This window comes from Prionailurus viverrinus, chromosome C2 (genome assembly GCF_022837055.1).
Source record: "Prionailurus viverrinus isolate Anna chromosome C2, UM_Priviv_1.0, whole genome shotgun sequence".
NCBI classification, from domain to species: domain Eukaryota; kingdom Metazoa; phylum Chordata; class Mammalia; order Carnivora; family Felidae; genus Prionailurus; species Prionailurus viverrinus.
The window spans coordinates 4,548,850-4,614,558 of NC_062569.1; the positions used below are offsets into that span (position 1 = coordinate 4,548,850).

A 65,709-nucleotide genomic window follows, 5' to 3' on the forward strand; every position below is an offset into this window, starting at 1 on the left:
TTTTCCTGTATGTCTTCTCTTCTCAGTGTCAACGGCACCGCCTCATTTTGAATCCCCCAAAATGAACTCTGGGACTTAATCACGGGAAACTAAAGGGATCACCTGTCTGTCGCGCCAGCCAGCTTGGCTGATATGGGATCTCATCATTTCTCATCAGGATGTGCACAGTGACACAGTGTTTGGGCAAGGGCGCTTCCAATGTTTCACATGAACGGGCGTTGCAAATTTTGTTTTTCCTTGGCTTCCTTCAGGACACGTTGTGAAAGTCAGATATCTGCCCTGCCAGGAGGCCTTTCCCCAGCCCAAATATATCGAGGGCTCTACTGTGACCTACTGTCATCATCCAAGGTCACAACCTCCTTCTTTGGGGTTCTGCTCAATGCTAACGAGATAGGCTACCTAATGGAAGAGTTTCCTGTGCCCCGTTGTTTGTAAGTGGGCCTACAACTCAATTAACAGAGAAGCCTTAGCCTGCCTGTTAATAAAGAGCAGGGAGAAAATAGTTTTAAGGAAAGATGGTTCAGGGCTGAGGGAAGAGCATTTGGAAATGCCTAGAGACAAAATGTCACGCGCTGTCTGGTCAGAGGTTGGGAGGTAAGGATGGGAGACCAAACGTAAGCGGTTTTTACAACAAAGGATGCGGAAGGAGAACCACCCCGGACTCTCATCTTTAAAAACCGTGTAGGCAATATTGGGGAGTTCAGATATTTGAAGGTGGGCCAGGACTTCAGACAGGAAGACCGATGCGAAGATGTTGTAAGTGACACACTGGAGAGAGAATCTGCCCTGAAAAGACAGGAAGGCACCTGTCACTTGTAGACAGAAGGCAGCCCCCTGGACGTGCAAAATGGCAAAGTCTTCTAAGGTAATTCTGAGGCGTTCAGGAATAACTGTCTCCAAAACACCGAACTGAATCTTCAAACACTGAACTCAAAATTCTAGCACCGTCGAAATATCTGGATACATTTTTACAACATACTAGGCGGTTGAGAATACTCTGTCCTCGCAAGACTTTGCTTGCTACCGATGGAGGCTATGACTTTTAAAATGACTTATGGTACTTGTTTAAAGTTGAAGGTGACAGGAGATGCCACCGGACAGTCCCTGATGCGGACAAAAAAAAAAACAAAAAAAAACAAAAAAAAACGTCCTGCTCAGTTGCAGGCTCCCTGCCCTCCCTGCAGGCAGAGACTTCCTGAACTGCGTGCCAAACCCGGCTTAAAAAATCACTGATGGCCTGTTAAATATGGAGAACACATGGAGGGCTGCTGGAGGGGAGGTGGGTGGCGGATGCCTTAAATGGGAGATGGGCATTAAGGAAGGCACTGGCTGGGATGAGCACCGGGCATCCTACGTAAGAGATGAATCCCTGGGTTCTCCACCTGAAGCCAATCCTACACTGTAGGTCAACTAACTTGAATTTAAATTAAAAAAAAAAAGAAAAGAAATCACGGATGGCCACAGTCTGCCCCGGGGTGAGGTCTGCAGGGCTATCCCCAGCTGGATCCCTGGGGCGTCTGCAGTCCCCAGGACTCCAAAGCACCAAACTATCTGTGTGTCCCCTCCCCTGTCCCAGAGGCAATCTCCTGGCCAGTCAGGTTCCTCGCATCGCTCAAATGGTGACCCATTCTTCCCTTTTCTGTTGGTCTTTTAAGATCACTTCAAATTGACCTAAGTGGAAAGTCATCCAGGAACCCCACCCCCACCCCTCCCCTCACCTGAGTGTGCAGAGCACAGGGTAGTACTGAGAATTACACAAGAGGGGGAACCACGCAGGGGGGTGTCCTCACCAAGGCGTGGGTGCCCCCCAGGCTCTGGGTGAGGCCACTTGAGGGAGGCTGCCTGCTTGTAGGATCGGTCTCAGCTGAAATTTCAAAGTGGGAGGCCATAAAATGAGGCCATAAAACAACCCCGATTGCTTTTTTGATCCACGAATCGGCTCAAAGGCAGAATACCCAGTGTGCCCTCTCCACGCCTGCCCATTAATCAGTTTCACCACAGCCAAAAAAAAAAGTACAAATAAAATTCATTGTACACTGACTGCCTTTTCGCCCCCTCTCTCTCCTTTCTGTCTTACCAACCCTGGTTTTTTCACTTTGTTTCTTATTTAACCTACAACTGACTTCCTCAGCTGTAAGTAAACAGTCTCCATGCAAATAACCAAACAGCACGTAAAATAACTTTTTAAATGTATCTGAAGAATTCTTACACAGCGCCAAACACACAGAATCATACTGTCTGTCCATTTTTAATAAATTAAGTAAAGCTGCCGACTTCCAATAAACACATTTTAGTTAGTTATTTAGCATGGTGTTTTTCTCCCAACATCCCTAAAAAAGCTCCAAACAGGAAATTTGCTTCAATAACAAATTTTGGGTTTGCTCCAATTTGTAATTCCTTTAACTCATCAAGATTTACCTTGCCATTACTTTTCGTATTCCCTGACAAGACAGGCATTTCAACTGAGTAGAGAAATATGTGAATTTGGAATTTAAATCTTGGCTCTTCCGATTACAAAACCCTGGTAATAGAACCAGCTTCTCATGATAGCCCCAGTTTTCTCAGCAGCAAAATGAGCATAATAATTTAGAACTCAATTAAGTTGTTTCGAGGGTAAATTGAAATAAGCAATGTAAATTCTTTGAGAATATGGTTGAGACTTATCTTGTCCTCTGTCTTTGGTGGGATGTTCCCATCTACTAAACCAGCCACACTCTTTGCATACAATGTATGCATGTTCCTAAGAAAGACGGGAATGTTGATAAACTATGATGTGCTATAGAACCCCCAATATTTGATGCCCCAGGCAGAAGAGAAATGAGTTCGTGTGCAACAGAGGACGACCACAAATTTGACAGGATCGCACAGGAAAAGATGAGAAGTCATCAAGTGTGTCACGTTGCTATGACACCAACCATTCCAATATTCTAATTAACAGACCAAGACAGCAAGTGATAAACATACCTTTTAACATTAAAATGCTGAACTATTAGAAAAGAGAGTGGGGCCCTGTCTTTCACCTCGTTTCTTAAAATTAGATCTTGGAAGCGCCCTATCAATACAACTCCGGTGGTGGTTGAGTACTATTTGGGCTGTTACAGGTCTTCAAGGATCTTAATTTTTTTGACTGTTCCTCTAAGAACAAATTAAGAGGTCTGTGTTCTCCAAAGCAATTCTTTCAGGTCTAGGAGATAATACTAGAGAATGACAACAACATAGTTAGCAAGAATGCTCACAGATAAAAAGTCAAAGTAACTACAGAGGACCAGAATTTTAAAACTTGAAGGCCCTTCACGATGCTCTTGGCCTAGTGCCATCGTGTCCTAGGTGAATCTCAGAACAGTTCAGTGGGTTACACAAAATCACAGGGAGTGGAAGCTGGAGTAGAGGTCTCCTGATGGATGTTTGAGTGGTTGATGGCAAAAAAGGCAAAGCAAATAAACGAAGTACAGAAGTTAGCCACCTTATAGCAGAAATTAGATTAGCTTCTCCTTTCAGGGTGATGGAGCTCTAAGGGAAGGATTCTCATGAATGAAAATCATAGTAAATGGCTTTTCAGGACAAAAAAGTAAAAGAAAAACATTGCTGGCTGTGCCATAATAACCAGAACTCTCCAGAAGACATCACCACAGGAAAATGAATTCCTCTGGGCCCAGGGTGTTCTGAGAGTTAGAAACACTCATTTTGAAATACTATCACACATCTATATACTCACTACTGAAAGTTTTAAAACGTGACCATTTTGTCATATTGGCTTTGGGTTTCTGTGTGTGTGTGTGTGTGTGTGTGTGTGTGTGTGTGTGTGTGTTTAATTCTAAAAATGAGCAGTTAAACAAATACATAAAGCCACATTCCTATCTCTTCTTCAGCCTTCACTCCTCGGGCTTACATTCCATTGTCAAGTTAGTATAAGTAAGTCATGCTTAGGCATGTTTCGTATCTCTCCTGTGTATGTATAAATCCACAGGAATGACAGTTTACATTAGTGGTATTCTAACACATGTATCCTTTCCTTCCCCCCCCCCCCCGACTTTAAGTTTATAGATTCATACATGTTGATACAAAAACACCTAGTTCGTTGATATCTCGATTTGAGTTGACCTGACAACTAAGAGGTAACTGGGGTTATTTCCCAGTTTTGTACTGTCCCTGCTGCAATTAAAGTCCTTGTACTTGTCTTCTGGGGCGCATTGAAATGCTGTTGTCGAGTTGAAAGATGTTCGTCAACATTACTAAAATAAGCCCAGTTGCCCTCCAGAACAGTTTGACAGTTCCAAAGTAAAAGTGTCCCATTTCCCCATGGTCTCCTCACGGCATAATAAGTAGGCTGAAGGGGTGCCTGGGTGGCGCAGTCGGTTAAGCATCCGACTTCAGCCAGGTCACGATCTCGCGGTCCGTGAGTTCGGGCCCCGCGTCGGGCTCTGGGCTGATGGCTCGGAGCCTGGAGCCTGTTTCCGATTCTGTGTCTCCCTCTCTCTGCCCCTCCCCTGTTCATGATCTGTCTCTCTCTGTCCCAAAAATAAATAAACGTTGAAAAAAAAAATTAAAAAAAAAAAAATAAAAAATAAGTAGGCTGAATAACGGCCCTCCGAAGATGTCCACGTTCAGGTGCCTGGAACCTGGGAACAGGTTGCCTGATCATTGCCAAAGGTGCTTTGCAAATGGAGATTTGAGACCGGGAGATAACCCTGAGCTCTCCACGTGGGCGCAACGCCATCACAAGAGCCCTTCATAAATAGTTGGGAGGGACAGAGAAGGAGACGTGAGGACGGAGGCAGAGGTCAGAGAGTCAGAGATTTGAAGATGCTGCTGACCCAGAGGAAGGGGCCACGATGCAAGGAGGTGTCCTCTAGAAGCTGGAAAAGGCAAGGAAGTAGATTCTCCGCTAGAGCTTCCGGAAGCAACCAGTCCTGCCGATACCTTCCCTTCCACCCAGTGAGACTGACTTTGAGCTTCTGACCTCCTGAACCATAAGGTAATACATTTGTTGTTTTAAGCCACTGAGTTTGAGTTTTTGGTAATCTGTTATAGCAACAATAAGCAATACACAGGAAGTTACAAGACTCAGTGTTTTGTTTTTTGCCAAACTAAGGGGTGTGATGGTTTGCATTTACCCACCTACTAGTCAGGTGGAGCCACTTTTCATATGCATATTGGTCATCTGGGTTTTTCCCCTCTGTGAATTGCCCAAACTACTTTGCTGATTATCATTTTCATAATGGTTTGAAGAAATTCTCTACACCACAGTTTCTCAAACTCGGCACTATATGCATGTTGAGCCAGGTAATTCGTTGTTGGGTGGGACTATTTGTGCATTATAGAATGTTTAGCAGCAACCCCGCTGTCCTTGGTCAACTAAATGACCGCCTTCCTGAAGTTTTGATGACCTAAATGTCTCCAGACACTGTAAATTCCCCAGGGGACAAAATCACCCCTAGTTGAAAAGCACTGCCCTAGATTTATCTGTGCTGAATATTTCGTATGTTAATCTGTGGTCAGCTATTTTTTTCAAAGACAACGGTGCAGTAAGTATTTCACATTTTAAATATTACTATAGCCATTTTTATCAAACTTTCGCTTTTTAGCTTGACTTTCCTATCTTGTTTGTGAAGTTAGCTCTATTGCAGTGGTCCTCACTTCACAACAAAGACAGGTAGATGCTACCTCAGAGTTACTCTGGACGGAGCCCAAGAACTTGCATTTCTAATAGATTCCCCAAGCATGCTAACTGATACTGCTGGTCTGGGGACCACACTTCCATGAGATCATTCCAAAAAGATTTTTTTATTTTCAAAACTTTTTCATTGCTTTCCTTTTCCACATACAGGTCTTTAATTCATCTAGATTTTTTTTTCTTTTCTTTTCTTTTTTTTTTTTTTTTTTGGTACGGTGTTAGGTAGCTTTCAAGTCTTATCCTCTTTTCCTCCGTATAGATAGTCAGCTACAAGGCACCATTCCTGAGTTGCCAATTCCTTTTGCTTATATTATGGTAGATTTCAAATTATGAGCTTTTATAGTTAAAATAAATTTTTATGGGGCACCTGGGTGGCTCAGTCGGTTAACCCTCCAACTTAGGCTCAGGTCATGATCTCACGGTTTGTGAGTTCGAGCCCCACGTCGGGCTCTGTGCTGACGGCTCGGAGCCTGGAGCCTGCTTCAGATTCTGTGTCTCCCTCTCTCTCTGCCCCTATCCCACTTGCACTCTGACTCTCTCTGTCTCTCAAAAATAAATAAACATTAAAAAATGTTTAAATAAAAATATACACTTTTTATTTTAAAATTATTTACAGAAAACGTGTGAAGATAATATGGTGCGTGTCCATCAAACTAATAAGCAGTTTCCTCTATCGTTAGCATCTTACATTCACAGGGAACATTTTTTTCACAATCACTGAACCAATATTGATATAGTATTATTAACTCAAGTCCAAACTGCATTCGTATTTACTTATGTTCCACCTAATGTCCTTTTTCTGTTCTGGGATCCCATCCAGAAAGCATATCCGATCACATTGCGTTGTCATGTCTCAGACTTCCCTTGGTTATGACAGTTTCTGACTTTTCTTGTTTTTGATGAGCTGGACAGTTTTGAGGAATATGAGACAGCTATTTTGTAGCATGGTCTTCATCTGGAATCTGATGTTTTCCTCGTGACTGGACTGGGGCTACAAGGTCTTGAAGGAAGACCACGGAGGTGAAGTGTCTTTCTCATCCATGTTACCAAGGGCACAGAGTAATCTCTGTTGATGTTCACCCTGATGAGGTGGCTGTGGTAGTGTTTGTCAGACTTCTCCACTATAAAGTTGCTCTTTTTACCCACTTTCCACACTGTACTCTTTAGAAGAAGGTCATTGCGTATAACTTACACTTAGGAAGGTGGGAGTTACGCCTGTACCTTTGTCTGAGAACTGCTAAGTTACTGAAAAGGTGATTAAAACAATGATCCAGTACAGACGGGAAAGTGCGTTTATGGAATCCAGAATGGCCTCTAGCACAGTAAGAGGCAGCATGGCGTGGTGAAGGGAACATAATATTTGGGGGCCTTACAGACCCAGGTTTGAATCCAGAGAAGTTTTTGAGACTCAGTTGACTCACTCTTTAAGTGGAGATCATAGAATCTACTCTTTTAGGTTCATGCTATGTTAAAGGCAAATACTGCATCATAATTGGAAACCCCTAAATGGAAATTACTACATCATTATTGTTTCATAGAGAGATAAACATGAATGAAAGTCATCCTCTAGGTTCTCAGCCACTGTGTTGAGATTACATATTATTCTGCTGGTGCCTACAAAGAACAGCTTCCACGGCAATCTGTTTGGCAGGTGTCACAGTATAGAGAAGGAGAAACAAATCTCCACCTACTGGCCTTTCTTCTGGCCAAAAATAGATGTTCTCTGGCCTGTCCACTGCTCCGTCTCTTGTCTATTTGTGAGTTAAATCCTCTTGTTCAGCATGGAATGCTGCACCCGCTCTGTGCTCCAGCTCAGTCATTAGCTGGAAACAGAGAGATTTCCTCTTTAAGGTGTTTTCCAGATGTGCTAACAGGTATTTGTATTGGGACCCAAAGTTCTGCCTACCAGCCTCACCATGGTCAAGCCAGACAACAATCCTGATCTGCGAATGGCGGCTTCACCTGAATAACTTCCTAGGGCGTCTTTATCAAAACTAGCAGAGCATGCCTAAGTCTAGCCGTGCAAATTAAAACTGAATCTTGGCATGAATTGCCTTTAATGTTGATGAGAAGCAAAAAGAGATACAGAGGGGATAGCTCAAAAGAACCTTGACAGTATCTATTTTGGCAAGATCACATAAAAATGCAGGCCCCAAAGGCACCTACATTGAGTAGTTGTGGAGTATTGACAACAAAAAGATATGGAGCCTCCAGTAAGTTCAGGGCCCTAAGCCAAAGTTGCAGAGAGTAGACACTCTTAGCCAACGATACAGGGTAGTAGTACATGTGCCCCCCGTGTCTACACTCAGAGAAAACAACGGAAGGACGTCCTCCCTCTTTTGATTATCATAATTTTACATCCTATTACACAAGTTGCATCTCGCACACGATTCTCTAACCAAGGGCACAAATGGGATTAATATCCATCCTGTACTTGCCTACTAATCAAGACACCCAAACTCAGGGCTGAATTGGACCAGAGTAAGGGAAGCTGTTTTCTAATTCTCAGAAAGATCCATACCTAGAAAGTCAGGCAACTATTTCACTCATTACCTCACTCACTCATCAATATTTATTGTTCTCATGTATCATCATTGATGAGGCACTGTGATAGAGACATGAACAACAGCCTTTCCCCATTCTTGACCAACCAATACATGAATGCCCAGGAAGCTCAGGAGAAGGGACAGGCTGCCTCTTGAGCAGCTCCTTCGTTTAATGTGTCCCATTCACCATCTCTCTTCTTTAGAGATTCTCATTTACTGCTGTAATGGCGCTACTCAGTAAATTGTTGACAATAGAGAAAAAGTTGCATAACAGTAATCCCTCACTATATGGCTCTTTATAGGGTACGGAGCAAATTCTCCTAACTGCCTTTTTGATCCTCACAACAAATTGGTGGGAAAGCCAGGGTGGGTATCAACATCACGTCTGACAAAGGCTGAGGCTCTGAAAATCACCCAGGGCCCTAGAGGTAGTACAGCCACAACTCGGCCAATGCAAATGATACTTGGAAATTAAAATTTTTAAATGTAATGACTTCATTTGGATATCACCATCTTGACACATTCTTAGATGGCCAAGTCAAGAATGTCTCCCAGATCAAAAGAACCTCAACAAAACAATCAAGCTAAAATTCTCTTTACTGATATCACAGAAATACAAAGGATTATACGAGGACATTATGAAAAATTATATGCCAACAAACTGGACAACCTAGAAGAAATGAATAAATTTTAGAAATATATAATTTCCCAAAACTCAATCAGGAAGAAATAAAAAATTGAAACAAACTGATTACTAGCAATGAAATTGAATCAGTAAAACAAAACAAAACAAAACAAAACTCCCAACAAACAAAATTCCAGGACCAAAAGTCTTCACAGGTGAATTCTACCAAACATTTAAAGAAGAGCTAATACCTATTCTTCTCAAACTATTCCAAAACATAGAAAAGGAAAAAAATTTTTCCAATGTCATTCCATGAAGCCAGCTTTACCCTGATGCCAAAACCAGAGAAAGACACCACAAAGAAAGAAAGAAAGAAAGAAAGAAAGAAAGAAAGAAAGAAAGAAAACTACAGCCAATATCTCTGATGAACATACTTGCAAACATCCTCAACAAAATATTAGTACACTGAATCCAACAATATATTTAAAAAAATCATTCACCATGACAAGTGTGATATATTGCAGGGATATAAGGGTGGTTCCATATCTGCAAATCAATCAACATGATGTAACACATTAACAAGAGAAAGGATAAAAACTATATGATCATCTCAATAGATGCAAAAAAAGCATCTGACAAAGTACAACATCCATTCATGACAAAACCTCAACAAAGTAGGTTTAAAGGGAATATACCTCAACATAATAAAGGCCATATATGACAAGCCCTCAGCTAACATCATACTCAATAGTGAAAAACTGAGAGCTTTCCTCTAAAATCAGGAACAAGACAAGGATACGCCCTCTCACCACTTTGATCCTGCATAGTACTAGAAGTCCCAGCCACAGCAATTAGACAAGAAAAAGAAATAAAAGACATACAAACTGGTAAAGAATCAGTAACACTGTCACTATTTGAGGACATGATACTGTAGAAACAGAAAATCCTAAAGACTCCATCAAAAACTACTTAAACTGATAATGAATTCAAAAAAGCCGTAGGATTCAAAATTATAATACAGAAATCTGTTACATTTCTAAACACTAATAATAAAGTAGCAGAAAGAGAAATTAAGAGTAACAATCCCTTTTATAGCTGCACCAAAAAAAAAAAAAAGAAAGAAAAACCTAGGAATAAACTTAACCAAGGAAGTGAAAAACCTGTACTCCAAAACATATAAAACATTTATAAAAGAAATTCAAGATGACCCAAAGAAATGGAAAGACATTGCATGCTCATGGATTGGAAGAATTTGTTTTGTTAAAATGTCCATATTACCCAAAGCAATCTACAGATTTAAAGCAATCCCTACCAACATACCATTTTTCACAGGACTAGAACAAATAACCCTAAAATTGGAATGGAACTACAAAAGACCCCACATAACCAAAGCAATCTTGAGAAAGAAGAACAAAGATAATGGTATCACAACCCCAGATTTCAGGATACACTACCAAGTTGAGGTAATCAGCAACATGGTACCAGACAGATCACAGAACAGGATAGAGAGCCCGGAAATTAACCCACACTTATATAGCCCATTAATCTTTTACCAAGGAGCAAGAATACACAATGGAGAAAAAAAACAGTCTCTTTAACAAATAGTGCTAGAAAAACTGGTAAGCTACATCCAAAAGAATGAAACGGAAACACTTCCTTACACCATACACAAAAATAAACTCAAAAATAGACCTAAATGTGAGAGCCGAAACCATAAAACTGCTGAAAGAAATGATAGGCAGTAATCTCTTTGGCATCGGCCTTAGAAATATTTTTCTAGATGTGTCTCCTCAGGCAAGAGAAACAAAAGCAAAATTAAAGTACTGGGACTACACCGAAATAAAATCCTTTGCACAGTGAAGGAAACTATCGACAAAAAGATGAGGCAAGCTACTGAATAGGAGAAGACGGTTGTAAATCTGATTAAAAAATGACCGGGGGGGGGGGGGGGGGGCGCCTGGGGGGCGCAGTCGGTTAAGCGTCCGACTTCAGCCAGCTCACGATCTCACGGTCCGTAAGTTCAAGCCCCGCATCAGGCTCTGGGCTGATGGCTCGGAGCCTGGAGCCTGTTTCCGATTCTGTGTCTCCCTCTCTCTCTGCCCCTCCCCCGTTCATGCTCTGTCTCTCTCTGTCCCAAAAATAAATAAAAAACGTAAAAAAAAAATGAGCAGGGGGCACCTGGTTAGCTACGTTGGTCGACCTTCTTACTCTTGATTTTGGCTCAGGTCATGATCCCAAGATTGTGGGATCAAGCCCCACATCAGAGCCCACGCTGAGTGCGGAGCCTGCTTGGGATTCTCTCCCTCTTGCCCTCTCCTCCACTCATGTTCGCTCTTAAAAAAAAATCTTTTTAAAGAGCAGAGGATCTGAATAGACATTTTTCCAAAAAAGACATACAGATGACCAAGAGACACATGGAAAGATGTTCGACATCAATCATCATCAGGGAAATACATATGAAAACTACAATGAGGGATGGCTGGGGGCTCAATTAAGTGTCTGACTTTGGCTCAGGTCATGATCTCACTGTTTGTGAGTTCAAGCCCCACGGTGGACTGTGTGCTGACAGCTCAGAGCCTGGAGCCCGCTTCAGATTCTGTGTCTCCCCCTCTCTCTGCCCCTCCCCTGCTCACACTCCGTGTCTCGCTCTCTCTCAAAAATAAACAAACATTAAAAAAAAACTTTTAAACTACAATGAGATACCATCTTACACCTGCCATAATAGCTAAAATAAAAAAGCACAAGTAACAAAAGGTATTGGTGAGGATTTAAAGAAAAAAGAACACTTGTGCACACTATTGGTGGGAAGACAAGTTGGTATGGCCACCGTGGAAAACGGTATGGAGGTTCCTCAAACAGTTGAAAGCAGAAAGATCAAATGATCCGGTAATTTCACTCTTGGGTATTTACCCAAAGAAAAGGAAAACACTAATTCAAAAACATATACACTCTCTCTGTTTTTGCAGAATTATTTGTAATAGTCAAGATATGATAGCAACCAAATATCCATCGACAGGTGACTGGATAAAGATGTGGTGTGTGTGTATGTGTGTGTGTGTGTGTGTGTGTATGTACACACATAATATACACACACATAGATATACATATATATATTCACACACACACACACACACGTGTGTGTGTTATGACTCTTAGCCATAAAAAGAATGGAATCTTGCCATTTGCAACAACATGGATGGGCCTAGAAGGTATCACGCTAAGTGAAATAAGTCAGAGGAAGACAAATACCATATGATTTCACTTCTATGTGAAATTTAAGAAACAACACAGGAAAAGGGAGACAAAAAAAATTTAACAGACTCTTAACGACAGAGAACAAACTAAACTTGTGGTTGCCAGGGGTGGGGGGAGGGAGGGTTGGTCGGGAGGATGAGTGAAACAGATGAAGGGGAAAAGTGCTCTTTGACATCCCTGATGTTCCCTATGTATAACTTAGCCAAGTAAGTATTTGCAAGGAACATCATAGTTCTAAGTTTTTAATCTTTTCTTCCCATGAGGGAAGGTAAGACTGATCTGAAAATTCCAAAGTGATTCTTCCAAGTGAAACAACCCATCTTTGTCAACTCCTAACCCAGCTGTTGGCCAAAGGTGACATTCTGTGCAGTGACCTGGTGTTCCCAGAATGCAGAACACCTGTGGCAGGATTCGATGCTGACACCCTCAGGATCGCATCCTGCCAGCTCTAGGTTCTGTTTCTCCAATTACACGGAGCGGTTTTCCAGTCTAGTCAGTCCGGAACGTGTATTTGAATGAAGACCAGTCCTCAGCGATCAGGCCAGCTACTGACCTTTTCATCCAACTTTCCACATTATCCCACCCAATGCCACCAGATTCATTGTCGTGGCACACGACGAACAGATTTTGTATTCCCTCTCAAAGCCTCCGTGATTGCCCACCACGTAGAGAAAAAGATCAAACTCCTTACCGTGGAATTTAAGACCCATACAATATAAACTCAACCTTTTTTTGATCCACTAGTCCCCTTCACATAGAATTACTCTCTTATACATGCAATTCATTTGCATAAATCGATGCCTCTACTAACAGAAGTGTATCCACTTCTATTAAATATTCTCTTCCTCTCTTCTCATAGTTGCACAGACAAATTCTACATGCTGTACCTAAATGCCGCCCCCATAGAGACTTCCACGGATTCCCTCTGGCTGCGAATAATCACTTGCACCCTTAAGTGTGATGCTCCGAGTGTCCCCTTCTTAAGACCTTTTTCTTTTAACCCTGCCCTATCTACTTCAGAACATAAGCTTTCTGAGAGCAGAGGGCTCTGACCGCCCACCTCCCTTTACTCTCTTGCAATATTACCTGATAGGTTACTAAATGCTCACAATAAATCAATACATACAGTCACAGCCACTCTATATTCTGCTTTGCTCCTCATTGGAACAGAAGTCTTTTCCCTCTGTGGTCTCAGAGGAGGTGGAATTTATCGAGCACTCCCTGTTATCACTGATTCCATTCCTCAGTGGAAAACTACCTGACTGAACAATTTCCCTGAATGTACACCCAGGGCCATCTGAGGGCTAGGGAGGTGTGTTTCCCCAGCAGCTGTCAGGACGGTGCATTGTGGACTGAATTAGGAAAGCCAGAACCCCGCGAAGACGAGGGTCACATATTCTGCTACAACACATCGGTACATTTCATTGCATTTTCGGTCACAGAAATAACGTTTTATGTCGTCATTGTCAGATTAAATGAAATCATAATAATTCACCGATAGGAAACTAACATTCACATTAAATGACAACCCTATTTGTATATTACAGAGTAAGAAACAAGCACCCTGGGGCAGCAAGACAGAGTTTGAGATAAATAAGAACACTATGGGAACAAATTATTCTAGTTACCAGGGGATCTGGCTGTTTACTACCTCGCCATCCAACCTGTGACTCAGCCATCATGAATCATATTATTTGTGCACATGTGCAAGCCTCACTTTCTCTGCCAGAGCTCTGCAGTTTGTCACCTGTGAGATGCAGAGCAGACTCAGCCACCCTCGGCACAACGGTGTTTTCTACTGAACTGCAACCCAGGAAAGCTTAAAAACCCTACCTGGCGCATTGCTTCCTTCTCTTCTCATTTGAGGAAATGACACTTCAATGAAAAATACGCGCCTACTGCCTCTTTTATTTTTTAGCCGTCTGAGATTACTCTTCCCCCGAACATCTGCTCTCCAACAATCACTTTGTGAAGTAGGTGGTTTTGTCCCCATTATACAGATGAAAAACGGCTCGGAGAGCCTATTATGTAGCTCAGGGACCTGTGTCGCTCCCTTGCCTAGCTTGCTTCCATACAGGAATGTCTCTGCACTGGCAAAGTCACTTAGAAGGATGTTTAGACAAGCAAAATAGCATATTGGAAGTAGATACAAAATTGGGGCGCCTGGGCGGCTCAGGAGTTTAAGTGTTCACCTTCAGCTCAGGTCACGATCTCACGGTTCGCGAGTTTGAGCCCCGCGTCGGGCTCTGTGCTCGGTGCAGAGACTGCTTCAGATCCTCTGTCTCTCCCTCTCTCTCTCCCTCTCTCTCTCAAAAATAAACATTAAAAAAAAGTAGGTACAAGATAGAAATAAAAAATCAAATAAAAGGAAGACAGTGAAAATGAGTTTGGAACATGAATACAAAAACCTGAACCGTGAAGACATTTGCTGCACATAGCCACAAGGAAACACCTAGTTCTACCACAACTTCTGAGCATCTTGCCTGTTTCCAAATCTAGGGAGGCTACTACTAGTTTGAATAGCACGTATCCTACTGTCCCCTCCTTTCCCGGCCTCTGGCCAGGCTCAGGGACAAGCCTAACCTGGGAACAAACTTCAGAAGCCCTATCCTATCTTCGGGTGACTCAGCCAGCCTCCCCTCCGCCCGGGATGTACGTTGTATCTACAGTGGACGTTGTATCCCGGCCTTGACCATGGCAGACACTCATGGGACCCTAAGTGAGACACGTGGACTTACGCTCAGCAGTCCCACTAAGGACTGAGTCCTGTCTGGAACCCGATGGGTAGTGCCTATCTCCCTCCTCCACATGTCCACTTTTCAGTTGCCAAGCTGGACGTCATGTTGCCTTCTTCTGTAATCCCTATGCCCTGATTTGGGTTATTAGCCAAGATGCTTTGCCACACACTTTGGGTGCTAGTCTTTTAGTACACAGTAAGTATGCTCCATCTAGATCTGTTTGGGTCCCTTTTACCATTTTTGCATCCATACTCCCTTTAGCGTCCTTCTGCTTCCAACAGCTGATACCCATCTCATGAAGGCCTGTCCTCAAGATTTTGTAGCCCCACATGCCCACACCGAGAAGAGCCAGAGTGCCTAGGAATTTCTATTCCCCCTATCCTGGGCAGCCTTCCGGTCAACCTGATCTGCCGTTCTTTGGGGTATGGTTTCCTTGTGGTATGACTTCTTTGTGGTCTAGCTTACACTCCAGAATTACTCCATGGGATCAGGGTAAGAACTACCCTCTGTAAGTAAGACTTTACTTGCTTTCCTTCACTCCTCGCCCCGACTACCTTACTGGTTTCCTCTAGAAGCACTTCCTTCGTGAATCACTTGTATATGCATCCTTTCTTGGGTTCTGCTTCTAGGGAATCTAACCAAAGGTACCCCACTTCCTCCATACTTGGATTGTCACCTATTACCTTCTTGACATGGAATAGGATAAGTCCAGTGTCCCCTGGCACTGACCTTCCCAAGTAGACAGGTTAAGTTGCAAATCAAGGTTATTTCCAAGCTGCTGCAGGGATCTGGTAAGCCAGAAGACGCAAGAGAGGTTCCTAACCCACAGCTTGGGCTCTTCTCTTTTAATAGGAGAAGTAATGGGCCTTACACGGTCACACTAATCTCCATGCAAGCAGCGGGCTCTTCCTCATTAGGGATGCTGAGCTTTTCACCAAATGTTATTAGTAGCGGACGTGTGCTATTGACTCTGCTATTTGAAATTTGTTCTTGGGACACTGATTTACTACCCGTCAATCTACTGCTCTATATTCATAATAAGATACTTGAATTTTCTTATTACTTCCCTTTAACGCTCCCAAGACATTCAGGAAAAGAAAGGAAAAGATTTCATTGTCCTGCCAAGGGGCGGGATTCCCAACGAATGGTAACACTTTAATTTTCACAAACACTTGTGCCCTGTGACAGTGAAGTTATGAAACTCAGGGCTTAGAGGAGCAATGGTTCCCATCAGACGTGAGAAAAAGGAGATTCGAAAAGCAATACTTGACCAAGGCCACCCAGAAAAGCAGTGACGAGGCAAAGAGGAAGGGCATCTCAAAGCTATGTGACATTCAGCTAAGCAGAACTTCCTCGGGGATGTAATGACGACTTGTGCAAGCGTCGCCTTTCTCTAAACCTTCCACAGATGGAAACCGGATTAATCTTTTCCTCTCCTGTGGCCCCACAACCCACCGCTTGAGCTGTTGGGAGCAACTGATTACAAGACATACGGTTTCCGATGTTCACCTGAGCTCTTTAAGGGCTGCCGCTGCCTAATCTCCTGAATTCTAGTGTCGAAACAGTGAGCCATTCCTACAGCGATGGCCTAAAACTTTTTACATTAACTAAAACCTAATAAGGTGCTACCCTTGTCATCAAAATATCGCAGACCAAGGAAGGAAGGGGCAAAATGAAAGAGATTAAATAACTGAGTCTAAAGGACATAGGAAGAAAAGGATGTTCTCCCTTTAGGCGTTCTCTCCTTTCTCTTCATGTGATTAGACACATCCACATTAGAAAAGGGATATGGTGCCTAAAAGGTTAGGGGTTTCCTTGAGCATCACTGTAATACGATAACTTACCACGAGTTAAATCACTTTCTCAGTGTATATTTCACTGCATGAAAAAAGAAACTGCTTACTTTTTCACAGAGAGATTGCTCTCATGGACAACTCATGGCTGTCCATCTCAGGATGCCTGTGGGCATAATGGGATAATTATACCTGGAAGGGGACAATCAGGGAGGGCAAGAACGCATGCCCATTAACACGCTTATGCATTGCTAAGGATGGCCCTGGGATCATGGGAAAAGGCAGGCAGGCAAGGCAGGCAGAAAGTAGCATTAAAAATAGGTCCATACAAATGGATGAGCTCCACCGACACAACGGTGAGCAAAAGTAGAGACAGAAGGGAAAAAGGGGTGTTTCTGGGCCTTTTCTCTGGCAGGCAACCCCAGGAGCTTCAATCTTAGCCTCAACCTTGAACTCTTTGAAAGGCTTCCATTGGGATGATGATTCTTTACATTATTCTGGAGTTTGAGAAGATAGCTGTCCCAAGAGAAGGAAAGGAACTTCTCTTAGCCAGCAGTCAACAGCACTCTTCTCTACTAAATGTTCCAAATTGAGATAACAATGGGGCAGAACCTAATGCCCTGGAGGGTAAGGCCACTGGAGAATCACTGTGCTATGCTGGAAATTTCTGATGATCACTTCTTCTTGACGGGTTTTCCTTGAACTCCTCTTCCTCAAACGACAGCGGTAAGAGTCAGGCACTGTTCTAACATATTTCATCAAATCTTTCTCAGCCTGAGTTCTTCCTTCTAATATGTCACTCCTTTTTATCCTTTGATTCATATTATTCCTTTTGTGTTCCTGACTCCATTCACTTTCCTGATGCAAAGCTTTTCTGTCTACATCTTACTCTGTTCCCTGGCAACCTGGGTTCCTTAACTTTCCTGTTCTTCCCCCTTGGTCACCGCCCTCCAGATCCGACACAACCCTCTTCTTAGATCCTCAGTACCTCCATCTTGAGACACTCCCACAAGCTGCTGGAGAAGCTTTGAATTACTTTCTCAGTCCACCACAGTGCTCACCGGCTCAGTCTGCCGTAATAGAATGCCACACATTGGGTGGCTTAAATAACTGAAACATGTTTCCTCACACTTCTGGAGGCTGGAAGTCCAAGATCACGGTGCCATCATGGTTCAGCTTTGCACGCAGTAGGCGAGATCATCATCCAAGATGCGGCAGAACCATCTTGATTTTCCCTGAGCAACATATCCTAGTGACGACAATTATTTCTTTTTTTCTGGCAAACAACGTATTTCCAATAGCGAGGATCAGAGCTCTCTAGCAACTCCATGGTCTTCTGTTGTTACACTCTCATCACAGAATTCTAGAACCCCGAAAGTTTCAGGTGAGAGGAAACGTCCAAACTTCAGGGCCTTGTAGGCCTCCTTCATTATTTTTGCCTTAGCCATGTCACTATTATGTATGCCATAATTGTCTTTAAATTGATTAATTCTTGAATCAATTGATTTTAAAAGAAAATAACTATATTATTAATCCAAACGAAAAACCAGCATCCCATCCCCTATATACAATGGGAAAACCAATCACAAGAAAAAACAATGTTATTAAATTCTGAGTCCAGCCACCTACAAAAGGTTTTGAACCTGAGGACCAATTTCTCGTTCTTTAAAGAAAAAGAGACGAGCCATTGCTAGCTGGATGCTCAAGACTACCAGATATTCGCCTTGCTGTAATCAGAAAGACCAAAGGGTCTCCTTTGTGATATAATATAATATAATATAATATAATATAATATAATATAAATATAATCTGCTCCCCCCAATACAATGCCATTAAGGGCATGTACACCAAGTGCCTCAACCATCACTTGTCCCTATTTTTAAAAGTTTTTTTTAATATGTTTATTTGTTTTTGAGAGACAGAGTGCAAGTGAGGGAGAGGTAGAGAGAGAGGGAGACACAGAATCCAAAGTAGGCTCCACGCTCTGAGCTGTCAGCACAGGGCCCGTGGCGGGGCTCGAACTCACCAACCCCTAGATCATGACCTGAGCCAAAGTCAGACGCTTAACCGACTAAGCCATCCAGGGGTCTCATCACTTGTCTCAATTTAATGCATTACTTCACTTACTAACTGTGTGTATTTCAGTTTCCTTACCTGTAAAATGAGTTTTATATGAAACGAGTTGATAAGTAGTACAAAGGCTCTTTTATAGGCTTATCCCTATTATTAGTGTTTTAGTGTTATTACCATTACCGTTTTCACAATTAACCTCCAAATACGTATTACGTGCAAGGCACACCTTACATATGACAAAACATCCTGGATTCATGTCTCAATATTTAAGAAACAACGAGCCAGACCAACTTCTATTTTAAAGATTAAGTAGCTCAGGGGCGCCTGGGTGGCGCAGTCGGTTAAGCGTCCGACTTCAGCCAGGTCACGGTCTCGCGGTCCGTGAGTTCGAGCCCCGCGTCAGGCTCTGGGCTGACGGCTCGGAGCCTGGAGCCTGTTTCCGATTCTGTGTCTCCCTCTCTCTCTGCCCCTCCCCTGTTCATGCTCTGTCTCTCTCTGTCCCAAAAATAAATAAACGTTGAAAAAAAAAATTAAAAAAAAAAAAAAAAGATTAAGTAGCTCAGATCCAGAGGAAGGGAGAGTTTGCGCAAGGCCATACGGCTACGGCTTTCATTAAGCTTACAGAATTCACGTGAAGAGAGAATAAGGTGTGATGCATTTGGCCAAACAAGCTCCAGCTTAATGTTAACATGTGCTATCACCTTGTGTCTTCCACAATATCTATGTTGAAATGGGAAAATGTGTGGACTAGGGGAATGGGCTGGGGAGTGTTCCAACGCGTGGCATGGTCCTTCCTTCTGCTCTCTGTCTGCTTCCTTGCTCGGCGAGGCCTCCCCTGCCACTTTCAACACCTTGCGGTGGCGCTTTGGTGACCGAACTTGACAGAGCGCACTCTTCGCTGACATGATCATCTAGCATTGTCGGCGGACCCTGCCGTTAGCATCTCACCCATCACAAGATGCGCCCCAGAGTCTCCCAGACAGTGCAGAAGGTAGGGAACTCTCACATCCCCAAGCAGTTCAACACTGAAGGAGACACAAGAGTTCACTGACTAAAGCCAAATGGTGTCTTTGCCAGTTTGGGCTGCTATAACAGAAGACCCTTATCTGGGTAGTGTATAAATACCATCACACCAGGGATTAGGATTTCAACATATGGGTTTTTAAGGAACACAAATATTCAGCCTATAGCAAATGGTCTGGCTACCCACTGTTTAAGAAAAAAAAAAAAAAACTTCCAAATTAATCTGGAATTCTGAACAAGGGAATATCAATGACCAAAGAGACAGGAAAAACCAGACACATGCCTAGTATCCTTGGCTCTGAGTGGGGGTGATGATGCCTAGAACTCCAGGCGGCTGAAACCATGCTCTAATAAGGACATGGGATTAGGGGATGCTCACGTCCACTCTGGCTCCTGTTCAACACCTTTGAGTCTGTACAACTGGTCCAAAATGATTTATGTGCCATCCCTACAGAAAAGGATCTTCTGTCCTTCACTTCACTGGATTAAAGCAAAGAGGGTAAGAGGCGCAGGGAGAAGAAAACTGAATGTGTTCCACCGAGAATGCATAAATACGAGAGAGAAAACATGGTCAATTTCCCAGAAACTATTAATGGCTGCCTTCTCTGTACTACCGAACTAGGCAGCAGGGGGATGGGAACGTGGTGAGGCTAGATGCCAGCCTCTGAGCTATACGGACTAACTGAAAAGCTGTTACTTCATTAAATGTTAATCTGACGAGGGGGGGTGGATAAGACAGGCCTGCAAGAGATTTATACACAGTATATCACACGGTGTGGATTTGCACATCTAATTCCAACACCTGAATGCCACAGATGTCTTTGAGATTCTAATGCAATCTCTGATCCCTCTTTCCAGAAATACACGCAGGTGCACAATAACAACACGCATTTGCGATCAGAGCCTAACGGAAGCCCAGATCTAGAACCTTTGCCCCGTAGGAAGAGAGGCATGTTTGGACTCAGAAGCTGAAATCCCTTTTCACTTGAATATTCCTGGTAGAAATTAGCTGGCAAGAATGGCGTGTATAAATAGACGATCACACCAGAGACCTAAAAATACTGACTCTGTAACAGGGACTAGAAGCAAATTAAGAGTTAAAATAGACAAAGAAGAAAAGGGGTAAATTGAACACATTCATAAAGTTGAACAGGCAGTCATAAAAAATGTGAAAAGTCGTTTATGAAAATATGGAGGGACTCAGCGATGTGCGGAAGAATATTTCTGACCCTATCTATAAAAGGAAAAACATGTTTTGTGAATATGTCATATTTATGCCTATCTGTTGGATTTGCAGAAGAAATTTATCCAAGGATACACCAAAAAAAATTTGCAGCAGTTACTACAGAAGAGGAGGAGGGGATAGAACACTTAGATTTTGCACCTTTTTCACATGGTTTGAATTTTTTTCAAGAGGGTGCTGTATCTGAGACAAGGACATTGTCATTACCCCAGATACACGTGGAATCCAAATGTGCCTAAGCCACTGCAACACCAACAACTGTGCAATTTAGGAATGTCGTATACTTTGAGGACTTTGAGTTTTCCCAGAAGCAGACTCTGAGCCAAGGATTTGGGAGCAAGGGCTTTATTAAGAAAGTGCCTCCCGGAGAACTCAGCAAGACAGTAGGGGAGTCAGGTAGGGAAGAGGAATAAGTCAAGCCAGGAGGTGACTGCAGACAAACTCTGAGACTCAGCCTGATCAACAGTGAGCTCTGGAGTGTGAACCACACCTCAGAGTGCCTTCCGTGGAGGCAAAAGAGCTGGGGTTTTGCCCTTCCTTACCAGTCACTGGCAGGCTATATGGGGTGCCTGTGGTCTGGGGGTGGGGGGGTTCAGGGGATATCAACTCCTAGATGCCTCCAGTTCCCTGGGCAATAAAATGACTCCAACGACCCAGGGCAATCATCCACAGGCTGGACGGCTGCAAAGCACACAAAAGCTGGGAGCACGTACCCGGAGAATATAAAAAAGATCTGAGAGGAGCTGGATGGGTAGATGAGACACCGACCACAGCCCTACCTTCAACAGATTGTAGCTTCCATGCTTTCAACAGATATTTATTGATAGTCTAGAACTGGACTGCCCAACACGTAACCACTAGCCACATGAGGCCATTGATCATTTGAAAAGTGGCTACCCCAGAAAGAGATACGCTGGTAAGTGCAAAATACGGGAGGATTCTGAAGACTCAGGAAAAACAAAAAAAGAGGGCCCCACATCTAATAACCTTTGTATCCCGGTTACATGTTAAATACATTATTTTATTTATAATAAGTTCTCAAAATTAGGTTCACCTGTTTCCCTTTACTTTTTTCATGTGGCTTCTGGAAACTTTTAAATTGCATGCGTGGTTCATATTGAATTTCTACGCAGCAGAGTTTGGCCAGAACGTGTGTGATACTGTGTTGGGTGCTGGGGATACTTCAGTGGCCGGGGGTAACTGGGTCTTTGCCTTCATGATGTTCACAGCCCAGTGGTTGCAACAGACAGGGATACTATGGCAGCATTTGTTTTAAATAGGACGATGGAAATAACAGTATAGACGACTGGCAGGGGAATTACATCACAGAGGCTCATCAGGAAAAATGCAGCTAAAGAAATGTCTCTTGAAGACTGGGACAGGGGGTGAACTATGGGGATATCCTGGATGGGGTGCAAGAAAGGGGTGTTGAAATCTCTGAGGGTATTCCCGGCCACAGGGGCATCAGGGGGTAGGGAAAAGCATCAGTGAATTGCTTAGCTGTACAGTTATTATTAGCGTCAAAGGTCTTACGACCACTGGAGTAGTAACGAGAATCTAAAATCATAAAATCCCCCTGGTCCACAGACCACTAACTTGGCACACACAATTGACCTCTGCAAAAAAAATAAAATAAAATAAAATAAAATAAATAAAAAATCAGATTTTGAGAGCTGACCGAGAAAGCATTTTGTTTTCCTTTCCTGAATAGCATTCACGCTTTTGCATCAGCCAAGAATGTTCAAACTACTTGCAAAACTGGTTTAAGTACAGGAGACAGAACCCCTCTGCTCATGTTAAGGTGGAAAAAAGATGCAAATTACTGGAACAGGTTTTCAACACAATCATGACAGCCTGTTTATTTTCCACTCGGTGAACTGGAAGGGATATTTATTACCTTCTCACCGAAAACATGTAAGAATTTTTAGGGGAAAAGATCGTTGAAGTGATTGTCTTCCCGGTTTTCTATCTGAGATGGAGGCAGAACAAGATGCTTTTTAATTTTTTTTTAATTTTTTTAATGTTTATTTATTTTTGAGAGAGAGCGCACGTGCACAAGCAGGAGGGGGGCAGAAGGAGAGGGAGCCACAGAATCCAAAGCAGGCCCCAGGTTCTGAGCTGTCAGCACTGAGCCCCAGGGGGGTCCCGAACTCACGCGAGATCACGCGAGATCACGTGAGATCATGACCTGAGCCGAGGTCGGACGCTTAACCGACTGAGCCACCCAGGCGCCCCTGAAATTTCTAATACTAAGGTCATTAAGGCATATTCCTTACTACATAAAAATCTGCCCCAAGAAATGGAATTTGGGCATGGTCTATTTTTGATAGTGTGTAGATATTTAATGTAAAATTGTTAAAGTTGAGTCTTCTTAAAACATCTTTTTTTAGTACTCTCTATACGCGTCATAGAGCTCACACTCATGACCTCGAGATCAAGGGTCGCATGCTCCACGGCCCAAGCAGCCAGGTGCCCCTGACTCTTGTTAAAATAGCCTCAGTTTCGTCACACTGTTTTATCCAGTGGAATGCTAACGTGTCCCCAAGTATGTTTTTTTAAATCTACCTTAGTTCATATTCCAGTAGAAATGCGTACAAATAAAAAAAAAAAATAATTGGTTTAAAATTCCAATTCATGCTCTTAAAAATTGCCATAACTTCTGAGCCAGTATTTTGTGGCGGTTCAAACTGAAATTTGCAGATGGGGGAAAATTCTTCAAAATTTATACTTCTTTCTAAATAAGAGAGGGTCAAGCAGAATTGTTTTTATCACAGGAAAGTTTATAGGGATCTGACACATTTAAAGATGATTTCAGAGATAACAGATATTTATTAATATAGAGTCTATTTTATAATAGATGTTTATTGGATCAAAACAATAAATGTTTACTGGATCAAAGTCCATTGTTACTTACCGTAACTATCTATACATGAGTCCCTCTGGGTGGTCCATGAAGTTCACAGGAAGCTAGGGAAGGATGCTCTGTGACCCAGTCTGGTGATGAGTGCCCCAGGAGAGATGCCTCTAGAATGCCGGAGGACAAAGTCTGAAACACTGACTCTATCTGAAAGAAGAGAATCAGAGAAGTCTTCAGGAGGAGGTGATACTTGACCTGGACTGTGAAGAAAGAGAAAGGCTTTCACTCCTGGAAGACAGGATATTCTGAGGAAAGCCACAGGAGTGTGAAACCATCCAGAAGCGTTACTAAATATTAAATTTAGAGCATGGTAGGAAGTTATATGTGTCTGGAAGCATTACAATACATAAGGTGGCTCTGGACCAAAACGCCGTGGGGAAGAGTTTAAACCCCAGCCTTTACTTTTTCTTCTTTTTCTTTTCCAAATGTGTGCACACAACTTTTGGTGCGTGTTCTCCAATTCTTCTGGAAAAGGAGCAAATATGTAACAACGCTTCGCTTTTTAGCTTCTCCGATCGCCCGCCTCAGCCTCAGTAATTTACAAACTTGGTGTTATCTTTGTTCTCTCTGCTTTTCATTAGGATGGTTATTGATTTATGAGCAGTCTTAATGTGGCTCTTTTGGGCATCCTGAATCACTCGGACAGCAGCTCTGTAAATAGATCGATCTCTGCCTTTAAAATTTGATGTCTCCTGTCCTAACAAACCATTATTTTGGCTACACTCGGAGGAATTCTTCACCCTTGGCCAAGCATCACTAAATCAGTCTCTGAAGGGCTGAGGTAATATTATTCTTATTATGTCAAGTGGAAGTAATCCAGCATGCTGGACCTCATTAAAGGTCACTTGTTTACTGAGTAGCTCTGCGGTCCAGTAAACAATGGGGTGGGATATTCACCAGCCTTGAATAACCGTGCTAATATCACCTGAATTTAAGAAGAGGACAAGAGTCCTGACCACCATCCCCAGAAATCACCATGACTTGACCTCCCAGCAACCTAGGCTAGGCAATGGTTTGCATATATAAATTAAGGTCAGCGCGCTTTCAGAAGGAGGCGGGACCCGAGGCCCCGCTCTGAATTTCCTTCTCCTTGTGGTGACCGCGTCCTGCTAACAAACACGTGCCTTTTACATCTGCTTGTTTCTTAGACAAGAGGCTGGCGTGGTGGAAATGGAAATGATCCTACAGCCCAAAGACCTTGATTCCATTCTTCGCACCTCTACCTCACTAGCTGCTATGGCATTAGGCAGAAGGGCAGTTTGTTCTGAAATGTTTCTCCTCTCTATAAAACAGGGGGCAGGGGCGCCTGGGTGGCTCAATCAGTGAAGTGTCTGACTTCAGCTCAGGTCACGATGTCATGGTACGTGAGTTCGAGCCCCACGTCGGGTTCTGTGCTGACAGCATGGAGCCTGCTTGAGATTCTCTGTCTCCCTCTCTCTCTTATCCTCCCCGCTTCTCTCTCCAAACAAAAAATAACAACTTAAAAAAAAAGGGGGGCGGGGCACCTGGGTGGCTCAGTCGGTTGAACGTCCGACTTCGGCTCGGGTCATGATCTCACGGTTCATGAGTTCAAGCCCCGCGTCGGGCTCTGTGCTGACAGTTCAGAGCCTGGAGCCTGCTTCAGATTCTGTGTCTCCCTCTCTCTCTCTCTGCCCCTCCCTTGCTCATGCACTGTCTCTCCCTCTCAAAAATAAACATTAAAAAAACAAACAGGGGGCAATATTTTCTACCTTAGGGATCATTGCAAAGGATGAGGCAATACGTGTAACAGTTATTTGTAAATCATGCAGCTGTTTATAAAGGTAAGATCTTGCCACTGTTCGTTAGCCCTCCGATTCCAAAAGGATTGTGAATAATACACAATTATGCAGATGCTACCATGCTAAGATTGCCATCAATTAAGGCTGTCGACACGTTCAAGGAATTTGGAGCGTGCTGCTTCTGTGAATTACGTTCGTGGCCCCCAGTAGAAGAATAGGCAGGTAAAAAACCAGGGGCATTCTCCCAGGTCAAAGCACTCTCTCACCTGTTCTCGGCCATGTGGAAACGGATACTCAACCTCATCAGGTACAGATAAATGCCAAGGAATGCAATATTCCTGTACTGTTCAATGGATTGCAATCTCTTTGAGCTTAGCCCATTTCTGCTTCTCTCATGGGAGCCAGGCTACACAGAGAAAGGTGAAAGTTCTGGCTCATGTCCCCATGGAGAGTTTCACAGAGGCAAGAGCAAACTTTCATAGGCGGAAATTCTTGGGTTGCCCACTAATGGCTATAACTGGGCACAACCTCTGATTCTTGGGTTTATATTTGGAAGCTTAAACGCTTGCACACAGAAGCCACATTCTGCATTGGCCAATCACAAAAAAAGTGATGTTATTTTCATCTCTGCATACTTGACTCCTTTCTGTTTACTACTGGGTGTTATTTATGTGGCTTCCCTCAAGCCTCAAAATCTAAATATTGAACCATGAATCTTAAGAAAGATTCTGTGAGTGTCATTCGAGAAGGAACAGTCGACATTAAGACCTTGTGGGTCTTAAGAGTCGGCCTTGTGCGTTTCCGAACCTGATGGCTTGCAGGGGCTCACGTTGTACCTGGCTGGTGTTTATCTCATACAGTCTAGTTAGAAGCTGGAAGTTGCTTTCAGTAAGTGCTGGCCTTGGTCAGTCACTGCAGCTTATGACTGCTTTGTACTGCGAAGAACGGTTAAAGCAGAACTTGGGTATAAACAACCCACTCAGGTGATAAGCAAGTTCCCACAGGGCTGCCTGGGAAGGGTCTCAGGACGCAGCTGCTGCTACTCGAACCAGAGTCACAGAGGAGTTGGAGGCGGTATTAGACTATTTTAGGCATTTACGAGCCTGACAATATTAGCTGCTCTCAAGCTGCCAGGCACCCTGTACTTAGGACGACAGGCGGCGAGGGCTGGAGTTTAAGGGACTTGCCCATGGGTTCAAAGAAACTGCCCACCATGTGTATTCGAGGTGACTCTGAACTTGCATTTTACTTAGTTCTAAGAATGCCTTTGGACTTCAGCCACCCACGCTGAGATTTCACCCATTGAAAGGTCAGTTTTATTTTAAAAAACAAATAAAAATAAATGAGGGTGATGATAAAGACAACGTGGCACCTTCTTGGGATAAGAGCAAGAGACATTTTAAGGAAATTCTTGCAGGCAAAAAAGATCCTGAATGATTGTAAAAGGCCATGCTTGAAACCCTAACATCAAAAAATTAAGCAGTAACAAATCCTTCAGAAATTATTCTTTAGTCTTATGATGAAAGAAAGATAAATCAATTAACCTAGAAGGAAAAAAAAAGACAGGTTTTAAAAGGGTAAATAAAACAAAGTTTAAAATTTTATAATCTAGACAGATCTGAAGGGGAAAATTAAGATATTAAAGGCCATGATAGATGGAAATAATACAGAAAAGATGTGCCCAAGTTAACAACTCTGGAAGAGTGAATTAGGAGAAAAGGGAGCTGTTCTAGCTGTGAAGAGGTTTCAAACAGTGACCAGGGCCGACTGGAATGGCATGGAAGAGAGAGACAAATAACCAGAGTGGACTGAAGGGCCTCCATCAGAGAGAATCAGGATCTGAGATCCTAAGAAGACGGGGCCTCAAAAAGCTGCTGATGGAAGGACCACAGCAGAAGTAACTTGGGGACCTCACATGAAAGATTGGGGCAGCTCCCCCACGTGGCTTTAGGAACTCTGAACGGGCCTGAGAGGACAAAATCTGGAAGATGAGCGCAAAATCCAAAACACATAAGGTTAAGCGTCAAAGCGGCACAGTCATGGGAGGTGTCGATACTGTGCCCTCGGGTACACTCCTATCCGCAAAAGCCTCCCCGAACCAGACGAAAGCAATCAAACCAGACGAAATGCCCCCCCCCACTGCCATGTTTCTACCCTAGGATTAAACCAGAAATACAGCAACGTTCTAGACCGCATCGGGTTTTGCTTTTATTGTAACCAAAACGTATTTCTAGCCTCACAGAAGAAAAAGATCTACCTTCTCGTTATGAAAACAATGCCACAGTTCAGACAGTAAAAGTCCACTTGTCCCTAAAAGAAAATAAAAAGAACAGTCCTCTAAGTGACGGTCTGTGATCACAAAACCAGCAAATAGGCCCTCTTTAAAAGGAATCGGGATCAGAGCAAGCAGTATCGACCTGTTCAGAAAAACAACTTGATTGGGGCTTTAAGGAAACACAGAATGAACATGTGTAGGGAACAAAAGCACAGCTAACATCAGCAAAGCTCTTCCTAAGGTGAAGGATTTGCCAGTTCATTTTGGGATCGAAATCACGTAACGTCAGCCATCTTTTAGAGAAAGCCAAATTCATCCACACACCACAGGAAAGGCAGGAAGGCCCTCCCCCTCGTCACCTTCACTTCCTGTTCTGTACTTCTCTTACAGGTGTCCTGAAGTGATTCTTCTCTGGCTGAACCTACAAAGTCATTCATTCACTTATCCATCAAGTGCTACTGGGCACGTCCACAGCCCCCCTCCTAGGCCGCGTGAATAGGGCCTACTCCCGGAACCTGCTGAGGGAGGGGGCAAGTGAACAAGGGATTAGGACAGGTCCCTCGGGAGTGCATCCACAGATAGGACGCTCCTGGCAACCGAATCAGTTGGGCTGCAGCCAGAGTCACAATTTCTGCCAAACGCTAGAAGTGCTCCTTTAGTCTTTCCAGCAATCCCCAAGCGCTGAGTGCCGGCTACTATGGCTGTTCCCCGGGAGATGTGTGAGTGGGATAGGTGTCCCCACGAAACAGGCAGTCGATATTAATGGGAAGGAACTGTTTCCTTTTTGGTTTGTCCCTCTGTTCGGTCCTTTGCAAAAATGGCAATGATTGACTTCTGGCAGACCGCACCCACGATCTACGGGAACCTGCGGGGAGAATCTGGTATCTCCTTTTCAGCTCACAACCTCTGGGGAACATATTCCAGAAGGGGAAGTGGGAAGTATCGTACAGACAGGAGGGACTCCTGGGCCTACACAAATCCAAGCCAGCAGGCCCGGCACTGGGTTTTGCCGTGTGCGCCCTGTCCAAGTCAGCGCTGATGTTTCCTTGCTTGTGACATCAGCCCCGAACTGCCTACCCTGACCTGCCCCTCACACGTTCCTGTCTTTGGACCTTCCCGCTCTCTCTCAGTGCGCTTGCCTCAGCCTTCATCACACCTGACCCCATGCACTGCTCTCTGGGTCCTTCCTTCGATGCTCCTCCTTGGCCACGCCCCTCTCTTGGGCAAACCCTCTGGGGGGCTCCGGCCTCTCAGTCTCGCCTCTACGGCAATGATGAGAAACCGGGGGAGCAGCACGGTTGAACAGCCGGAATGGACTTCCTCTTCCTACGGACATAACTTGCAAAATAAATAACTTCGGAAGGACCCAACTACTTTTTTTCCAGGTCGGAAATCACCCACAGTGCCGTAAGATTCTGAAGTGCTTTCCCAAACCAAAATAGCTGATGAGCACAAATGCATGGGAACCGTACATCTGATGCTTTCTTCACAGATATATTTGGACCATCAAATGCTACCCATCCTTGCAAAAGAAAAAAGTCTGTAAATTAGAGTGCAGACAAGGCACTGGTTACCTCATATCCGAAGATTTATAGGATACGATATGTTGGCAATAATTTTTGAGAGCTTCTGTTTATTATTGATACAAAGAAACACCTCTGTTTATCCTAGACATCCCTCCACGTGGTGGTAATGCAGTTGCTTGACGAGGCCATATGTGTACATTGGAGGCAGCATCCCTGCCATAGAGACATCAGCTACGGAGTCAGAATAACCTACGTTCGATGTCTTCATCTTGGCCCCTTGGGCAAGATACTGTCCCCATTATAACCGCGGGCTGTGAGGACCTACCTGACAAAACTGTTGAAAGAGAGTGCAAAATGGCTCAGAGCCATCAACAAATACTACCTAAGTATGGCTGCAGGTAGGCTGTGTAGTTCAAAAATTTGGTTTTATGCAACCGCATGCACCTACTTTCAAAGAAATATTCAATGAGACTATCTGAAGCAAGCGTCGGGCCAGCATGAACCCCTGGACGCGGACTGTTTGGGGCAGGAGGACCAAACAAGGGGGACCAGGATGAAACAAAAGAACAGAGAGGCCTGGACCAGAAACAAGAGAATATATCCCTAGTGACACCTTGCTAAGGGTTGAGGCCCTAACGTAATGTAAAAGGAAGTCACGTTATATGCTTAAGTTTCTGTGTATAGCCCAGCTATATACCTATAGACACAGGTATGTATCAACACCTCTGCCGTCTTCATAAAATCCTCGGTTTTGTTAAAATTTTTTAAATGTTTTATTTATTTTTGAGACAGAGAGAGACAGAGCATGAGCAGGGGAGGGGCAGAGAGAGGGGGAGACACAGAATCTGAAGCAGGCTCCAGGCTCTGAGCCGTCAGCACAGAGCCCGATGTGGGGCCCGAACTCACGGACCGTGAGATCATGACCTGAGCTGAAGTCGGATGCTCAACCGACTGAGCCCCCCGGTCACCCCAAAATCCTCCTTTTAAAGCCGCTCCTTTAAACCACTGAACTCGGATCCTTTCTTTCTCAACAGTCACTGCACCCATAATTATACATTTGTTTGCTAGTTTATTACCTGTTTTCCTCGCTAGGTTGTAATGATAGGAACCACGGCCATGTCATTCAGCAATGTAGATCCAGCATCTAGAATACGTAAAACACCGGATAAATATCACATAAGTAAATAAATGACTATCTAAAGCACGACAAAGATTTTGATTTGGTAATTAAACACAGGGAGAAAGAAAATGCACACATTTTCTAAGCAGCCTTCCCCTGAAACAAACACCAGGGGTATTTTGTCTGCAGGACTAACACATCCATGGGAGTGAATATTGTTAACCGATTTGACGAACTTCATTGGCAGGGTCAGACTGACATGATACTCAATGAAAACCCCTCAGGATGAGCTGTATAGAGACACTGATATTTAAGCCCCAGTGTCCCTCCCCCTATAATAAAGTCCTGGTGGGCTTTATTTTAATATTTCCCTTTTGGCTACGTTGCAAACTCCATCCTAACCTCTGGCCCTTATTTGCTGGCACATTAACCTTTTCGGTCTAAGTAATGATTGTCAATTTCTGGGAAGAAAGATCTCCAGGATAAAAAACAGAAGCTTGATTTACACTGAGTGGTTACCATGGACTTTGAACCTTGGGCTCATCTACATACCAACAGTGTATGATCATGAACAATTACCTTCTCTAAGTCATAATTTCCACATCTGTAAGATGACTGTAAAATCAGTACAACTTCATAGAAATGTCATGAAGAATAAATTAAAAAGTGCTTGTAAAGCACTTTTAACCTGATACTGGTATGTGTAATAAATATTAGCTACGTGTTACTGACTGTTCCCTATAATTCTGATCCCATGCAATCCAAGTTGAATGTAGCATTCTTCTTTAAAATTTTATCTTAATATTCAATCATCAAGCATTTATTGAGGAACTACTATGTGCCAAGCACAGTCTAAGATGTAGGAAGATACTGTTCACTAGGACATGGTTATAACACTTTCCAAAGGAGTCTAGTTCGTATTACGTGAATTAATAAACTTGGCAATGAAGAGTAACAGGTGACTCTCTTTCAAAGCTGAGATCCCATGAAGCTATTTCAGATTAGGAAGCATTTTAATTAGACTTTAATGGATTTGCAGATTATTTCATCTCACCTTTCTAAACCAAGGCACTTCCAAAACGTGTGACGTGTTTACATTTCGCTACTAAATTTGGCATATCAGTCTATAAAAAGAAATCTTTTTTTTTAGTGGAGTCTAATTATTTCACCTTGCAGTCTTTTATGTGGGTGATTTTTTTCATCGTTTTGAACATTTTGCCTTTGTTGTTTACATAGACTTTTAGATTTTTACTATACAGAAAGCAAAATAGAAAAACACAAGGAAATAAAAGGAGTAAACAACCTTAGAATATCTACTTGCCTACTTATTTTCTGGTTTGAGGAGCAAAGCATACTGGGTAAACAGAAATCAATAATGCCATTGTCTTCCATTTTTCACTCTGAGACAAACATACATCGAGTCTCTACCACGCACCAGGCACCGTGCCAATACTTGACGAGGACAAATGACTCCTCTCCCCAAAAAGGCAGTGGAGAGAACAGCTAAGACAGCAGCTTCTGGAATCAGACTGTGAGGAATTACCTAGTCGGCAGCTGACTGTGACTTGAGAGAGCTCTCCACGGAGGCCAGCCATGGACTTGGATATCGGGCGAACCTGAGTTCAAATTCCAGAATTTCCACTCCTAGCCTGTCTGACCTTGAAGAAGCATTTAGTATCGTATGTACGCCTTAGTTTTCTCACCTTTAACCAAGGACCCAAGAATCTTATTTTGAAAGTTGTAAGGATAAATTGTGATAAAAATCTGTACCATATTTAGCCCAACGCTGAGGCCGTGTAGAGTAAAGACTATACTCATTCCTTCACGTATCCATGCCTTTTCCTTTCCATACACTTCTGGAATCAAAAGGGATAGCTGGGACAAAAAAAAATTCAACCTCACTCAAAAATTCGGGATAAATACTGGTATGCATCGCTCTTTTGAATGGACAAAATGCATTCATTGCTGTGAGTAAAAACTATAGACACAAGCTAAGTCTTTGCAGCCAAAATCTCTGGAAACCATGCCAGTAACCTGGGAGTCTATCAGCACCATGGATTTAATGACTCAAGAAATCAAAAGAATGGTAAGTTTTCCAAATGGCATGTAGCTCTTGCTGAAGCAAGAGTTGAATAATAGTTTCAACCAGATCGAATTGTTCACCATCTGTTCATGGAAAGATAAAACCCATCTTCCTGTATAATAGATCAACAAGCATTTAAAGCAAAAGGGATTGTCTCAAATTTCAGCATCAAATGGATATGTTTACGTGACCAGAAATTGCACGCAGGGAACAAATAAAAAGAGATCAGTCAGTAAAACAGGGCAGTATAAACTTTAAAATGTCTTTCCGAATCTCTCAGAAACATTCCATTTGTGTCTCGCAGAACAGTATAAAGCAACAGTGAAAAACATATTTAATAGAGTTCCAGATAATTCAAGGAAATTTTGTCATTTTAAGCCTCCAACCTACAAAGTGCTATTTTTATCCCTTCCCATCTTCCAAATCATTTCCAGTCTTAATGACTTTTGTACTTCACATAAAGGATGGAATTTCTGTATAATATTTTATACAAAATTAAATAATCAACTTATATTTAGAAACAGTAGAGATGCTTCTGTCTTCCTGTCCTCCCTGAAACCAAGGAAACAGGAAAATAGAGGGCAGAAAATAAAATTAGGTCTTTGATAAGCTAAAATTCAGCCCTGCCTCTGAACTCTTCCATGAGGAACGACTTTATAATGCCATAAACATTGGATCTGGGAAAGTCAAAGCCCAGAGGAGGAAGCGTGGACTAGATTTGGCAAAGGAAGCAAAGCTTCCCCAAAGCTCCCGAGGTGGGGGGTTGGGGGGGGGGGGATCCTCTCTGCTACTACATATTGACAAGGCAGAAAGATGACGTAGGTATATGAGACATGTGCCGTGTATTGATGTGTGAAGGAAGGAAGGAGAGAAGTGAGGAAGCATAAACAGTGGGTGTCAAACAGTTCTACAAGTGCTTTCGAAAAATAAACACCATGTCACTACTCAAAAATACCTCTGGCACATGGGCTTACCATATGAAAAGCCAGGAAGCCTTTCTCTGAGCTCAAGGCAAGTGAACTATTTATATCAAGAACAGCACACTATGAAATTTGATGGTAAACAGATCATAAAGTTATTTAAATTAAAAAAAAAAAAGCGTGGCCTCAATGCAATGAGATCTCAAAGAGGAAATGCAAGGATTCAACATAGAGATGATTAGGCAAAGGAATACCATTAAAAGTAAAAGGGTAGGAGCTATTAGCTGCAGGGATGGCAAAATCATTTTTTACAACTTCCGAACGTCCCCAGAGAAACAGATAAAGCGACTCTAAGGCAAAAGACAAGACTCAGAGAATCCAAAGAAATCTACAACTAGTTGAATTAGCAGGTGAATTTAGCAAAATCATTGGATACAAGAGCAACATACCGAATCAATTTTATACATAAAGAAGAAATTAGGAAATGAAATTCAACAAATGATATAATCCAATATAATTAAAAACACATCAGATACCTAGACACCAATATAACAGATGTACAATATCATTACACTGAACACCACCAAGCATTTCTTAGAGGGATTAAAGACCATCTAAACAAACAGAGGACTATATACATTCATGGATACGAAGACTCATGTTACAAAGATGTCAATCATCCTCAAGTTGATCTAGAGTCTCTAAGAAGTCCCGGTCAAAATCTCAGCAGGTTAATTTTAGTTGACAAGCTGACTCTAATATAATTATATAAAAATGCACATTACCCAAAGTATCTATGACAATCTTAAAGATGAAGTCCTAAGAGTAAGTTAGAGGATTTACACAGTCGTACATCAGGACTTGCTCCAAAGATGCAATAATTAAGATACTGTGATGTCAGTACAAAGACAGACAAAAAGATTGGTGGAACAGAATATTCTAGCGGCAAATATATGAACATTTGATGTAAGTAAAAGAAGTTACTGCAGAACGGTGAAGGAAACGTAGTCTTTTCCCAAAAGAAACCCCCAAAAATGGTGCTGAGTCAATTACATATCCGTATGAAAAACACGAATTTTGACACCATTGATGGACATAAAAATCAATGCCAGAGAGATCTGTATACGAACAGTAAAATAATAATGGTTTCAGAAGAAAATTTTGAGAATAGATACATGACTTTGGGATAGATGAAGTCTTCTTGAACATGAAACAAGCAGCACTTACCAAAAAGGGAAAAAACTGAAAATTAGGTCACATTAAAATTGAGAAGGTTTGTTCAGTAAACTATTCCACGAAGAGATCGGAAAGGCAACCCAAAGAATGGAAGAAGATATTTAGACTAGACATATTCATAAAAGGACTCACAGATACGCTGCCATCAGGAAGATAAAAGGTCCACAATCCAGAAAAGGTAAAAGACGTGAATGGACACTTACAGGAGGATATCCAAACTACCAAGAAGAGTATGAAATGGTGATCAATTAGTCACAAGAAAATGCAAATCAAAACTACAATTTTAGGGGCACCTGGGTGGCTCAGTTGGTTAAGTGTCCAACTTTGGCTCAGGTCATGATCTCGGAGTTCATGAGTTCAAGCCCCACATCGGGCTCTGTGCTGACAGCTCGGAGCCTGGAACCTGCTTTCAGATTCTGTGTCTCCCTCTCTCTCTTTCTCTCTCAAAAATAAACATGAAAAAAAGTTAAAACTACAATTTTATACCACTCGATACCCATTTGATTTATATCAAAAATTCCAAGGGTTGACAATACTACAGCATGTCTGTCTTTGTACTGACATCACAGTATCTTAATTACTGCAGTACGGGTCAGACTGCAAATGGCACAATCACATTGGAAAATTGTCACTATGTACTAAAGATACGGCTATCCCGAGATCCTGAATTCAATTTCTATTTTTATAGAAAATCACCATTATTCACCAAAACATATGCTAGGATGTTATTGAAAATAGCCTCAAACATGTTAAATGATCCCAATGTTATCAACAGAATGATAAAACAATGATATAATCCCACAAACACATACTATATAGCAATGGCAGTGAAACAAAATAGTGCCACGTGCACATGGAGAAACCTCATCAACATAATCTTGAATGCAAATAGGCATTCAAGACAATGTGACTCCATTTATGCAAAGTCCGTAAGCAGTAAAATGAATTTATAATGTTAAAGTAAATACAGAGGTGACCTTGGGTAGGATGATGGTGGGGGTTGGGTAGCTTCTGGAATGCTGTCAACACGCTCTTGCATATGTGAGCAGTAGCTAACACAATGGATTCCCTTTATGAAAATACACAGAGCCATGTACCTAGGATTCATATACTAGGTACATACCTAGGATTCATACTTCAAAACATTGATGCTAAAAGAGTATTATCTCCCCATATATATAACATTTCCAGACTTGCTTAATGTTGCATATATTTTCTAAAAAATTCCTGCCTACCTGATAAACCAAAAAAGGAGGTATACATCCTTTTCTTCGAATTTGCACCTTGTGAGAACTACATCACTAAAGTATTTTGAATCTGTACTACTTGAATTGTGAAGTTCAAGCTATTTTCATGTTAATTTGCCATTGATATTTCTTTTACAAACTTCTCATGCCTGTTGCTCAATGTTTTCTCTATTATTAATATTGCTGTTGTTGTTATTCGAAGCTTCTTCATGCAGGAAGGGAATGACTGGCTTGTGACACGTGTAGCATTATGTGCTCTATGTGACCTTAAGAAGGTTATTTATGACCTTAAGCTTCACCTTCCGCATCAGAAACACTGGATAATAACAGCATCAACAGCCCTGAAAAAGATTTATTTTTAAGGACTACATGAGTACCCAGGTGACATGTACATCACAAATATTCTCCCATTTTTCGTAAATTTTTGAGCACCAATTAAATGTAATAAGGACTCATGCGTTGGATCAAAACTGAAACCAGACCATTTCTGCCACTAAGCCAGAATGCTGGTCAGCTGTCAGTCAAAGCACCACAAATGCCCCTTCCTCCCATTTCCATCTGTCATTTCATTCTGTTGATTTCAGCTCTTCAACGTCCTTGAGATTCTTTCCTTCCCTCCCCACAGTCACTGCCTGCATTCAGGCCTCCATCTTTCCCACCTGGATATTGTAATGGCTTCTTGACCAGTCTCTGGCTCCCCCTCCTTACTCTCCTATCAGTTCAACGTCCTGCCGACAGATGGATCGTTCCAACTGCAGTTCTGATCAGACCAAAGCTCCTGTTACCCTCAGCATGGATTCTGTTCAGTTTTATCAGATCACAAAAAACCATCATCTGATCCCTACCTTTCCTCTGAAGCATCAGGCCTCTAATATTTCAAAAGTTCTAAAACACTAGCTGTTTCTTAAACGATCCATGATATTTATGTCACAGGACCTTGCACATGACATCCACTTATGTCACATGACCTTGGATAAACTCCCACAGTCTCATCCCAGCCTAATACCTGCATAATGGCACCTGTATCATTTATCCATCCAACTTGCTACTCTAGGACCTACTAAGGAGCAAAGACTATGTCTTTGGATCATTGCCCCCTGAGCCCGAATGGTCCCATGTGAACGAGTGAATGAGGGACCAAAGAAAAGAGCGTAAGATTGAACTCCCTCTTAGATCACGCTTCTTAGCAATATTCTTCGGATGACTTCAATAGGAATTGAAAAAAAAAAAAGGATTAAATTTTCCAGAGAGAAGAGATGATTTGTAGTAAACTCCATCCTCTATAGCAATGCAGAAACATCCTCTCACACATGGTTGGTAGGTAAGTAGGTAGGTAGGTGGGCAGGTACGTGACAGGAAGATAGAGATTTATTTCATACAATAAGGAAGAGACCAGTGCTTTAATTCATAGGACCATTTCTGACAGGGATTCAAATGTCCTAAGCTTAAGGGCACTTGAACCTTATATTCTCTTCGGCAGTCCTGTGTTATTATTCTCACAAGAATGATTCACGCCTTGAACTTTCAAACGGCTCTTAAATCAGGGCTATGTGGTTGAAGGAAAACAATCTATATTCCTTTGTAAGTGGTTATAGGACGCACATTAGAAATGGTCTCATTGCTTCTTTGGGAAGGACAGAGCTCATCACTCATCACTTCTCTTGCCACCTAAAGGCTCTTTTCTCGAGCTTATGTAATTGAGGATTAGCTCATGTAGTATAAATTCACCAAAAGACCTAAAGTGAGATCACATCTATGAAGCCCCCAGGGAGATGACTTAAGTTTCTCTTCTCTTGTTAGTTACACAGAAGGAGATCTGGGGACCAAATCCTGAGAAAAATGAGTAGAGTCCAATCTCAAAACGTAGATCTGCTTCTCTAGGATAAATTGTATGTGCACGGTATACTACTGATACGGATTCTTTTCTAAAATTATCTATTTATCAACTACTTCTTTGTGAGCATTTTTTCTATCAAAGACCAAATCGTACTTATCTGAGCCTCCTCTTTAATATTCACTACAGCACTTTTCGCCGACTTGGTTCTCAGCAGATGTGGGTTTGAACCGGTCCTCAAAACTTTTTATGAGCCAGGAGTCCAGGGAGTATCTGATTTTTTTTTTTTTTACATTAAATGTCCTAAGGGATAGAGTTTCCCGTCCCCAGTTTTATCTACGTTCTTTCGATGTTCGTTTGCAACAGACTTTTGCTTCCAATTTGCTGCATGAGGGATAGTGACAGCTGCATATAGAACAGCGGACAGACCATGAGGGAAAAGGGGAGCATCCATTACCTCTGGTTGGTGCACATTACTGTCATTATCCTGCATTTGAGCATGAGCTGCAATCATAGCTTGTCAAACAGTGTGAAATATCCCCTATTTCCTTTAGTACCACTAGTCTCTTGTGACTCACGGTGTCACTTAACTAAGTTGGTGACATCCGTGTCTGTGCTGCCATAAAATACGTAGCCGGTGATACCCCTCATCTTTTTTGCACCGAACATATTTGTTTGCGTAACTATTGGTGAATATTCTCTGTGTGTGCATGTGTGTGTGTGTGTGTAAGGGCTTGTATTTGTTATGCGACAGTCAGTACCTGAGAGCAGCCATATGAAGGATGCTGAGAATTTAGAAAATAAGCACCAAAAGAAAAAAATCGGCATGTAATGGTTCAAAACAGAAATAGGGAAAGTTGCCTTAAAGAGAGAAAGCGATTCCAAGGCCTGCGAGATGTGGCATCATCCTGAGTGAAGGTAGAAATACATCTAAACATGAATGGTCCAAGAAGCAGCAACTGGCTGGGCCAGGAAACAGTGGGGAAAACAGGAAAGTTAGGGAGACAAATATTGTCCGCGTCCATCCAGTCCTCTAAGGCAAGTGGGTGCCCTGGAGAAATGACCACAAAATGCCTGCCTGGCACAAAATATTCCAGTCCCAGAGACCAAAACTCTTGCTCGCACACCATACTAACCACACAATCCTCCAATCGCAAAACTGCAGATGTCTCCACACCAGGAGAAAAGAGACCTTGGATTGAGAACATGAGTAGCCCCAACACTGCACACGGATCACACACACACACACACACACACACACACACACACACACACACACACAGAATAAGATGGCCTGCTAGTTTATAGACACATACCCTGTGTATGTGTGTGAGTTTACTTGGTGTATCCTTCTTGGTGTTTACTTCTGCAGAAGTCAGACCAGTTCTGAGACACTGGAAACCAGGGCACATATGCAGAGATGCACCAAAAGGCCAGAGGGATGAGAAAACTGAGAACACTGTCAAAGGAAAAAGAAAGGTCGAGGCCATGGCTTGAGGGTTTCAGGATGGATAGGTAAGCAAATAAAAACAGGAGACGTAAAAGAGAGAAGTTAGAGCAGCCAGGGGGTAAGGTGAGGTCAAAGAGTAGAGGGCAAGATGGAAACTCGGTGAGCAGCCTAAAATGACTGGAAATTGTGATCAGAAACTGGAACATCTAAATTTATGATTCAGAAGCAAAGGAACAGATTTCAGTGATTGTGAGGTTCAGAAGGTGGCTATAGGAGCTCATTAAATATGAACTCAGGATAGAGTTTGAGTCATTCAAACATTTGACATCTAGCATCATGGCAGGTAGAGCATTAGACAGAAAGTCTATGAATTAGATGCCAAATACCTCAATATTTGGCCTCAACCAAAGGCCAAATATTTTACTCACATAGCTGCCTTACGTATTCATATTTTGTTCATGCTCTTCCCACTGGGTGCAATGCCACCCTGGCTCCACATTGCCCTACCACATTTTCATAGAGAATTCACATGTTTCCTTAGAATATAAATTCTTCTTGTTGCATCCTCCCTACAATATGCGTCCATTTTCTTAAGTTTATTTATGTATTGATTTTGAGAGAGAGAGAGAGTGCATGGGAGGGGCAGAGAGAGAGGGAGAGAGAAAAAAAATCCCACGTAGGCTCCGCACGGTCAGCACAGAACCCAATGCGGGGCTCAAACTCACAAACTGCAAGATCATGACCTGAGCGGAAATCAAGAGTCAGTCGCTTAACCGACTGAGTCACCCAGGCACCTGATGAGTTCAGCTTTTAATGCAACACATATAATTCAACGGCCAAGTCTGCAAATGCTCGTTAAAGGAAGGAAACAGGAAACAACATAACAATGGAGAACCTGAAATGGAATCCAGGAAATTTACAAAAATTTTTGTCTGACGGTATTAAAAGAACCAAAAGAGATGAACAAAAGGTAATAAAGAGATTAACAAAGAATGGCAATGTTTTTTTAAATGAGGAAATATACTTGTCAGCATGGGAGGCTTTGGTGATGTGGAGGAGCACAGTATTGATGTGGAGGAGCGGTCAGGAAAGGAATGTTGAGCCCTCTGGACTGCGAATGAGGGAAGATTGCTGAAAACAGGTCACTGTCCAGGGTACTTAACTCAGAAACAGGGTAGTTGTTGCAAGACTTTCCCCAATAATTTCAAGTTTTTGATGCTACAGTAAAGGGCATCTTTAAGTTTCACTCTTAAATCATTTGTTTCTAGGATAAAGAAATACAGGTAATTTTGAATATTCATCTCATCTCCTGAAAACTTGTAAGTAAGGGTACACTCATTCTATACAATCACGTTGTCTTCAAATAATGTTACTTCTCCCTTTCCAATCTGGAGGCATTTCATTTCATTCTTACTGCACACTGCACAAGGTAGAATCTCCAGTATAGCGTCGAATAAAGTGGTAAAAGGAGACATTCGTGCTTTGTTCTTTTTTCTGGAAGGGAAGCATTAAGTCTCCCACCATTTAATAGTATGGTAGCTACAGGCATTTTGTAGATGCCCTTTTTTCAAGTTAAGGACATTTTCTTCTCCTCCTGGCTTGATGAGGGTTTTTATCCAGAATGGATTACAGATTTTGCCAAATACTTGTTCTCTGTTGAGATGATCACATTTATTTTCTTCAGTCTCTTGATATAGTGAATTGTATTGATTGGTTTGAAAATGTTCAATTAACCTTGCATTCCTGGGAGAAACCTCACTTAGGATGCCATTTCCTTTTTATATATTGTTTAATTGACTGAAATGTTTTTGAGAATTTGTACTTTGTGTTAATGAGGTTTAAAGTATTTAGCTTCCTCTCCATATAATGTCTTTGCTTGGCTTTGTTATCAGGAAAATGCCGGATTCATGGAATGAGTTGCAAAGTAGTCTCTCCCCTTAAATTTTATAAAAGAAATTTTTGGAATTATTATTACTTCCTTCTTTCCATGTTTGGTAGAATTCACCACTGAAGCCATGTGTGTCTGGAATTCAATTTCTCTAACAGAATAGAGGTACTGGAGTTATCTATTCTTTTTGAGAGAGTTTTGGCTGTCTGTCTTCCAAGGAATCTGCCATTTCATTCACATTGCCAAATTTAGTGCCATAAAGTTGTTCATAATATTTGCCCATTATTCTTTCAATATCTATACAACCTATTGTGATGTCACCTTTTTCATTCCTGACATTGATAGTTTATGTATCTTTTTTCCCTTGATCAGTCTGAGTACAAGTATATCAATTTTAATGATCTCAAAACTCTAGATTTTTGTTTCACTGATATTTCTCTATTGTTTTTCTGTTTTATATTTCATTGTTTTCCATTCTTATTTTCCTTTTGTCTTTCTTTTTGCTTGCTTTGGGTCCACTTTCTCTTATTTTCTTTCTTTCTTAAGCTGAATCCTGAATCCTGAGCTGAATCCTGAATCCTGAAACCTCTTTCCTAATATTTAATGCTATAAATCTCTCTCCAAATGCTGCTCTAACTGCATATCGCATATTTTTATGTATGGTTTTTCATCTCCTTCTTGAGTTTTTGTTTGTTTGCTCCACAGATAACTTAGAAATATCTTCTTTAGCTTCTAAATTTTAGGGATTTCCTAGGGAACTTTCTGCTGTTGGTCTCTAACTTGACCCTCTGTATGCTTCAAATACTTTTAAATTCATCGAGATCTGCTTCATGACACAAAATGTGGCTGTCTTAGTAAATATCCCATGTGTACTTCAAAACTTTGTGTCCTTTTCTTGTTGGATGGAGTACTTACAAGTGTGAATTAGGTCCCGTCGGCTGACCATGTCGTTCAAGCCTTCCATATCCTTACTGACTTCAGTCTACTTTCACTAATAATTTCTGAGAAAATGAGTTACAAATCTCTGAAAATAATTATCAATTTGTATATTTCTCCTTTCACTCATATCAGTTTTTGCTTAATGCGTTTTGTAATTTTTATTAGGTACATAAAAGTTTGGGATTAGTATATTCTCTTGAAAACATTATGAAATGATTCTTTTTATCCGTGCTAATATATTTTGTTGAAAAATATATTTTTATCATTTAAATATAGCCACTCCAGGGGCGCCTGGGTGGCGCAGTCGGTTCAGCGTCCGACTTCAGCTCAGGTCACGATCTCGCGGTCCGTGAGTTCGAGCCCCGCGTCGGGCTCTGGGCTGACGGCTCAGAGCCTGGAGCCTGCTTCCGATTCTGTGTCTCCCTCTCTCTCTCTGCCCCTCCCCCATTCATGCTCTGTCTCTGTCTGTCTCAAAAATAAATAAAACGTTAAAAAATTTTAAATAAATAAATAAATAAATAAATAAATAAATAAATAAAGCCACTCCAGCTTCTTTTGATTACGATCAGCATTGTATGTGTTTTCCCAATGTTTTAATTTTAACATATTTTTTTCTTATTACATTTAAAGTGAATTTCTTATTAGCATCCTACAGTAGGGGCTTACTATTTTATCCAATTTGATCATTTCTAACTTCTAATTGTTGTGTATACAGCATTTATATTAGTGTTATTATTGGTATTTATTTGAATTTAAATCAACCACGTTGTTTCCCCATGCTTTTTTGTTCTTCTTTCTCTTTTTTTGTATTCATTGTTTGTATTACTTGATTTTATCTCTTTTATTGGCTTATTAACTATATCTCTTTTTTACCATATTGCTATTGGTTTATACTATATGCCTTTAGCCTATCACCTTCTATCTTCAAATAATATTACACCACTTCACATATGGTGTGAAACTGAAGAGAATTTACTTCTATTTCTCCCCTCCCGGCCTATACCATATTTCTGTGATACATTTTACTACTACTTATGGTATTACCCCCCACATTACATTGCTATTATTTTTACTTTTAACAATTACCTTTACTAGTAATTCAAAAATGAGAAAGATCTTTTTTATCTTTCTACTTATAATGCATTATTTCCATTCTGGTTATCGTCATTCCTTTACGTGGATTCAGATTTCTATCTGTATCCTTTTCCTTCTGTCTCAAGGACTTCCCTTAACATTTTGTGTAGTGCAGGTCTGTAGAGAATAAATTTATATTTCTATGTCTGAAAAAGTCTGGTTCACCTTTACTGTTGAAAGATATTTTCACTTGGTATAGAATTTTAGATTAACAGCTTCCTTTCACATGTTTTCTCTCTCTTCTTAAAAACATGCTTCACCATTTTCTTGCTTTGTTTTTAATGAGGCGTCTACCTTCAATCTTCTCTGTATTTCTCTGTATTAACACGTCATTTTCCTTCTGTTTTTAAGCTTTTCGCTTAAATACTACTTTTTAAGAAATTAAATTAAGAGATATCTTAGTGTGACTCTTCATGTTGATAATTGGGTTGAGGTTCTGTGGGCTTATGGTTTCTATCAAATTTTGGAAAAATGGCATTTATTTCTCCTAATTCAAGTATTATCAACATACAAATCATATGGTATTTATCTTTCTCTGATGGACTTTTTCACTTAGCATCATAGCCTCTAGATCAATCTATGATGTTGCAAATGGCAAGACTTCCTTTTTTATGACTAATAGCCTATTGTATATTTTTGAGTAATGTTTTTCCATTCCTCCTACCCTCATCCTTCAGGACTCTAATTTAATGCATGTAAGGCTGAAGTGGTCCCACGGCTCACTCGTTGGGCTCTGTTCATTTTCCAGCCTTTTTGCTGTTTCATTTTGGCGAGCTTGTCTTGCTGTCTTCCATTCATTAACGTTGTCTTCTGTAATGTCTAATCAGCTGTTTTCCCCACTTAGTACATTTTTCCTCACAGGCATTGCATTTCTTATCACTAGAAATTTGACACAGTTCTCTTTTCTATTTGCTTTGTGTCTACCTAATCTCAATAAACTCTCTACCTTCCTGAACGGATTAAATATAATAATTGCTTTCATATACTTATCTACTATTTCAATCAATAGTATCATTTCTGCATCTATTTCTATAGATTAAATTTCTCCTTGTGATAAATCATTTTTTTTCCTGCTTCTCGTCTTGCTTGGAAATTCTTTGTTGATGTCAGACGATGTAAATTTTACATAGTTGAGGACTAGACATTTGTGAAATCCTGTAGATATTCTTGATCTTTGTTCAAGGACGCAGTTATCTGAAAAGAGTTTGATCCTTCGAGACTTATTTGTAAGCTTTCTTAGCCAGCATCAGAATGGCCTCTGATCTGGGGCTGATTTTTTCAGCAATACTGAGGCACCAGCCTTCTGAGTACTCTACCCCATGCATTAAGAGGTTCCTGGGTAGGACTATGAATTCTTCTAGCCTGGCCCTGCGTAAGCTCATGAGAATCTCTTCTTCTTTTTTTCAAATGGTTCTTTCCCTGACTTTGGGCAGCTGCCTCATATCCATGCACTGATTGGAACTCAGCTGAAGACTAAAAGGGGTACCTGTGTAGATCTCTGTGACTGTTTCCCTGAGTTTGTCTTTCTGTTCTGCAAACGAAACGCTTTGGCCCCACTGGCCTTCAAATGAAGATGACAGATGAGGGCATCTTTGCATCTCATCCATCAGAAGGAGTCCTAGGGTCCATGTGGGTTTCCTCTCTTGGTGGCCTAGAAACTGTCCAGCTGGTAAGCCCAAGCCAGCCAAAGAGCTCCCCTAATTTTTCACCATTCTCCTGGACTCTCGGGAATCACTGCCCTGCTCTGCCTGACGTCCACTCAGCAACAAACACAACTTCGTATATTCTGTTTGAGCTTTCAGTTGTTTCAGGCAAGAGGGGTAAATCCAATCCCTGCCTTTTAATTTGGGGAAAGTAGAAGTTTAAATAGAGTGTTTTCGAGTTATTTTAAGGAATTGTTCCTTTTGATTAAGGTTTCAGGTGCTATTTCAGAATTAATATAGCAGTACGATTTGGCTAAATAGGAAGGTTTTCTGTTGGTCTGACTGAATAGTCTATCACATCAAGCAATCTTTGACCCACTTTGTATGGGGAAGGGGGGTGGAGCTAGTCCGAAATAGGGACACACCTTAGCCTCTCTTCTCTTCTTCATTCCCAAATGAATGCTGCATCATAACTTTCTCAACTTACGGAGCACATGCAGAAAATCCGTGTCCAGTCTTCGAGGACAAGAAGGCTATCACAAATACATCTATAGACTTCGGTTAACGGTTCCCTCTGTGTCTAGAACTGTATTGGATTCGTCAGGTATCGAAGCAACTTGCCTATTCCCTACACTCCAACAAACGGGATTCCAGCAAGGGTGTTAAAGTCGCCTGTAAGGAAAAACAACTGAACGCTAATCAGAAGTGCTGAAGGTGAATCTAACACCTTGGATGAGGTGAAGCTCATCCAAGGGAGCAAACAAGCTGAAAGAGGATGAGCAAATACTGCTGGTAGTGGCTAGAGGCCAATGGGTGGGAGGAAATGGGCTTACAGTAGGAGATAATAGAGGTGTGAGCAAATCTAAGGGAGGCGTCTGCATGCTCTGAACAGTAGGGATATTGCAAGGCCCGCCAGGACCAGGCCCTGGAAAGCATGCAACAAGGGGAAGGTCGCTTCTCCAAGGTCAGCCACGCTCCAACACATGGAGTCAGATCATTATTTTCCAGCCCTTTCCTCGGTACAATCTCCACCAAGAACTTTTCAGAAAATGGAGGCAGTGCCCTTCCCGCACCTACACGTGCACTTGCTCATGTACTACAGTGGGTGTGAGTGGCACCCTATCCAGGCACCTTCCTAGGCACACGCTGCCAGCCATGGGAGTGTGGGCTGCGAGTGGCTCCCAGGTGCCTTTTCTCAGGCAGGATCGCTTTCTCCGGGGTTGTATGTTCTTCCACCCATTTCCTTCTGCCCTGGGCGGCCACAGGCCAATGACGAACTGGCACAGGGGTACAAAAGTCAGGCTCCTTGATCTCAGGTTAAGCCAGATCTGGGTTGCAATTTGGGCTCCCTAAGAGTCCGTCCAAAGCTGGTCTTTCACCAAGACCTTGCTTAGTTCTTTCTTCCACCCTACCGCTTTCTCCCTTACTGGTTTCTTCTGGAAACCACTAATCACTTGCAGATGAATACCTTTATCAAGATCTTCCTTCTGAGAGCCGATCTTAAGACATGTATAGATATATACATTTTACAAATAACAATATTTCCACGTGAAAACTGATAATAAATTCCACAAATAAAAAATTTTATTATAAAATTTTACATATTTACCAAAAAGCCCACAATATATCTGGACCTTTTAAACAGTATCATTGCCAAACTCTGGCCAGTTATACCCAAATCAGCCCTAACAGCTTCCTTACCACTCATGGAAGTGCCTCAGATTCCCTGTAAAATGATTTCTAGCCATAGGTCCCACATCCTAGTCAAGTCTCCAAATGTACGTCTGTGTCCCAGTTCTCACCTATTCTCCCACCTTTACTTGTAACACCATGATTTCATTTGTCTCGTGGATTATGAACTCATGCTGGCTTCAAATTCTCTATTTTCAGATCCCTTTGACTATCTAAACATCAGCCTACATGAGAGGTCTCATGACACGCCTGACCAAATAAGGGTTTCAGAATATGTTTTTTCTCCTCAAGCCTTGGTTCAGGGTCTCCTACTCCTCAGTCCTAGAGCCAAGCCACAGCCTTAGTGCCCTGCCTGTGCCCTAGCTGGGGCAAGCTCAGAATCCTCAGCCTGCCCATCTTCTGGTTATCCCAGTACCTCAGTTTTTTAGAGCCTCAGTTTTGTACTGGGTTGGTGGCCCGGTGATCCCCTCCCAATTCCTCACATGGCAGAGTCACAGCATGTTAACTGGAACCCACAGCCTCTCTGAAGCCAACTTTCTTGCCACCATCCTGCTCAGAAAAACGCCTCTGGGTACCCAGAAGCCAGGCCCCAGCAAGCAAAGGTCTCACTTGATCAGGCAACAACAGGTGCCCAGTGGGGATTCAGCCATGCCCCCTTAGGATGAGGTGATCTTTTCCCATTTGACTCTTTGGTTCCTGGCCTTGCCATTCATCCTTTCATTCATCCTTTTGTGCCCATCCCTCCAGTCCTCCCCAGAAATAACACATTCTGTGGAAGTAGACAGAGTGGTCTCTTTTCTCTTATCATCATCATTTTTTCCCTTTTCGTCTGCTTTGCCCACTCACAAAACCCCCCCGCCCCTACTCTGTGAAGCCACCAGTTTCCACGGCTTCTTTTTCAGTACCAACAATCTACTTACAATTTCCTGATTGAGATTCACTGGATGCCTCAAAATGATCCTTGAACTTCTTCTATAAATCTTGTCTCAAAAATAAAATTCTTGAAAATCAGGCAAAGGCATGTAGACTAAAATTCTAAACTACGTAACATTTAAGAGCATGAGCTCTGGAACCAAATGGCCAGAGTTTTCACCCCAACTCTTTTACATCCTAGCTCTAGACCTCAGTTTCCTCATCTGCAAAATGGGGATAATGATAGAACCTTCTTCAAAAGAGAGTTACATGGGTAAATGGATGCATTAGAGGTAAATAATTTAGAACATGGGCCACAAATGTAGTGAGTCTTCAATAACGATATATAAAGCTATTTTTATTTTGACTTCCTTTTGTGTTTTTCGTAGCTATGCATGTAGCCATTACTCAAAACCTGATCATCTGGAGAGAGAAGATGGCAGAGGAGGAGGATCCTGGGCTCACCTCATCCCACAGACATAAAAGAGACCAACTAGACGTTATGCAACTAACTCTGAATACAACCTGAGGCTGACAAAGCCGACTCCACAACTAAAGACATAAAAAGGAGGCCACATTCAAACAAAAATGAGCTACTGGGACTTCATCAAGATAAACAAGCTTCTACACAGCAAAGGAAATGATGAGCAAAACTAAAAGGCAACCGACAGAATGAGAGAAGATATTTGCAAATGGCCTATCGGATAAAGGGTTAGTACCCAAAAGCTATAAAGAACTTATCAAACTCAACACCAAAAAAAACCAAGTAATCCAGTGAAGAAATGGGAAAAATACATGCAAACCTGTGATATGTTCACAAAACAATAAAGCCAAAGAAATCTGAGCACAATACTAAAGAAAGTCATCCAACCACAAAGGAAGAGAACAACAGAAGGAAAAGGGAACAGGGAACTACAAAAATGACCAGAAAACAGTTAACAAAATGGCAACAACCACATACCTGTCAATAATGACTTTAATTGTAAATGGTATAAATACTCTAATCAAAAGACATAGGGCGACTGAATGGGTTAAAAAAATAAGAAGACATAGGTGACTGTAGTTGCCTATGAAAGACTCAACTCAGACCTAAGGACACACACACACCGAAAGTAAAGGGATGGAGAAAGATATCCCGTGCAATTGGATACAGACAAAAAGTTGGAGTATCAACACTTACATCAGACAAAATAGACTTTAAAACAAATCCTATAACAAGAGACAAAAAAAAAAGAGACAAGAGACGTTACATAATGAAAAAGGGATCAATCCAAGAAGAAGCTATAGCAATTGTAAGTATCTATGCACCCAACATAGAACATCTAAATATATGAAACAAATATGACAGGAGAAATTGCCAAAAATACAATAGTAGTAAAGGACTTTAACAGAAAATCAACAAGGCAACAGCAGCTTTGAATGATACATTAGACCAGATGGACTTAAGAGAGATACACAGAAAATGGCATCCAAAAACAGAAGGATACACACTCTTTTCAAGAGCACATAGGACATTTTCCAGGATGGATCACATTAGGCCACAAAAATAGGCTCAATAAACGTAAGAAGATTATAAATCGTATCAAGAAACTTTTCCAACCACAACACTGTGAACCTAGAAATCATCTCGTAAGAAGAAACAAGAAAGCCACATACGAGTAGGCAACCAATGGGTCCGTGAAGAAATCAAAGAAGAAATAAAATGCCTGACAACAAATGAAAATGGAAACACAATGGTTCAAAATTTCTTAGGACACAGAAAAAGCAGTTCTGAGAGGGAAGATGATAGCAATACAGGGCTGCCTCAAGAAACAAGAAAAATATCAAACAATCTAAATGTATACCTAAAAGAACTAGAAAAAGAAAAATTAAAAAACCCTAAAATCAGCAGTAGGAAGGAAATAATAAAGAGTAGAGCAGAAACAAATGAAATGGCAACTTAAAACACAGTAGAAAGTATCAATGAAACTAAGCTGGCTAACTGAAAAGACACAATTTATAAACCTTTAACCAGATTAGCCAAGAAAAAAAGAGAGAGAACTCAAAATAAATGAAAGAAAAGTTAGAACTGACACCGCAGAAACACAAGGTAGTTAAGAGACTACTACAAAAATTATACGCCAACAAATTGGACAACCAGGAAGAAATGGATAAATTCCTAGAAACAAATAATCTTCCAACACAGAATCAGAAGGAAATGGAAAACATGAACAGATGGATTACTATTAGCAAAACTGAATCAGAAATCAAAAACTCCTAACAAACAAAATTCTAGGGCCATAGGACTTCACAGGTGAATTCCACCAAATGTTTAAAGAATTAAAACCTATTCTTCTCAGGCGCCTGGGTGGCGCAGTCGGGTAAGCGTCTGACTTCAGCCAGGTCACGATCTCGCGGTCCGTGAGTTCGAGCCCCACGTCAGGCTCTGGGCTGATGGCTCAGAGCCTGGAGCCTGTTTCCGATTCTGTGTCTCCCTCTCTCTCTGCCCCTCCCCCGTTCATGCTCTGTCTCTCTCTGTCCCAAAAATAAATAAACGTTGAAAAAAAATTTTTAATAAAAAATAAAACCTATTCTTCTCAAACTATTCCAAAAACTAGACAAGGAAGGAATGCTTCCAAATTAATTCCATGAGGCCAGCATTCTCCTGATACCAAAACCAAAAAAAGACACTATAAAAAAAGAAAATTACAGACCAATATCCCTGATGAACATAGATGCAAAACCTCTCAACAAGATATTAGCAAGCTGACTTTTAAAACACATTAATCACCATGGTGGGTGGAATTTATTCCAGGGATGCCAGGATCATTCAATATCCACAAACCAATCAACCACAAACACCACATTAACAAAACAAAAAACACATTTCATATGATAATCTCAATACATTCAAAAAGCATCTGACAAAATTCAATATCCATTCATGATAAAAACTCTTAACAAAATGGATACTGAGGGAACATACCTCCACACAACAAAAGCCGTATAAGACAAACCCACAGCTATCATACCCAATGGTGAAAAAATGAAAGTTTTTCCTCTAAGATCAGAAACAAGACAAGGATGTCTACTCTCACCACTTTTATTCAACATAGTACCGAAAATCCTAGACACCGCAGTTATACTAGAAATAAAAGGCATCCAAAATGGAAGGAAAGAAGTAAAACTCTAACTATTTGCAGATGACATGATAATAAACTCCTAAAGACTCCACCGAAGAACTGTGAGAACCAATTAGTGAAATCAGTAAAGTCGCAGGATACAAAAATCAATACGCAGAAATCTGTCGTATTTCTATGCACAAATAATGAACTAGCAAAAAAGAAAAAAAAATTCCACTTATAATAATATTGAAAAGAATGAAATACTTAGAAATAAACTTAACCAAGGGGTAAAAGACCTGTACTCTGTCAACTGTAAGACTGATGGAAAAAATTGAAGACAATGCAAATAAATGGAAAGTTACATCATGCTCATGAACTCGAAGGATTAATATCATTAAAATGTCCATACCACACAGATCAATATACAGATTCAGTAAATCCCTATCAAAATACCAGTAATATTTTCAACAGAACTAGAACACATGACCCCCCAAATTTGTACGGAACCACAAAGACCCTTTGTCTCAAGCAATCTTGAAAAAGAACATAGATGAAGGTATCATAATCCCAGATTTCAAACTGTACTAAACAACTATACTAATTAAAACAGCACGGCACTGGCACGAAAACAGACATATAAAGCAACGGAAGAGAATAGAGACCCCAGAAATAAACCATTCCTATATGGCTAATTAACCTATGACAAAGGAGGCAAGGATACGTAACAGGTAAAAGTCTCTCCAACAAATGGTTTGGGGACATCGGGACAGCTACCTGCAAAACAGGGAAACTGGACCACTTTCTTACACCCTTTCTTAAACTAACTGGATTAAAGACCTAAAGGTCAGACCTGAAAACTCATAAAAGAAAACACGGACCTATTATCTCTTTGACATCAGTCTTGGCAATATTTTTCTGAATCTGTCTCCTGAGGCAAGGGAAACAAAAACAAAAATAAACTACTGGAACTCCATGAAATTAGAAAGGTTTTACGCAGTGAAGAAAACCATCGATAAAATGAAGAGGGACCCACCAAATGGGAGAACATATTTGCAAATGATACATCTGACAAGGGGTTCACATACAAAATATGTAAATAACTCATACAACTCCACACCAAACAAAACAAATAATTCAATCTAAAGATGGGCAGAGGACCCGAACATTTTTCCAAAGAAGAAATACAGATGATTAACAGACACGTGAAAGGACGTTCAACGTCACTAATCATCAGGGAAATGCAAATCAAAACCACAATGAGATGTTAACCTCACACCGGTCAGAAGGACTAGGATAAAAAAGACAAGAAATAGTGAGGCAAGGATGCGGAAGAAAGGGAGCCCTTGTGTACTGTCGGTGGGATTATAAATCGGTGCAGCCAGAATGGAAGGCACTATGCACGCTCCTCAAAAAATAAATACGTAGATGTAGAAATACCACGTGACCCAGCAATGTCACTACTGGGTATTTACCGAAAGAAAATGAAAACACCCATTTGAAAAGACACAGGCATGCCTCGGTTTACTGCAGCAGTATTTACAATAACCAAGATAGGGAAGCAACCTAAGTGTCCATCAATAGATAATGGAGTAAGAAGATGTGGTTCTCTCTCTCTCTCTCTCTCTCACACACACACGCACAAATATTACTTAACCATAAAAAGAGAACAAAATCTTGCTGCTTGTGACGTGGATGGATCTAGAGAGTATTAGGCTAACTGAGCTAAGTCGGAGAAAGGCCATGGGATTTCCCCCGTATGTGGAATCGAAAACACAAATGAACAAAAGAAACAGACTTATAAATACAGAGCACAAATGGGTGGTTGCCAGAGGGGAGGAGGGTAGAGGGATGCATGAAATAGGCGGAGGGGATTAAGAAGTACAAACTTCCAGTTATAAAAGAAATAAATCATAGGGATGAAAAGTACAGCATAGGGAACGTAGTCGATAATATTGTAACAACGTTGTACGGTGACAGGTGATGGTGACGCCCATGGTGAACGCTGAATAATGTACAGAATTCTTCAATCACTATGTTGCACACCTTAAACTAATACATTGTCTGTCACCTATATTTCAATTAAAAATAAAAAACTGATATCCATCACCTGTATTTCAATTTTAAGAAACTGACCTTCCTTCTTTTATAAATTAATGCAGCAATAAAGAATGATGGTTTCATCCAAAACCACCCGCGAGGGTTTAGAGATTGAGGGAGATGAGCAAAAAGGCAGGTCCGACCCTTGTCCTCAGGTTACCACCTCGGTGGGCAGGCACGAGAGACAGATACGGAAGAGATCTTTGCACACAGTGACACAGTGAAAACACAGATTCGCAATTAATTCACGGGAACGCAAGCCTAACCTCAGGAAAGGCTTCGTCCCAGAGAGGGAGGGGGGAGAAAAGGCAATCATCAAGTGGGGTCCTCAGGGCTCTAACTTTCCCCAAATGAAATGCAAATCTGTGTTTAATTTCAAGGATGTTGTAATAGGCAGGGCCAAAGGCAGCAGAACCTATTAAAAGTTTTAGGTATTTATTCCAACTCAACTACAGTTGGCCTCCTGAGCTCAATAACTCACCAGCTCTAGCTATTGCCATAGTCTTCGTTCCACAGCTACTCAGCTTTTAATTTGTGTGCAAAGCCCAGGAGGACGAGAGAAGCAGCTGGTCCCTCAGACAGGAGTCCTCAAAGAGAAACAGATCAGGTAACAGCAGAGGCTGGCAGAATGCTGCCCTTCTCCAGGGAAGGGAGGGAGCCTGCCGTCAGCCACTTCGTAGATGTTGAAGATGCAGACATAACCCTAGCGACCGACCACAAAGTAGCCATTGTGTCCAAAGCTAAGTAGCACAGGATGCCCCCAGGGAGGCAGGGTGCATTGAGGGCAGGCCTCCGATAATAATAACTTAGGCCTTCCAAATTAGGACCGAGTTCTTGACTCCGGAAATGAGGACAAGTAGGAACGAGATGTTGAGTCTTAACAGAGCGCTTTGTTTTCTGACAGCAGAATTCTCTCCGATGCAATCCCCTCCTCTTAAGGAAAACCATACATTTCTTTGGGGTTTTGTAGCAGGGAAAAAAAAAAAAAAAAGGCATCCGATGCAGCACATGGGTCTTACGCAGCACATACGCCGAGACCCGAAGGGTCTCCATCTTGCCTGCCCAGGGTTAGGGGTCAAACTGCCTTCTGGAAAAGTGCTTTCCCCCATTTGTGGATCTGGATAGACTGGATCATCTCCCGGGCACACGTTTAGATAACGCACGAGTGAAAAGCTGTAAGTCAAGACGAAAAGCGTGGCAAATGGTTTGTTCTCACTGAAAACAAAAATGAACTCTGATTTATTTATCCAGGCTTCAACAAAACATTTTTCTTGTCTTTCAATACTAGCTTTCCCACCCAATTAAAAGAGCACTTGATGAGCAAGGCACGGATGCACAGCAGCATGGCTTTCGCTAGTGTGGAAAGTAAGACTGTCTGAACAACGATGTCATTCCCATCCTTAGTTTCCCCTTCAGAAACAAGGCTCACGGCTGAGATAGACTTTAGACCAGAGGCTTACAAATGACCCTCCCCCTGCAACTATTTTCTGGAGGCCGCTGCTAAAATAAAATGAAGTATTGTTTTCAAATCTGCAGGAGAGTAATTACTTTTTTACTCTTGATTATTTTCCTGTTACAAATGCCATAATTAGCGTGCCTGCTTTTCAATACATTTATAGATACGGTTATGTTAATCCACTGATATTCCAGGCTTTACCTCAAAAAGCTCCCAGATGTTCCGTCCCCTGGTCCAATGGCGATTTCTCAATTTGTGAGGAATCCGCAACGGTGGCCACACTAACAGACGAAGCACAGTTCTTCAGGGACAAAGACTCTTGTGCCAACACTAATTGCCAGCGCCTACTCAGCTCTTATCACCTGCCAGGCTGAGCGGTTGAGTCTTCAGATCAGCCCGGCAAAGCAGGTGTGTCTTCCAGGGGGAGAAAAAACAAGGTTCGTGAAGTTCAAACACACGTGGAGAGCCGCACTGCCGGGAAGAGCCGAGGCTTTCTGGCCCCAGAGCCTTGACTCAGAGCCACACTGTCCCAAGCAGAGATCGAGCAAACGACCACTGATGGTTTGATCATCGGGACTCAGCCTCCAGACTGCCGATCTTATTCACACTGAAACTCCTTCATCTAACTCAGTGCCAGGCACGTAGTGTTTATGGAAGAAAATAATAACCTCAAGGCCTTTAGCACTTAGAAAATCAGGAAATAGCCCACGAGTCAGGCCGCTGATACTGGAGGCCAAAGTTAGAACTGTGTGAATCAGAATTGCTTTACCTCACACGAGACAGGGAATTTGGCCACCAGGACGTGAAAAACATCCATAGGAGATTTCCTCACAACTCTGTGGCTGTGTTTTTACTTTGCAACCCCCTTACGAATAAAGACATCGACTCTGGTCTTACATGCCACCAAGGAACACCACTGTCTTGGGTTAGGCTCTCTAGAAGCAGAACCGGAGACAGGGATTCAGATACAAATGATTCACTGGGCAAGAGCTCTCAAGAGAAATCTGTGAGAAAGAGAAGGGAGGAGGACAACGGAGGGGCAGGGAAGAAACGAGGAATCCAGATGGGTTCTCTGGAAATCCTAGCTTTGACCTGTTCCACAGGGGGCTGTAAGACATAAATAAACTGCGGCAACACCCGTGCCTAAAGTCGGGGGTGGGGGTGCTGGCCTTTTGCACATCCACACCAGTTAGTTATTGGCTACGGTCAGCCCCAGGAGAAGAAATGTGTAATCTTCACTCCCAGTCTTCAGGGGAGACAGCTGTGAGCCTTCACCAGCCAGTGGAAACTGGGGGAGTGGGTTGTGGTTAAGGGAAGTTTGACTGGGCACCAAGCATCTACCGTAACTGTTACAAGACTTGATCGTTGGTTGGATTCCGGTCTACGAAAGAGCAAACATTACGGATTCAACAAAATGCAACACGTCCCTATCTGCACCGGGTCCTTGTTTATGCTAAGGCTACAAAAATGAACAAGCCGCTGTCCTTTCTATGGAGAAAGGATATGTATATGTATACACACACACACACACACACACACACACACACACACACACACAGAGGAGAATTTCAGATGAGGAATACCATAAGGAAAATTAATCAGGCCAAGGTTAGAGGGTGATCTGTAGGGCAGTGACTGCTTCAGACTGGGTGGCCAGGAAAGCCCGGTCCGTGGACGGGCTATTTGAGCAGAGACTGAATTGAATGAGAAGGAAATAAGCCACAAGAAGCCCCACGAGCACAACTTTCCTGGCAGAGGGAACAGCAGGTGCAAGGCCTCTACGTTGGAAACAAGCTTGTTAGCATCAGAGCCCTGAGTAGAAAAGAAGTAACTAAAGCACGGGGAGAAAATTCGAGCACGAGTCCTAACACGGAAGTGGAAAATAGAGGGATGGCCACAGTCCGTCAGCACAGGTAAAGGCTACGCATCGGTGGCAATTTTCTACATCAGATGCTAAAAACAAAAAGATGAACGAGCTGTGGTGTCTGCCGTCAAGCAGGCCACAGCTTAATCCTGAGATATACATGCATAATCCTGTGCTTCATATACATATAAACAAAGATTTTAATTCGCAGGACAAGTGCTGTGGGCTCTAAAAACACCAAGAGAAAAACACTGCCTGATTATGGCAGTAAACACCCCCCAGAGGGGATGGAGGTTTCGGGTAGGGCCTTGAAGCATGGGTAGGAGCTTGCCGAAGGAGAAACAGAGGATATGACATTCCAGGAAAGAAAACAGCATGAGCAAACGGTACTAATCTGTAAGGTCTGGAATATCTAAAGTACACACAGCATATAGAGACTGGTGGAAAGGCAGGTGGTAAGAAGTGGGAAGAGGATTTGCCAATTTACCTGGAAAGGCAAACTCAAGCAGCTCTAAAGCAGTTACCTGCTTTATTATTGTCCTTTAAACATCACCAGAAACTACTAGGTCAAACTTGGCTCCCAAGACAGCACTTCTCAAGGGTGGTGTGTGAACCACCTATATTGGAATCTCTTCCAGCGGTTTTCAAAATGCAGGTTCCTGCACCCCCATCCCCTTCCGCTTTTCTTAGAAATTCTGGGTTATCATCTTTATCCAGAGGGCATATGCTTTCTACAATTGAAACATGCCTTCCCAGGTAAAAGCGAAATTGGGCCTCCCATTCTGGTTACCTCTAAGATGGATGTATATTTGCTTTCCACCATATTTTACAACAGCAGGAAGAAAAGGGTTTGGAAAAAAGCCATTTTAGGAACTGGGAGGAGAGAAAACTTGCTGAATTCTGTGGCTGGGAAAAGTCAGCACCATATAGATTTCGTTTACTCCTCACAACAGCCCCCTCAGTGCCGGACTGCAATTATTCCCATTGGACAGATAAGTAAACCGAGGCTAAGAAAGGTGAAGGCACCCCGTCCAGGTGACAACGACGACAAACCCCTGCAGGAATTCTAGGGCAGAGGGAGCCCGCCCCGTAAGTCCTTCTGAGGGGGCTGCTTTAAAGTCGGGCAGTCGGCCCCCATTTGGACTAGCTTCCCCAGCCATCAAGGCTCCCAGGGGTCTCCTGGTCCCCGCGCCCCTCAGCCAGGCCCCACCGTGGCAAGGAAGTTCACCTGCAAGTGTACCTGCTGCGAGGTCTGCTTTAGGTTCAATGTGCGCATGAGAGCAAGAGACGGCTGGGAATTGGGTAGACGCCTGGAAGCCCCCTGCCCATGGCCCCCAGCCCCCTCAGAGACCAGGGGCCAGGCCTCTGCCTACACCCGCAAGCTTGGCGGTTTCTGGGTGCCCCGGGCAGCCCAGGCTCGCACATGCGCAGTATGCACCCTGTCGACTCTCCCGGGGCCGCTGGGGTCGTGGGGGTTTGTGGAGCTGCGGTGGGTCCCCCAACACATCTCTACCCTTCTGGGTGGAGGCATCCCACCACCCCGTGCAACCAAAGCCCTTCCTTCCTTCCTTCCTTCCTTCCCTCCTTCCTTCCTTCCTGTTTGTTATTTTTGAGAGAGAGAGAGAGACAGAACCGAAGCGGGTTCCAGGCTCCAAGCGGTCAGCGCAGAGCCCGACGCGGGGCTCGAACCCACGGACCGTGAGATCAGGACCCCGAGCTGAAGTCCGATGCGTAACCGCTTATGCCACTGGGCCGCCGGGCGCCCCCCGACCACAGCCCCCTCGAGGCTCCAGCTTTCGGGTAGCGCGTGAGCACTTACCCGATTTGGACTCGGAATCAGGAAGAAGCCTGTACCCCACCGACCGGTTTCCCTGACCCGGCCTCTCCAGGCGCGTCCCCTGGTCACGCTCGCGGCTCCGCGACCTGAGCAGCGCGTGCCTGCGCAGTGCACCCCCACCCGGCCGTCCTTGAACCTTCGGGGGCGGGTGGGGGCGGGGAGAGGCCAGGCCTGCGGCGCCCAGGGCACGCCCCAAACGTCTGCACAGCCTGCTGGGTCGGCGGCTCCCACAGCTGTAAACCGTCCTGAGATTGGCAGCCTGAAGGTGGCAACACGCCTGGCGGGGTCCCCTGCTCCTCCAGCCTTCAAGGCTCCCAGGTGTCCCTTATCCGAGGAGAGCCCAGCTGGTCAGCCAGGCTTGCCTCCGGCCCTGCCTTCGGGGTGAATATGCGCCTTCCTGTTAAGTTTGGGCTTGGAATGAAGCAGATGCCTGACACTCCCAAGATCCAGCCACTATGTTCCAGCGTCTCCGGCCGCCCAGCTTGTTCCAGATCCTTCTCTTCCCTGACCTGCAAGACCCGCGCACGAGCACTCGGCACCTAGTAGGACCAAGCTTCTTCCTGTCACCGAGCATCACAAAGGTGAGAGATACAACATACATAGAAAAATAATTACCACCCTGAGCGTCAGGGGGCGCCTGTCGGTTAGGCATCCGAATCCTGTCTTCCCCGCAGTCCATGATCTCACAATTCCTGGGTTCCAGCCCCCAAGTGGGGCTCTGTGCTACCGGCTTGGAGTCTGCTTGGGGTTCTCTCTCTCTCCCTCTCTCTGAACCTCCCCTGCTTGCTTGCTCTCTCTCTCTCTTCAAATAATGAAAAAAAAAATTAAAAAGAAGACACTGAGGGTCGCATAAATACAGAGAACAAACTGGTGGCTGACAGAGGGGAAGGGAGGTGGGGGGTAAGCAAAATGGGTGCATGGGGAGTGGGAGGTACAGGCTTCCAGTTAGGAAATGAGTAAGTCAGGAGAATGAAAGTACAGCGCAGGGAATATAGCCAATGGCATGGGAATAGCGTTGGATGGTGCCACACTTGTGGGCACAGCATTCACGTAGAGACTTGTCAAATCACCGTGTTATACATCGTCAACTAAGGTAGCATTGGATGTCGACTCTACCTCAATCAAAACTTTTAAAAGACACGGAGGGTCAAAGGCAATTCACCCGAGTGTATTAAGATGTCACCTGCACTACTCTTCAGGGAGAACAAACTAAGTGACAATGGAATAGTAGTGAAGAATGAGGTATTAACTATGAGATGGTTTGCGTGTGTTGGGTTGGCAAAAAATTTAATATGAATGGAGGACCGTGAAACACCTTGTGTTGGTGGGCATTGTATGGAAGAAGGCCGTTGGACGGGACCTACAAAATATCGTAGAAGAACGTACCCCTTGACCTGGAAATTCTATTTCAGTCTTGCAGAAAGACTACCACGTCACTGGCTACTTAAATTCAGGACCCCGTGCAAAAGGAAAACTCAGGAACCTTGTTTAAATATGATTAAGAACTTCAACATAGCGGGGTGCCTGGATGGCTTAGTCGATTAGGCATGTGACTCTTGATTTTGGCTCAGGTCATGATCTCGCAGTTCATGGGATTGAACCCCGCCTCGGGCTGCACACTGACAGTGCAGAGCCTGTTTAGGATTCTCTCTCTCCCTCTCTCTCTCTGCCCCTCCCCTACTGGCCCACATGCACCCTCTCTCTCTCTCTCTCAAAATAAATAAATAATCTTAAAAAATTTTTTCCATTTAGCGACAGCAGAGCATTAAACTAAAAAGGGACCTCTTCTGAGCACAAAGCCCTCTTCGAAGGCATAGATCTCAGGTCTATGAAAGCATCCTGGTTACCGCACGCACAAAATTGCATAGTCTAAGATGTTCACTGTAGACTCGCGTGTAATAGAAAAAAAATGGAAACATCTTGAACGCCCATCGAAAAGAAAATGTTTAAATTAATTTTGGAATGAATGTCCACACAATTATTTATTTCCATTAAAAAGAATGAGCTGTGTTTAACCATACTGCTAAATAAACCAAGTATGCCCCCCCCAAAAATGGCCATAATTAATACTGTTTACAAGGAGACAAATAGAGACATGTGTTCATAAACATCAATAAAGTGCCAGGAAAGGAACTGGGTGGACACACATAACTTCTCACAAGGTTGGCCATGGAAGAGCAGAGACAGGGGGCTAGGATGCCCGTGTTCTTTTCATTAGTATCATTGGTGTTAGGAATGTGACTGAATACTAAATGTTTTTAACAGAAAAATTATCATATAAAATTCCCGGATAATTGGGGGAGATAGAGCTAGAAATGCTGAACAAGTAAAAGCAGAGGAAAAAAAGCTAAAAGGCATAAAATTAAATAATAAAAACTCTAAAGATGCTGTGAGACTAAGATTCTCAGATAATGAAAACAAGAACCGTCACTTGTAACTTAAAAGAGCAGAGAAGTTAGAAATAGATACCGGACAAAAATAAATACGTTTCGACAGGTAACGGCGTTTGTAGGGATCAAGTATAACTCAAAGCAACAATTATTAGATGGGGAAAAAGAATTATTTTGTAAGGAAAAAGGTACAAATGTCTAAGAAAGACATAAATGTCATGAAGTTTTATGTACCGAATACCATGCCTTTGAAACGTATAAAGCAAAATTATTAGAAATCCGAGAAAACCGTCCAAAACAGCAGGATAGCTCATGCTCCTTAGATTGATGCTATATCAAATAAGTATAAAGATAGATATACGGTAAAATAATAGCACTGAGAATGCACATTCAGAGGCAGCATAATACAACAGCGAAAATGTGGTCTGCAACCCCTTGGCCTACAGCAGAATCCATTATCTGCCGCTTACCAGGTGTGTGACCTGGGACAAACATTTACCTACCTGTCTGTGCCTCAGGTTTTTCATCAAGTAAATCTGTCCAGGAAAAAAAAATATATATATATATATGTATATATATACACACACACATATATACACACACATGTATATTATATATATACACACATGTATACATATATCTGTATTTTATATATTTATATATATTTTAATATTTATATATTTATATATAAATATAAGTTGTATATGTATATATATATACACACACACATATACACACACATGTATATTATATATATACATACATATGTATACATATATCTATTTTATATGTTTATATATATTTTAATATTTATATACTTATATATAAATATAAATTGTGTATATATATACACATACACACAATAATGCTTAAACTATATAATGTGCTATGTAAAATAATTCAGAATTTTTGGTTAAATGTGTGAATCTCAAGGACACTATACATGATCAGAATTGGTGGCAAAGTATAAAAGTGGCCATTTACTGTAGGAAGAACTGAAAGATTTATCTCCCATAAAGAGCAGTTCTCAATGATTTGTGAATCCTTCAAACTATGCAAGGGTAAGGATGAAAGCTATTTGAACGGAAGTGGACAGGGATGGAGAGCTTTGGAACTCGTATGTAAACTGATATGAAAACTTGATAAAGATGTTAAAAAACGCACACGCAATTTACTTGCAAATTTTGATGTAAAATTTCCTAAGGGGAGGGGCACTGGGATGCCTCAGTCAGTTAACCCCGAGGCTCCTGGTTTCCGCTCAGGTCATGATCTCATGGTTTCGGGAGTTGGAGCCCCATGCAGGGCCTGCTTGGGATTCTCTCTCTCTCTCTCCTTCGCTCTCTGCCCCTCCCCCACTCATGCTGTCTCTGTCTCTCTCAAAATTGATAAATAAACTCAAAAAAAATTCCTAAGGAGGTAAAGATTACACTTACGATGAGCACTGAGTCACGTATAGAATTGTTGAATCACTGTGTTATACACCTGAAACTGACAGAACGCTGTGTGCAGAATTTTAAAAAATAAAATGAATACCTGACACATATTTTACATACTGCTTTTCTAAATAAAAAAAAAATAAGTGATGGGGCTCCTGGGTGGCTCAGTCGGTTAGGCGTCTGACTCCTGATTTCGGCTCAGGTCACGATCTCACAGTTGTGAGTTCAAGCCCCACGTCAGCTCTCTCTCTCTTTCTCCCTCTCAAGAATAAATAATTAAAATAAGAAATGTGACATGATAAAAACATACTAATTAATTTAGGTAAATGATTCTAACAATGTCTTAAAAGTCTAAAACCCCCATTACAATTTTAAGTACAATTTATTCCGAGAAGCAAGCCTAATTCAAAAATTTAACCCCACTAATGTTATCATCAGCTAGTATTTAATACAAGACAGATGAAAATGACAATGCTATTATTACACTAGGTTTGGCCCAACAAACTGGTAAACGTTTCAAAGAACTGTCATACATGATAAGGTGACCTTTAAAACCAATGTACAAGCTCCTCTTAGTCTAAACTGTAAAGGATCACTCAAATGAAGCCACACCCACAGGAAGGAGTGAAATGGTGTTTGTAAGGACCCCTGAGCCAAAGAATGCACAGCATTTGAATAACTGCAGGGGACCCCCTGTGCCTCGGGCCCCCAAGAGCAAAAGGGGAAGATGTGAGACAGGAGATTGGACAGGAAGCAGGGGACCAGGCGAGAGGGCATAGTATTTCCCATGCATGGCTCTCCATAAACGATCCACAGAGGCCTGTTTCTTTCCTGGGCTAACATTAATGTACATTAACTGACTATTTAAGGTTTGGTGTAGTATGATTTGCTATTTTGTTTCAGTTTTTCACTGAGCATTTTTATCATATGCCCTGTTTCCTCCAGTCATCACACTTCAGGGTTGCCTCTCATTTCTGTTTCGCAGGAAAGGGTGAATTAGTGATGAGTTGGAAGTACACGAACCACTCAGCATAAATCCTGCCGGGAGTTCATTTTCCCCACGGGTTTTTGCAGGGTAACTTGACGTGGGTAGCAGCGTTTCATAACCATATAGATACGTGTACATAAACATGTGCATGCAAATGCCTATATATACATATCCAGACACCGGTACATGACTGTGTACACGGAGTGAGCTCCACGTACATTCGGTCATGCGCTGAGGTTCCTATCAGTTGCCATAATTAGTTCAAGGAAGCACAGCTAGGCACAGCAGATTTTTTATGCCAGGCTGCACAAGTCATTTGTCCGATTATACTTGGTTGTTCTTTCTGGGGTAGCATCTTTTGCTCAGGGATGTCCCGTATTTAGAAAGCAGGTGACTCAAAGGACCATTCTGGAAATAAATGCGGGTTCCAGGTAACTGGCAATAAAGAAGTGGAGATTGGCAATTAAAAAACAAGAAACGAAGCACTTGTGTTCCAGAACTTTAATGAGTTTTGACCTGTGGCCTCAAAGACCTGCTGTGGCCTAATGGACACTCCTATTGGTGAGGAGTTAGAAAAATGAAAGTCTTACAAACCGGAATTTGACCCTGAGGAGCACACCGAGCTTCCATTTATGAGTCGAGTGGTGTTCACAATACAGTATTTCAGAACATATAGAATTCAGGGGAAAAACTAATATTTTTCTTTTCTTCTTTGAAGCCTCCTGAGAGTCCCCTTTGACAATAAAGTTTTAAAACTATTTAGTGATTAAATGCTTCTTAAAACATTTCCAACAGTTCCCCCAGAAGATCTTTGGTTTCCTAAGCCCACTGACCATTTCCATATCATTCACATTCCTTTTTTATTGAGTCGTATTATTATATTTTGCTTCACTTAGGTTCTATAGGTGTGAGTTTCCTAACCAGGAGACGGTGGGTATATGCTCGGGGCTTGACTATTTCAGCGGTATTTTATTGAAGTGGTATTTTTATAATTGACATACAATGTTATGTTCATTTCAGGAATACAACATATTGATTCAACAATTCTACACATTACTCAGTGTTCACGAGGATAAGCATAGTCACCATCTGTCATAATATAACATTATTACAATATGCTTGACTGTATTCCCTATGTGGTACTATTCCTGTCCATAACATACGTATTTTATAACTGGAAGTTTGTACCTCTTAATCCCTTTTATCTATTTCACCTTCCTCCCACCCACCTCCCCTCTGACAACCACCAGTTTGTTCTCTATTTAAGAGTCCATTTGGGTTTTTGTTTGTTTCATTTTTAAATTTTTTTATTTAATGTGTTTATTTGTTTTTGAGAGAGAGAGACAGAGAGAATGCAAGCAGGGGAGGGGCAGAGAGAGGGGGAGACACAGAATCAGAAGTGGCTCCAGGCTCTGAGCTGTCAGCACAGAGCCCGACGCGGGGCTTGAACTCGTGAACTGCGAGATCATGACCTGAGCCGAAGTCAGACGCTTAACGTACTGAGCCATTTTTTTTTTCATTTTAGAGTCCACATATGCATGAAATCATATAGTATTTGCCTTTCTCTGCCTGACTTATGTCACTTATCATAAACCCTCTAGGTAACATCCACGTTGTCAAAAATGATAAAATCTCGTTCTTTTTTATCGCTGGGTTATATATGTCACATCTTCTTTATCCATTCATTTATCGATGAACATTTAGGTTGCTTCTATATCTTGGCCATTGTAAATAATACTGTTATAAACATAGGGGTGCATGTATCTTATCAATTTATTAATTTAATTTTCTTTGGGCAAATACCCAGTAGTGGGATTACTGGATCATATGGTGGTTCTACTTTTAATTTTTTGAGGAACCTCCACACTGCTTTCCAGAGCGGCTGCACCAATTTGCATTCCCACCAACAGTGCATGAGGGTTCCTTTTTCTCCACATCCTTGCGAACACTTGTTGTTTCTTGTCTTTTTAATACTAGCCATTCTGGCTGGCATGGGGTGATATCTCATTGTGGTTTTGATTTGCATTTCCCTGATGAGTGATGCTGAGCGTCATTTCATGTGTCTGTTGGCCATTTGTATGTCTTCTTTGGAAAAATGTCTATTTGGGTCCTCTGCCCATTTTTAAAAATTGGATTGTTTGTGTTTCTGATGCTGAGTTGTATAAGCTCTTTATATACATTGGGTATTAATCCTTTATCAGAAATATAATTTATAAATATCTTCTCCCATTCCCTAAGTTGCTTTTTTTGTTTTGTTGATTGTTTCTTTTGTCGCGCAGAAGTTTTTTTATTTTGATGGAGTCCCGGTAGTTTATTTTTGGTTTTGTTTCCCTCACCTGAGGAGACATATCCAAAAATGAGTTGCTATGGCCAATATCAAAGAGGTTGCTGTGTATGTTTTCTTTTAGAAGTTTGATGGTTTCAGGTGTCACATTTAGGTCTTTAATGTAGCCTGAGTTTATTTTTGTGTATGATGTAAGAAAGTGGTCTAGTTTTTATTCTTTTTCATGTTGCTCTCCAGTTTTCCCAGTAGCATTTATTGAAGAGGCCATCTTACCCCCAGTGTATATTCTTGCCTCCTTTGTCACAGATTAATTAACCATATTGGTGTGGATTTACATCTCGGCTCTCTATCCTGTTCTGCTGATCTATGTCTGTTTTTGTGCCAGGACCGTACTGTTCTAATTACTACAGCTTTCTAGTATATCTTGAAACCTGGGATTGTGGAACCTCCAGCTTTGTTCTTCTTTTTCAAGATCGTTTAGGCTATTTGGTTCCATACAAATTTTAGGATTATTTGTTCTGTGAAGAATGCTATTGGTGTTTCGATAAGGATTGCATTGAATCTATAGTTAACTTTGTGTACTGTGGATATTTTAACAACATTAATTCACCCAATCAATGAGCATGGCATATCTTTCCATTTGTTTGATTCATCAAGAAACAGAGAGGACTCGCATAAATGAAATCTGAAATGAAGGAGGGTAAATA

General features: G+C 42.1%; 1 long non-coding RNA gene across 1 annotated transcript; it reads right to left on the reverse strand.

Moving 5' to 3' along the window:
- Positions 1-23,890: 23,890 nt before the first annotated feature.
- On the reverse strand, positions 23,891-58,519 carry LOC125175406 (uncharacterized). Its single transcript, XR_007155781.1, has 3 exons — positions 58,414-58,519; positions 30,525-30,592; positions 23,891-24,034 (listed from the first exon to the last, which is right to left on the reverse strand). It is a non-coding gene; the product is annotated as an uncharacterized LOC125175406 (long non-coding RNA).
- Positions 58,520-65,709: the final 7,190 nt, after the last annotated feature.